Here is a 70559-nt window from a genome sequence, read left to right as displayed (position 1 = left end):
CTTCAACTTCACCTCTTCAACTTCTCTTTGTTAAGCTAGATATTTGGATTTCCTGGAATTTCTCACTATAAGGCAGGTATTCCAATATTTGAATCATTCCCATCACTCTTCTCCAAGTCCTCTCCAATTTGTCACTGTCCTTGAGTTTGAAGACTTTGACCTAACGCAGTGACCGGGAAATAAGTAAATTAATTTACCGGTTAGGGGCCAGGAGAGTACCTTGGTCCCCTTTCTCTATCATCTTTGTCCCAGTTTCTCACCGAGTGTAAATGTGGTGCAACAGAATACAGGAGTCCCACATTCCCTTGGCCCTTCTGAAGGGAGGTGTTCCCTCCAAGTCACTGGCTGGTTGGGAGGTTGCCAGGGGAGATATCTAATGGAGGAATTGTGTTGGTGTCTGACAGGTGGAGAAAGAGGTAAGACGGAGAGAATTGAAGACATCCCCATGGCTGTGAAGGGCACCTCTCCCCCCACAAATATGTTGGATGACTTTACTGCCTCCTATTATGATGACTCTGACTACAATCATGAAGATGCGGACCGGAAGCGAGCGCTCCTTAGTAGCATGCACGTGGTGTCCATGGTGATCTATTCCATTGCCTTCGTGCTGGGAGTGACGGGCAACGGGCTGGTCATCTTCATCACCGGTTTCCGGATGAAGAGGACGGTCAACACCATCTGGTTTCTCAACCTGGCCGTGGCCGACTTCATCTTCACCTTCTTCCTCCCCTTCAGTGTGGCCTACACAGCCCTTGGCTTCCACTGGCCATTTGGAAGGGCATGGTGTAAGATCAACACCACTTTGGCCTTCCTCAATCTCTACGCCAGCGTCTACCTCCTCATGGTCATCAGCATAGACCGATGCATCTCTGTAGTGCGCCCTGTGTGGGCCCAGAACCACCGCACACCCCGCCTGGCTTTCCTGGTAGCCTTGGGTGTGTGGGTCGTGGCCTTGGCCTTGTGTTCTCCAAACCTATACTTCCGCCACACGGCACCCTCCCCAGACAACGAGAACATCACCAACTGCTACAACAATTTCGACACGGCCGGGGAAGGGGCCACCACGGAGCAGAGAAAAAACAGGTTTAACACTAACCACCGGGCCATGACCATCAGCCGCTTTATCTTAGGCTTCGTTATCCCCTTCACCGTCATCGTGTGCTGCTACAGTGCCATCTTGGCCAAGCTAAAGAGGAACCAACTGGCCCGATCTGGAAAGCCCTTCATGGTCATTGCCGCTGTGATCGTGGCTTTCTTCCTCTGCTGGCTCCCCTACCACATCTTCTCCTTCCTGGAGATGAACCGGACACCCAGCCTGGACACCACCCTCATTGTCGGCCTCCCCTTGACCGCCAGCCTGGCCTTCATCAACAGCTGCCTCAACCCCATCCTCTACGTCTTCATGGGTCAGGACTTTAAGGAGAAGGTGCGCCGCTCCCTCTTCTCAGCCTTCGAAAGGGCCTTCAGCGAAGAGGCCGTCAGCACCACTGTGAACACGAAGAGCAAGTCCACAGACATGGACTCCCAGGTCTTCTAGGCACCATGCGTCTGCTGAGAGCTGGGAACCTCATCCGTGTTCGGCCAGAACCTCTCACCCACATCAACAGGGGCAAAATTGACCCAATGAACTCCACCCTTCCATAGACATGATTCCCCGCTCAGCTCTGCTTGTTTTGATATACTCCTGCCAGGGATGGTCTAGGTTCACTTGATCTTGTCTCGCCATGGGAGAAGAGGCTTGAAAGCCTCTTGAGGTTCCTGCTAGCCCTACATTTCTGTGTACAGATGCTTCCGTGTGGATGGATAGAAGCCAATGAAAAACAAAATGCCATCACCTGGTGGTGGGATCCTTCACTGATTTCTCTGTGGTTAAATGCATTCAGCAAGCATAACTTGAGTATCGTTTTATATACCCAAGAGTGATTTGGGGGGCAACCAGCTGGAGAGATCTGGTGTTCGGAGGGACTTTGTTGAAATGACATCTCTTTAAAACAGCTCCATTTGGTCTCTGAGAACAGACACTGAAACCTTGGCTTTTCTCCTTTCCTCCTTAATAGCGTGTCGCTTGGTTTCTTAGTTAACAGAGTTTTATTGAAAGCTGAGGCTGTACAAAATAAAATTCTAATAATTCTCATTATCAGAAGTTATCACTACAGTAAAAGATGACTTGTTTGGAAATAGAGCTCTGAGAGGGGAGTGGGGCACAGTGGGTTAGAGTGGGTGGAGGAGAAGAGGGGAGAGGCTGGGAGCCAGGACTCCTGGGTTCTATCCAAAGCTCTGGGAGGGGAGTGGGGTCAAGGGGTACAGCAGGCCATGGGTGGGGACTTGGAGGCAGGAGTTCTGTGTGTGATTAAGGGGCAGGTTGCTTTTTTGAGGGGGGCAGGCATGGCGTGAGGGATCGCAAACAGCTGGGCATGGGACAGAAGGGACCCAGGGGAGGAAAAACCACCCGAGACACATGATGGTCCAAGGACAGGGCCCTGGGGTTGGTTAGTGTCACCGTCCTGTCTGATGGCACCAAATTTCTGCCACTTAGTGGCCAGATGCCAGGATAGGCCAAACCAGATCCTTCTTTGTCGCCTCTGGACCGCCAGATATATCGAGCCTTTATAATGGTGGGATTTAAAACCTGGGTGGGAGTAGGGATCTGACAAGCCCTAACTCCTGTACAAATAGAGTTAATGCACAAGGGACACCCAGGTCTTACTCACTGGACCCCACTCCCCTCCCGGAGCTGGGGAGAGAACCCAGGTATCCTGGCTCCCAGTGATAGTCAGAAGGGCCAGTCTCTGGCTGCAAGGGAGCACAAGGCCCATCCTCCTTCCGCTCTGGGCTGGACAGACTGACAGACCGCAGAGCAGCCAGACGAACGCCCTGACTCCTTCCCTGTCAATGTTCCCACCTCCCCATGGCAGCTCTCGACTCCCTGCCAGACGCCTGCCCCTCCCTGTGTCAGCCTGGCCCAGACTTGTACAGGGGCCAAGACACAGAACTGCCATCATTGGATCAGCCCTATGGGCCCATCTAGCCTGGTATCCCGCTCCCTCCCTGACTACCTGGATCAGGCCAATAGGTCCATATAACGCTGCACCCCGCCCCCTCCCTTCTGCCCGAGATCAGTGTCATGGGCCCATCTAACCCAGTATCCTGCTCCCTCCCTGACTACCTAGATCAGTCCCATGGGCTCATCAACCTGGTGTCCTGCCCCCTTATTTAATGCTCCTTTGTGCAGCCCTAGAGCTTGATAACCAGATGCCAAAGCCGCAGTGCTGGGCTCCTCAAGGCCTCATAGGTTTCTCAGCACTGGACAGCTCCACCATCTTGGAGCACATGGCACTAAAACTTACAGGAGGAGGAGAGAGACAGAGGGGCTGGTCCAAGTGGGGTGGGAGCAGCAGAGAGGGCTGGTTCTTGCCCCCCAGGAGGATGACGAAGGCCTCCTCTGTGGAGATGAAGGAGGTGAAGATGAAGTCGGCCACGGCCAGGATGAGGTTACAGATGGCGGCCACCAGCTGGCGATGAAGATGACCCGGCCATTGTCTGTTATGCTGAGTAGGAATCCCAGGCTGAAGAAGACAGCAAAGAGAACTCCTGTACATTCACACTGGGTTCCATCCTCTTCTCCATGCTGGTAGGGATTCCCGAAGAAGGGGTGTAAGGTGCTGTTCACATACGGAAAGGTGGATTGGGCCCAGGGGCACTGGAAGGGCATGGTCTCCTCCATCCTACGCCATCCAAACCCACGTCCACTGTCCCCATTACTGCCGGTGGGCCGAGGGAGCAGGGGGTTGACAGAGCTGAGCAGAAAATGGTTTTCTCATGCCACACATTTTTGAAAAATGTTCCTGTCCCAAATTGGAGTCAAACCTTGAAATTCTAATGTTTTCATGAACCAAAAAACCTGGGGGGAAAAAACAATTCGGGAGAATCAGAGATTCCAAGGCCAGAAGGGACCATTGTGATCATCTAGTCCACTGGTCCCCAAACATTTTCCATCGTGCCCCCCCCTTACACCTGGGGGAGGAGCCAACCCAGGCCACACCCCCACAGGCCAAAGTAGGGTGCAGCCTTATGAATGGGGCGATGGGTTGGTTGTGTGGGAAATCTCCCTTCCAGGGCTGGGGCAGCTGGATGTGGGGCAGCGTCTCCACACTGGTAGAGGGTAGTAGTGGGGATAATGGGACACGAGGTTCCCTCTGTAGCTACTCCCCCATAACCCATTGGTCCATTCCAAATCTTCCCTGACTCAGCCCAGGTGCCACCCTGACTGTACCCTCTACAGAGCCACGGACCCGTCAGCCACTGGGGTGATCCACCAGCTCCGTCGAGGGCAGGCTGGGGTATTGGGGAACTCCTCACAAGAGGGACCCTGCCTGGGGAGGGGAGTCGGGAGGCTGGGAAGCTTGGAGGAGTCATGAGAAGAGGAAGGAGGAGATGGGGTTGGGGACTCGGATTTTGAGCAGCCTTGGGACTGTCCTTTTCCCAGGTCATTTTTTACTAACAAAGGAGTCACACAGCTTCTCATCCGGCATCATTCTCAGTTCCTTGTTTACTTTTCATCATGACTCCGCTGCTTTAACCCACTAGACCCCACTGCCCTCCCAGCATTAACAATAGAACCCAGGAGTCCTGGGTCCCAGCCTGCCCCCTGCCATAACCACTAGACCCCACTCTCCTCCCCAAACTGGGAATAGAAAACAGGCATCCTGGGTTCCTGCCTCGCTGCTCTTACCCACTACACTACTATGGAAATCAATTCTGAACTTTCATGTGAAACAAAACTTCTGCTCTATGAACAGCCCTAGCGAAGAGAAAACAGAACCAAAATGTAAAAAACCCCCATCAAATAAACAGGCTGAATATTTTTCTGTACAGTTTCCATCAATTTTTTTTTAAAAACAGTGGGCCATTTTGAATATTCAAAAACCATAAGTCAAGTGGAAAAACATCATGAGGCCAGGTTAAAATTCCTGAGGTTACTTTAAAGTCTATACGTATGGCAGATATTTTTAACTTGCCCTCACATTTCTGAGCATTGAGGGGCATGGTGGGGTCCGGTTTTTGATTCTTTTCTCCATAGCTTGAGTGCTAGAGACTTACTTGTTGTTTTTGCCTAATCGGCAGGTGCTGGGGCTTTAAGGGAAACATTCCAAATTTCGTGACACGATGAAATTGTCAGTGTTGGCCTCACACCACATGGGGCATTTAGAAAAACAGGCTAATTAGTGATCCAAACCATTCCATTTCCGTTAAAAGGCCATTCCCCGATGGAAATCTCATTCGTTCCAAAATGCCGATCAATCACCCAAACCCTCCCTAGTGACTCCTGGATTCTATCCCCAGCTCTGTGGGGGAGTGGGGTCTAGTGGGTTAGAGCAGGAATGGCTGGAAGCCAGGACTCCCGGTGTCTATCCCCAGCTCTGTGAGGGGACGGGGTCTAGTGGGTTAGAGCAGGAATGGCTGGAAGCCAGGACTCCCAGTGTCTATCCCCAGCTCTGGGAGGGGAGTGGGATCTAGTTGGCTTTCTTTGTACCCTTCACTACTTTGTGAAGCTGACCGCCCCCCAGTGGAATAAAAATAAAAATTCTACTTTCCAAACTGCTCTAGGGGAGACAAAGGACCAAAGAGAGACCGAAAAACTAAAGACAAAGATCCCCTGGTAAATCAGATGTTCTGGTTTACAGTTTCCCTCCAAGTATTTGAGAAGGGCAGTACGGCCAACACCAAATGTTCAAAGGCCATGGGACAGACTCCAAAAGGCATGGGATTTGCTTAAATATCTTGCAGTTAAGAAAAATAGTAATACATCTGAACTCTTTTTATGTATCTTCTGGTCCTGCTCCGTTCTGGGTCACATTTTTGATCTTTTCACCAAAAGGACTAGTAATGTCCTTATTTTCTTAATGAAGGCTGCTAAAACTCTCTTATAATATTTCTAGGAGCTGGGGCTTTAAGTCAAATACCATGAGAGTCATGAAAAAATCATGAAAGCTTGCAACACAGCAAGTGGTTAATGTAGGGGGAAAAGGAATTCGTTTTTATTTCTGCAAAAAGGCTGTTTTCCTGCACCAAATCCATTCATACCAAAAGCATCAAGCAACTAAATGAATTCTCTGTTTTCCCCCGGGAATCCATTCACTCCCCTATTGCACTGGTTCCAATTCCAATCTGATGTCCATTTGGTTGGGGGCATCTCCGTTGTGCTCTGAATTCCCAGCCGAAGCAGAGGCAAAACAGTGGAATCCGACTGGTCTTCAAAGAGACCAGGCCATAAGCAAAGACACTGCCACTGGCTAAGGACCCTCGTTTCTCTAGAGGTGATGCTTGAACAAAGAGCTGAAGGAAGTAGAAGACATGGCACAGGGTCCAGCTAAGAAAAAAGTCAAGACCAAGGCAAGGTGATGCTTGGTGGCATAAGCACGCTGGCTTTATCCCCTCAACTTGGCAGCTAGAAAGACATAGCCAGTGATGATGAAAGGTAATGGGACCGGGAACCCAACCAGGAATTGATAAATAACAGCGCTTGACTTCACATTTCCCCCCCACCAAGAGCTGGCTTTCATAATAGAAGTAACTAAATGAACCTGGGTTCACCACATCGGAGTAGTGCATCAGGCCGTGCCAGAGATCTGGGTGTCTCAAGCTGTACCCCAAGGGCAGATGCCCAGAACAGGAAGCCAGGAGGGACATACGGTGATTCCTGGCCCACCTGGGGCAGGCCAGGGAGAGGCAGCGGTTGGTGTTGATGACCATCAGGAGGAAGGTGCTGGAGGACATGTGGAGGGAGGTGACATTGCTGCTCAGCTCACATAGCCACCTGCTGAAGAGGTCATGGGTGCTTGGCCATGCACAGCCCATCCGGAAGGACAGGATGCAGGGGAAGATCACATCGGTCATGGCCAGGTTGAGGAACCAGATGGCGTTGGTGTCTTTTTCATGAGGACGCCGGCACGGAATATGATGTCACCGTTGAACACCAGGCCAAGGAGAATGGGAGGCTGGTGATGAACACAATGGCGATCAGCATCTTGAGGGCAACACCCAATGCTAGGAAGACAGAGGAAGGAACGAATAGAGACCAAAGCACAAAGGGAGAGAGAAACAGATAAAGAGCTTGTAGCAGGGTGGCTACCCTGCTCCTGCCTGAGGGGTTTAAAACAGCCCTGGCAGAGGGCTGGGGCAAAGGGAAAAGCTACTGGGCTGATTGGGGAAGTAGCCACAGCTGGGCCATGCCCCAATCAGGCCCCAGCTGGCCTGTAGAAGAAGGCTGGGAGCCAGGAGCTCAAGAGTCTCTCTCTGAGTGCAGAGAGAGAAGGGCCTGGCTGCAGGGAGCTAGACAGGGTACCTGAGTGGAGCAGGGCTGGGGACAGGCTGAGGAGCTGGGGAGCTCCAACCTGGATAGCCCCAGGCTGCGGCCTGGTAATAGGCCAAGGGGTACTGGGGGTTGCAGAGGGCAGCCCGGGGCTAGGCCAAGGCAGCAGGTCCAGACCCAACCTTGCCAATGATGAGTGGCCTATACTGCAGTCTGCCCCAGAGAGTGGGGGCTAGCTGGTGACTGGCAGTGGCCTTATCCTGAGGTGAGGTGGGGTTAGTGGGTGGGGGTTCCCCTGGGAGGGGAGACCTAGCATGTGTGGGTATTGCCAGGGGGCAGCACCCAGAGCAAGGGGCACCGGGGTCCTGGGAGGGACACGGGGGCCAGTGCAGAGGACAAGGCGGATCACCGGCCTGCAGAGGGCACTCCAGAGGCTGGTGAGCTAATTCCCTGGACGACCAGCAGGAGGCGCCACAGGGGTGAGTCCGGATACTCTTACAGAGCTAAATGGAGCGGGGGAAGGGGCGGAGAGAAATCCTGCAGCAAGTGTGTACTCCTCCGAAGCCATGAAGATGTTGATCCGTTCCACCTACATAGTTCAGACAGGATCCAGTCTTCATGGGTAAACAATGCTACAGTTGATCCAATCCCAGCACCGGGCATTGGGGCCGCAGGTTCGCCAGCTCTTTCCTAGCAAGGTCAGGTACACTGAGTGCAATTGTCTCATGGAGATCTCTGATCGCTTCCTCTACAGCTCGTCCTCCTGCCTTCTCTCCTGTTCCCCAGTCCTCAAAGGGAGTGAACAGCTGGAGCTGGTGAGCCCCTCCAATAAAGATCAACACAATGTTGCAATCATTTTCTTCCCATCAGGGCTTGGTGAAGACATGACCTTCCTTTTTCAAAGGTTTCCCCGTGGGATTTCTGAAGGACGTTTTCCACCCATTCTGAAGTAGCCCATTTGGAAAGCTGAAGGGCTGGGAATCCGGAATCTTTTCATTGTGAAATTTGGGGACTGAGAAACTCCCACTAAGTTAAAATCACCAGTGTGCTCCTCCCCCACTGAAACGCACCCCCCTGCCCTTGTTCCCTAGAAATGGTGAGCAGTCAGGCACAGAAGGAAGGAAGAAAGGGAAGAGAACACAATTACTGGAAGAGAAAGAAGAAGCGGCGCAAAAGGGAGCAACAAACCACAGGGATAACAGAGGCAAGATACAGTGACCATCTGGTCTGTTGACAGGGACGGGGCTCTGGGAGCTGGGAGAGCTGGATTTTAATCACCATTACATCACCAACCCGCTGGGTGACCTTGTGAACAAAACTTTCCTTCCATGTCCCCTTTGACTGTCTTGTCTCTTTAGGCTGACAGCTCCTTGGGGAGGTGACTGTCTCAAATGGTGCACTTCTGCAGCACCCATGACAGTGGGGTATGATCTCGGCTGGGGTCTGTGCAGCACCTGGCACAATGGGGCCCCTGATCTCGGCTGGGGTCTGTGCAGCGCCTGGCACAATGGGGCCCCTGAACTCGGTTGGGGTCTCTGCAGCACTAGCTCAGATCTAGCCCAATTTTCATTAGCTTTCGGTTCATTCTTGACTTGCATCTCTCAGGGTTGTGGTGTCTCAGAGGCAGTCCCTGATGTTGCAGCTACAGCTCATGCAAACTGTGTCTGGGGCTGGGAGGCTGCTCTTCTGTGGGTTTCTCAGTGGGGCTCAGCGGAGGGGAAGGCGCAGAGCGAGCTGGGGCTAATAGCATCTGCAAACCTCAGACGCATCCGGCTATGACTGCTACCTGCCGAATGTCACGTCAGGTTCACCCTGAGACCCCAGCATTTCTCGCTGCATGGAATCAGCCTCATGGTTCTCAGAGACAGATGCTCTCATCTGGGGCAGCCATGAGCCGAGAGTAATTGTGGAGACATAGCCACGTCCCGGCATGGCCCCGGGCCCATTCGCACCAGGAGAAGTGGAGACAGCCGAGGAATTATAGAGGGGTGGCTGAGGGCAGAGAATGAAGTGGAGGCTGGTTCATATCAGACCATCCATCTAAGAAATGACTTGTAAAGCTGGGGATGGAACCCAGAATTCCTGACCTCCAACCCCACCACTCTAATCACTAGGCACCACTCCCCTCCCAGATCTGGAGATGGAACCCAGGAGTCCTGGCTCCCAGCCCCCACTGTGTGACCCCACTCATCCCCATTCCCCTCCCAGAGCCAGGGATAGAACCCAGGAGTTCTGGCTCCCAGTGACAGTCCGTTGGGCCAGTTTCTTTATTCAAGAGAACGCAAGGCCCATCCCCCCCCCTTTTCCTGCTGGCTGCCCAGATGGACAGACCACAGAGCAGCCGGGCCAATGCCCTGACCACTTCCCTGTCAATGTTCTCACCTCCCCGTGGGAGTTGTCACCTTCTTGCCAGCCACCTGCCCCTCCCTGTGTCAGCCTGGTTCAGACACGTCCAGAGGCCTGGGCGCAGATCTACGAGCCCTGGCTCAGAATAGGGTTGCCGGGTGTCCAGTTTTCAATGAGAATAGCCGGTTGAAAAGGGACCCTGGCGACTCTGGTCAGCACCGCTCACTGGGCCGTTAAAAGTCCGGTTGACAGCACAGCAGGGCTAAGGCAGGCTCCCTGCCTGCTGTGGCTCCGTTTGGCTCCCGGAAGCGTCGGCTTGTTCCCCCTCCAGCTCCTATGCGTAGGGACAGCCAGGGGCTCCTCGCGCTGCCCACGCCTCAAGTGCCAGCTCCACAGCTCCCATTGGCTGGGAACCTGGTCAATGGGAGCTGCAGGGGTGGCGCCTGCAGACAGGGCAGCATATGAGCCAGAGCGGGGACATACCGATGCTTCCAGGAGCTGCTTGAGGGAAGTGTGGCCGGGAGCTGGGGATAGAACCCAGGAGTCCTGGCTCCCAGGCCCCACTGTGTGACCCCACTCATCCCCATTCCCCTCCCAGAGCCGGGGATAGAGCCCAAGAGTTCTGGCTCCCAGTCCGACCTGCTCTGAGCCACTGGACCCCCATCAACTCCCAGAGTTGGGGATAGAGCCCAGGGGTTCTGGCTCCCAGTGACCGTCAGCTGGGCCACTTTCTTTATTCAAGAGAATGCAAGGCCCATCCCCCCATTTTCCTGCTGGCTGCCCGGACGGACAGACCACAGAGCAGCCGGGCCAACACCCTGACCACTTCCCTGTCAACATTCTTCCCTCCCCATGGGAGTTGTTGCCTCCTTGCCTGCCTCTCCCTGTGTCAGCCTGGCCTGGACACGTCCAAAGGCCTGGACGCAGTTCTGCCAGGCCTGGCACAGAATTGGACTGCCAGGTGTCCAGTTTTCGACCAGAATAGCCGATTGAAATGGGACCCTGGCGGCTCCAATCAGCACCGCTCACCAGGCCATTAAAACTCCAGTCGGTGATTCAGCAGGGCTAAGGGAGGCCAATGGGATCTACAGGGGTGGTGCCTGCAGACAGAGCAGCACACAGAGCTGCCTGGTCACGCCTCCATGTAGAAGCCAGGTCGGGGACATGCCGCCACTTCTGGTTGCTGCTTGAGGGAAGTGCCACTGGGAGCTTGCACCCCTGACCCCCATCCCACACCCCAAGCCCCTACCCCAACCCTGATCCCCCTCCCCCCTCTAAATCCCTTGGTCCCAGCCCGGTGACCCTCCTGTGCACCAAACCTTTCATCCTCACTCCACCCCAGAGTCTGCACCCCCAGCTGGAGCCCTCACCCCCTGCCCCCCAACCTCCTGCCTCAGCCAGGAGCCCTTTCCTGCATTCTGAACCCCTCATCCCCAGCCCAGAGCCCCCTCCTTCACCCCAAATCTCTCATCCCAGGCCCCACACCAGAGCCCTCACCCCTCCTGCACCCCAACCCTCTGAGCCAGCCCGGTTAAAATGAGTGAGTGAGTGAGGGTAAGGGAGAGTGAATGACAGAGGGAGGGGGGTGGAGTGAGCGGGTGGTGGGGCCTCGGAGAAGGGGTATGGCAGGGGCGGGGCCTCAGAGGAGGGGCGGGGCAAGGGTGTTCGGTTTTGTGCGAATATAAAATTGGCAACCCTAGCTCAGAACCACGGTGAGGATTTGGGGGTTCAGCCAGACCAGCGAGGTGTTACCCAGGGGTTTTCAGAACCCAGAGTAGGGGAAACGTAACTGTTTCTCGCCAGGCGGTATCAGTAATAAATCATTGGGAACACAGCGCTTCCCATCCAATAAATGATTGACACAAGCGTGTTTATTAGCTAGCGCACCCAGACACGATATAGGTTTGGGACATCCCAGATATAGTCACCTACGGGCTGGTTTTGAGTGATCACAAGCCGGGCTTCCAGGGGCCTGTTTCCATCCAGCTGACGGGGAGTTTAGATGTCAGCTCCTTGCCCTAAGAGAAGCTCCCTCGGGCTGCTCCGAGGTATTTACTTTGACCCAATCTTTTATATCTAACTCTAACAAAGCACATACCCTATAGTGACTCCTAGTGGGTCAGTTTAACATCCTCTACCAGGTCACCAGTTCTCCTCATATCAGCAACTACACATCTCAAAACATTTCTAATATTTCCAGACATAACAACAATATATCACGGGCACAGAAAGCCCAGGTCGCTAGCCACTCACTCCCTTCCATCACTTTCTGTCGCATCCTCCCATTCTGATTTGATCTGATGTGATATTTGGTTTTCAGCAGTGGCGGCACATACAAAATGGCTGACTGCCATACTGACAAGTTCTGGGGTACATGCAGGAATGTCAAATTCTGGGGTAACAAGGGGTCCAGTCAATACCTGCCTAGTAATCCGGAGTGGTCTCAAAGCTGCACAACTTTGATACAGAGCTCAAACCTCAACCGCCTGCTTCCCACAACTTGGGTACTCCTAGCAGGCCAACCTTAGTCCCCTTCCAGCCCCGAATTTTCTCCACAAATCCTCCCTCTACTGGGCCCAGTCCCTCTCTCTGGACCTTCTCAGCAAAGGCGTTGGGTTTGCTGCCTCTATGGAGCCAGTGAAACCCTCCAGCTCGTCGGTGGACCAGAGACGCCAACATTCCTGCACTGACCCAGATCTGATGCCCTACAAGTGATTTAACCACCTGGCGTACGTGGTGCAATGGAGAAGGGAGGAGATGACAACAAGGAAATCTCCTCGGAAAAACACAGCTCTGAGAGTCTAGAACCATCTCCAGCATGATCCAGGCTTTCTTCAAGATGGTTTCTCACACCCCCAGTCTCCTCGCTGGTTTTTTTTGCTGGCCAGGACACAGCACAGGGATCTGATCACTTGGTCTCTTTGTGTCCCGAAGGATTAAGATGGAGCCTCCTGCTGCTCATTATATCCCCAAATGGATTCAGCCTAAAAGCCAGGATGGTCTCCCCGGAGTTGAGCCTTCTGGGTCCCTCTGGAGCAATGTTAGTTCTTGATCTCTCCAGTCCAGGAGCGGGGCAGCCCCTGCTGGGTTGTCTTGATGGGGCTGATATGAAAAAACAGGCAAACCCACCTTGCTTTGTAGAGGTCAGGCCGGCTGGTCACCCTCACCTCAGCGAGGCCGCCGCGGCTTCTCCACGGTGGAGCAGAACGGCATTGAGGGACTCCATAATGTCACGTCTCATGCCGACCTGAACGGTGCGTGCAGATAGGCCTGAGACGCCTGCTGCTGGCAGTTTTCAAAGGACAACTCTCAAGGTGTATTTTGAACAAATATTTGTGCCATCATGTGGAGGGGGTAAATGCTGCGGAGTCCAGAGTCACACCAATCCTGGTATCCCCCCCGCCCCGCCAACCCAGACAGGGCAGGAGTTTCCGGAGAAGGGCTCGGTTCTGCCTTCTTTGGAAGTGTCTCAACACTGGAGAGCGCCCAGATTTCCTAGCAAGCGGCTCTGAAGAGGAGCAGAGAGATGGGGGTGGGGTGAGGCTTGTCTGGCTGCGATGGGGGGCTGCAGAGGGGTTTGGTTCTTGCCCCTAGGGCTTTTTAGGGAGAGCAGGGAGGGCAGGACACAGGAAGACCCAGGGGCTCCTGGGGTCTCACCTCAGCTCTAGGAGGGGAGTGCGGTCTAGTTGTTAGAGCAGGGGGGTGGGAGCCAGGACTCCTGGGTTCTATCTGCAGATCTGGGAGGGGAGCAGGGTCTAGTGGTTAGAGCAGCAGGCAGGGCTGAGGGGTCAGACTCCTGGGTTCCATCCCCAGCTTTACAAGTCATTTCTCAGATGGATCATCTGATATGAACCGGCCTCCACTTCATTCTCTGCCCTCAGCCACCCCTCTGTGATTCCTCGGCTCCCTCCACTTGCCCTGGTCCTGGTACAGGCCCGGGGCTGTGCCTTTGTCTCAGCTCCTGCTGTCGGCTCGTGGCCGCCCCGGATGGGAGCATCTGTCTCTGAGAACCGCGAGGCTGATTCTGTGCAGTGAGAGGTGCTGAGGTCCAGGGGTGAGTTGGGGGGGGGGGGCGGTTAACGTGACATTCAGCAGGTAGCAGCCAGAGCTGGATGCCTCTGAGGTTTGCAGTTGCTAGCAGCCCCAGCCCCCCCTGCGCCTTCTCCTCCGCTGAGCCCCACAGAGCCTCCCCCCAGAGAAACCCACAGAAAACCAGCTTCCTGGCCCCAGACACAGTCAACCTATGTGAGCTGCAGCCACCACGTCGGGGATCAATGCTGAGACGCCACAGCCCCAAGACACAGGTGAGGAAGAAACAGAAACTAATCAACGTCTGGGCAAGATCTGAGCTAGAGCTGCACAGGCGAGATCAAGGCCCCAGCATTGTGCTGGAGGATGCACAGACCCCAACCAAGATCAGAGCCCCTCATTGTGCAAGGTGCTGTACAGACCCCCTGCCCAAGAGTGGGGGCCCCATCATGCAGGTGGTGCCCTCTGTCTCATTGGTTCTTCTTTCTCTTCTGATGTTTTACTCATCTTAACTTTCTTGCTTCCTTTTCAGTGTATCTGGTCACTAGTTCGGCGGAGGAGGGGAGCTGGTGGTTGTTAGGGGAGGGCTTCCGGGACAATTTTAATTTAGTGCCTGGCAGGATTTTTCCCCTCAACTGACAGTTTCCAAAGCAGCGAATGCTGGCTTTCCAAATAGAAAAACAGCTTGGTGTCAAAAATCACTTCTTCTGAAAACAGAGGGGTGGCTTCCATAACAGAAAACAGTGGGGAGTTTCCCAGGATGGAATGATGTGTCTTCATCAAAAACAAATGGAAGGAAAACAATTTCTACATATTGATTGATCTTCATTGGGTCCTTTTCGATGAGCTCTAGATGTTGTCGAGTCAGACAGTCATTATCAATGGTTCACAGTTCAGCTGAAGAGCATATCGAGAGGGGTCCTGCAGGGATCTGGCCTGGGTCTGGGTCTGTTCAGTATCTTCATAAATCATTTGGATAATGGTATAGAGAGTACACTCCTAAAGTTTGCCAATGATCCCAAGCTGAGAGAGGTTGCGAGCGCTTTGGAGGATAGGATTATAATTCAAAATGAGCTTGGCAAGATGGAGAAATGGTCTGAAATAAAGAGGGTGCAAATCAGGAAGGACAAATGCAAAGTACTCCACTTAGGAAGGAATAAACCATTGTACAAATACAAAATGGGAAATGACCACCTAGGACGGATTACTGAGGAAAGGGATCTGGGGGCCATAGTGGACCATAAACGAAATATGAGTCACTAAATACGTTACACTGTTTCAAAACAAGCAAACATCCTTCTGGGTTGTATTAGCAGGAGTGTTGTAAGCAAGAAATGAGAAATGATTCTTCTGCTCTACTCCGCACTGATTAGGCCTCAACTGGAGTCTTGTGTCCAGTTCCGGGTGCCACATTTTGTGAAAGATGTGGACAAATTGGAGAAGGTCCAGAGGAGAGCAACAAAAATGATTAAAGGTCTAGAAAACATGACCTATGAGGGAAGATTGAAAGAACTGGGTTTGTTTAGTCTGGAGAAGAGAAGACTGAGAGGGGACATGACAACAGGCTTCAATTAGGTAAAACGTTGTTATAAAGAGGAAGGTGATAAAATGTTCTCCTTCACCACTGAGGCTAGGACAAGAAGCAATGGGCTTAAATTACAGCAAGGGAGATTTAGGTTGGACATTAGGAAAAGCTTTCTAACTGTCTGGGTGGTTAAGCACTGGAATAAATTGCCCAGGGAGGTTGTGGAATCTCCATCACTGGAGATTTTTAAGACCAGGTTAGGCAAACACCTGTCAGGGATGATCTAGATAATACTTAGGCCTGGTCTACACTACGGGGTTAAGTCAACCTAAGTTACACAACTCCAGCTACGTGAATAATGCTATGAGAAACTCTCCCGTTGACTTACCTTACGGTTCTTGTTCCGATGGAGTACCAGAATCAACGGGAGAGCGATCTGCAGTTAATTTTACTAGACCTGCTAAATGGACCCCTGGTGGATTGATCGCTGCAGCATCGATCCCTGGTAAGTGTAGACATACCCTTAGTCCTGTCTCAGTGCAGGGGACTGGACTAGATGACCTAGCAAGGTCCCTTCCAGTCCAACATGTCTATGATTCTAGGATTCGTGTCTCTCTTTGGGTGATGAAGACTCTGAGGAATGGTGCAGGGTCTGGGCCATCGACGAGACAATTTCTCTCATAGTTTATAATGTTTGCTAAGAAGCAGCTGGGAAACCCGCTGACACAGGCATGAGATTGGATCAATCAGTCTCACAGTACTTGTCTGTGAAGATTAGATCTTGTCAAAAATTCCTTGGTGGATGAAATTAATTAACCTCTTCATGGGTTCTGAGGCACTTATGCATAGAACTCACCAGGAACCAGAGTTTTCATTTAATGGGAAATGTCAGGATTTGGGGAAAAAATTGTTCTGAAAAGGAACGAAAACAAAAGTTTTTAAAGTTCTGGAAAATGCAAATTTGGGGAAGGAAAATCTGAATGGGATCTAAGCGCCACCCAGAGCCTGCACCCTGCACCCTGTCTCGTGCCCCAACTCCCTGCCCCAGCCTTGATTCCCCTCCCACTCTCAGAACCCCTTTAGTCCCAGTCCAGAGCACCCTCCTGTACCCCAAACCCCTCATCCCCACCCGCATCCCCAGCTAGAGCCCTCACCCCCTTACATCCCAACCCCACCCCTCTTGCTCCCTGAACCCCTCATTTCTGGCCCCACCCCAGAACCCACACCCCCAGCCCAGAATCCATACCCCCTCCCACACCCCACACCCTTGTCTCAGCCGAGAGCCCCCTCCCATACTCCAAACCCCTTGGCTCCACCCCCCAGACCAGATCCCCCTCTTGCACCCAAACCTCTTGTCCCCTGCCCCACCCCAGAGTCCACACCCCCAGCCAGAGCCCTTACCCCTTCCTGTTTCCCAACCCACTGCCTCAGCCTGGAGCCTTCTTCCACACCCTGAACTCCTCATTTCTGGCCCCACCCCAGAGGCCGCACCCCCAGCCAGAGCCCTCACCCTCTCACCCCCCCCGGCACCCCAACCCTCTGAGCCAACCTGGTGAAAATTAGTGAGTGAGTGAATGAGAGTGGGAGATAGAGAGTGACAGAGGGCAGGGGGATGGAGAGAGTGGGGGGCGGGGCCTCAGAGAAGGGGCGGAGCAAGGAGTGGGGCAAGGGTGTTTGATTTTGTTTGAGTAGAAAGTTGGCAACCCTAGCTCTGGGAGGGGAGTGGGTTGGGGGGGGGGAAATCAGGACTCCTGGGTCCTATTCCAGCTCTGGGAAGGGAGTGGAGTCTAGTAGGTTAGAGTGCAGGGATGGCAGGCATCATTGGAACAGACCCAGGGGCCCAGGTGTCTCCCCTCACCCCGCCACACCAGATCAGACCCATGGGCCTTGTACAAGAGTTTGCTGGGGCTCGACCCTCTCCGGGCGCCGGGGAGCCACACTGACTCACTACACACTGGGGCGGGGCACTCTGTCCAGCAGCTGGGTTTCCCCATCGGTCCTCGTTGTCCTGAGAGACACGATAAGCCCGGGACGATAAGCCCGGACACCAATGTTATGTCAGGGTTCAGACCCTCAGTCAGGGCTGAGCAATGGTATAAAGTATTTAGGCCCAGGCCCTAGGTCAGGGCAGGGCAACAAACGCTGGGGCAGGTGCTCAGGCCCTCAGGCAGGGCTGAGCACAGTATAAAGTAAGCCTCCACAGGCCTGGGAGAAGGGGAGACGGCCACCCACGGGTTGGGTGGCAGGGGGGACGCAGGCCCTCCCACTCCACTGCGTCCCAGCCCGGGGCCCTAGCAGCGGCAGATGGCCCGCTGCTTAGTCAGTGGGGATCCTGGCCGCAACACCCTGACATCGGCTCTGGCAATGTTGCAGCCAGACTGGGGTCGGCTGCCCCCGGGCTACTTCCACACTCCCCCTCTGGGCCTGCCTGGGGGCCGGTGTCGACCTCGGGGGGATCCTGAACCATGGGTTCGTCAGGCCAGGCGTCGTTCGATAAGTCCAGCAACTCCTCCGGGTAGCGGGCACAGGGCAGGCCCGGCGGCTCCTCTGGGTAGCGGGCGCAGGGCAGGCCCGGTGGCTCCCGGCGGCCGCCCCAGGCCGCAGAGGTTTCCCAACCCCGAGCTAGGCTGGAGACGTCTGGTCTCTTCAGCGGCTGGGGCCTGACTGAGTTCTGAGGGCCAGCCTTTATACTTCCGGGTCGCCGCATGACCCCGAGGGGCGGGCTCAGAGCTCCCTGGCTCCGCCCACTGTGGCCTCCGGGTGAGCCCGCCCACTTCCTGGTTCGCCAATACCGACTCACTACAGGCCTATATAAACTGGTATCCTGCTTCTTCATTAAATGCTCCTTTGCGCTGCCCTAGAGCTTGGTATCCCTGCCTCCACCATGAGGCTAAGCTGGAGAATTGAGTTCCTGAAGGATTGGTAGGTAGAAGAAGAGCAGAGAGACAAGGGGGAAGATCCAAGCGGGGTGGGAGAAGCAGAGGGGGTTACTTCTTGCCCCTTGTCACAGACTCACAGGTCGTGCCTCCTCTTGGCCCCGTGCAGTCCATGGGGGGGGACCCCCGTCAGTGCGACAGCCCTTCTCGGGAATCGACTCTCTCTCAGAGGTTAAGCCCCTCCGCCTCCTGGCACCACACTTCTCTGAGCCTTAGCACGCCTGTCTCTCGCCATGGGCCCCCTCAGGGAGTCCACTCGCTCTGGACCCTGGGGCCTCCACTCCCAGAGGGAATAATGCCACCCTGTTCTCTAGACCAGAGCGACTCTCAGCCAGCGTAAAACATGAGGGTTTATTGAGCGTCTGAACACAGCACAGGAAACTCTCAGGGCCTCAGGCCTGGCCTCCCTCAGCACAGCACATCCAAGTCTCCTCTGCATCCAGGTGGGCTCTGTCTGCTCCCCCTCTCCAGCCCAGAGCCCCCCTGCTTCCCAGCTGGGCATCTGATCTCACCGGCCCCAAGCCCCACCTCTGTCCATTGTCTTCTCTCCAGGTAAGCAGGGTTGCCTGGGCCTCCTCTCCTCTCTTCTGTCTTCTGGCCCCTTCTGGCTGTAACTGTCTGGTTAGAATCATAGAATCATAGAATATCAGAGTTGGAAGGGACCTCAAGAGGTCATCTAGTCCAACCCCCTGCTCAAAGCAGGACCAATTCCCAGCTAAATCATCCCAGCCAGGGCTTTGTCAAGCCGGGCCTTAAAAACCTCCAAGGAAGGAGACTCCACCACCTCCCTAGGTAACGCATTCCAGTGTTTCACCACCCTCCTAGTGAAATAGTTTTTCCTGATATCCAACCTGGACCTCCCCTACTGCAACTTGAGACCATTGCTCCTTGTTCTGTCATCTGCCACCACTGAGAACAGCCGAGCTCCATCCTCTTTGGAACCCCCCTTCAGGTAGTTGAAGGCTGCTATCAAATCCCCCCTCATTCTTCTCTTCTGCAGACTAAACAATCCCAGTTCCCTCAGCCTCTCCTCATAAGTCATGTGCTCCAGACCCCTAATCATTTTTGTTGCCCTCCGCTGGACTCTTTCCAATTTTTCCACATCCTTCTTGTAGTGTGGGGACCAAAACTGGACACAGTATTCCAGATGAGGCCTCACCAATGTCGAATAAAGGGGAACGATCACGTTCCTCGATCTGCTGGCAATGCCCCTACTTATACAGCCCAAAATGCCGTTAGCCTTCTTGGCAACAAGAGCACACTGTTGACTCATATCCAGCTTCTCGTCCACTGTGACCCCTAGGTCCTTTTCAGCAGAACTGCTACCTAGCCATTCGGTCCCTAGTCTGTAGCAGTGCATGGGATTCTTCCGTCCTAAGTGCAGGACTCTGCACTTGTCCTTGTTGAACCTCATCAGGTTTTTTTCTGCCCAATCCTCTAATTTGTCTAGGTCCCTCTGTATCCGATCCCTACCCTCTAGTGTATCTACCACGCCTCCTAGTTAGGTCACTGGGGCCCTCTCTTTACAACCCATTGTCCTCCCACTGGCCAGAACTGGCTGTGACTCCTGAGCTGGGCCTCCGGGTCACCAGGTCACCAGTCGCTGGGGTATCCATTCTCCAGGCCATTGGCTGGGGTCCCCAGTTCCATCACAGGTCCTCTGTAACAACAAACTCCCTCTCCCATCACCTCGTTAAACCAGTAACACCCAGGGAAACCGAGTCCCACTCCGTCTGCATGCAAACCATTGGAAAAACAAGGAAAAAACCCAGAAAATCCCCCACTTTGTTACACCACTGAGATTGTGTAAAGGGAGCAGGGATGGAACTTGAAAGAGTCGAGACTCCTGGGGTCTCACCCATGGTGTAGGAGGGGAGTGCTGTCTAGTGAGTTAGAACAGGGGTGAGGGTGGGAGTTGGGACTTCTGGGTTCTCTCCCCCATTCTGGGAGGGGAGTGGGGTCTAAGTGGGATAAGGAGGGGGGGGGGCGTGATAAAAAATAAACAGGGAACTTAGAACAATACCAGAGAGGGGAGCACAGGGCAGTCCTGAGAAGCTGTCTGATCCCTTTGCTAGCAACAAATCACCAGAGGAAATGAAAGTGCTGAGGCTGCTCCAGATGTGTTTCTGCAGCCCCAGACCCAAACCCTTTCTCCTCCTTCCCCTTTCCCATGACCCCTTCAAGTTTCCCAGCCTGGCCAGAGTGCAAGCTGCTGGGGCCACGGTAGGAGACCCGCTCTAGGGATCCACAGAGAGACGTCCCTCTGAGACCTGGGTAAGGAAAGGCTCAGATCCTTCCAACTCAGCCCCGGGTCCCTCACAGCTCCCCTCCCCAGGCATGGTCCCTCTTGGGAGGAGTCCCCCAATACCCCAGCTTGCCCTCGACAGAGCTAGTGGATCCCCCAGGTAGATGGCAGGGCCATGGCTCTGCAGAGGGTGCGGTCGGAGCTGTGCTGAGTCAGGGAAGATTTGGGAATGGACCAGCAGGCCCTGGGGGCTGGCTGTGAATGGAGCCTGCTGGCCCCATATCCCCACCAGTGTGGAGATACCACCCCAACACCCAGCTGCTCCAGCCCTGGATGGGAGATATCTTATTCCCACCCCACACAACTACCCCATCCCTATTCCCACATCGGTACAGCTGCACCCCACTTTGGTCTGTGGGGGTGTGGCCTGGGTTGGCTCCTCTCTCTCCTACCCCCCACTGATTGGTCTAGTCAGAATTGGATTAGACCAACCCCTGCCCCAGAAACTCCCCCCCCCTTTATCTCTCAATATCCTTGTCACGGAGTATGGGGGGACACAAGGCCCTGCACCCCCGGCTTCCTGCGATTCACCATGACTCTCAGCCAGCCAGTAAAGCAGGTTTATTTATATGACAGGAATACAGTCCAAGACAGGTCTTGCAGGCACAGACAACAGGACTCTTTCCCCCCCCCCCAATTAGGTGCATCTTGGGGTCCCAGGGCACCACAGCCCCCTTGGGAGATCAGAGCTCTGTCTGCCTCCCAGCCATTCCACCAGCCAGCTCTGACACTCTCACTCCCCCAGCATCTCCTCCTCCAGCCTTTGTTCAGTTTCCCAGGCAAAGGTGTCACCTGGCCTCTAACCCCTTCCTGGGTTCTCATGTTACATGCTCAGATATCCTCCCTCGGCCAGTCTCCCATCCCCCAATGCAGACCGTCTTAGCTAAACTCCCCTCTCAGCATTCAAAGACCACATTAAGAATAGTCCCAGTTCATCACAATCCTGCAGACAGTTATTGAGTAGCACTGAGATGTGGCCAATTAGCAGAGGGCGTGGGGACATGGTTGCCAATTAGCAGGCGCTGTGGGTGAGGGGAGACGGGGAGGAAGCAGCTCCACCCCTACAGGAGACAAACAGGGATATCCCGCCCCCCAGGAAAGGGAATGCCCCACCCCCTCTGCAAGGGGAAGAAGGGGGAGGGGTTTTCACCCTGTCTCACTCTACTTATCTCCAGAGCTGGTCAGGAAACTTTTGACAAGATGGTTTCATGTCTAAAACAGCTGATTCATTGACATCAATGTTTTTCTGGGAATTTCACCAATTTCCTGACCCAAAAAAGTTTTTTGGGAAAAAAGTTGTAACATTGCAAATGAAAAAATCTGATTATTTCAGAACACCTTTTTTGGGGGGGAACAATTAAGCTAATTATCATTTGTAAAAACAATTAAAAAGAAATAAAAAGCAGGTGGTATTGAAAATGCCACATTTAGAAATGATCAGAACGGAGGGTTTTGATGAGGGTGGATTCTCCACCATGGGCAATTTTGGTAGCAGGGTGGGATTGTTTTGAAGAGATCTGCTCTAGTTCCAACAGGAATTAATTTGAGGACATTCTCTGGCCTGTATTGTAAAGGTCAGACTCGATTATCACAATGGTGCCTCTGGCCTTGGAATCTATGATTGTCCTGAACTGATTTTTGGTTTTTGGTTCATGAAAACGTTGAGATTTCAAGATTTGTCTCCAATTCAGGGTGGGACAATTTTTCAAAAGTTTCAGAAATTTGTGGCATGGGAAAAATGTTTTCTGCCCAGCTCTGCTAACCCTCTGCTCTCGCGCCCCACCGGCACTAACGGTGACAGTGGATCTGGGTTTGGATGTTGTAGGATGGAGGAGACCACAACCTTCCAGCTCCCCTGGGCCCACCCCACCTTTCCATATGTGAACAGCACCTTCAGGAATCCCTACCAGCACGGAGAAGAGAATGGAGCCCAGCGTGGATGGATAGGAGTTCTCTTTGCCATCCTCTTTGGTCTGGGATTCCTACTCGGAGTAACGGGCAATGGCCTGGTTATCTTCATCACCAGCTTCCGGATGACGAAGACGGTGGTCTCTATCTGGTACCTCAACCTGGCCGTGGCCGACTTCATCTTCACCTCCTTCCTCTCCATTGAGGTGGCCTATGCAGCGCTGAACTTCCACTGGCCCTTTGGCCAGACACTGTGTAAGATCCACAGTGCAGTGTCCTTTCTCAACCTTTTCGCCAGCGTCTTCCTCCTCACCATCATCAGCATCGACCGCTGCGTCTCTGTGGCCTGGCCGGTCTGGGCCCACAACCACCGCTCCCCCCGGCTGGCTTTCTGGGTGGCTGTGGCTGTTTGGCTTGCAGCTCTGGCTCTCAGTGCACCATATATAATTTTCCGGGACATTAGGAGCTTCCCGCTTGAAGGGGACAACACCATCTGCTACAACAACTACATCCCAATGGGAAACGTCACTAGCAAGGAGGTGGCCATGTTGTGGAAGCATCGACACCAGGCCATGGTGCTCACCTGCTTTGTTGCTGGGTTCTTGGTGCCGTTGGCCGTCATCCTGACCTGCTACGGAGTCATGGTGGCCAAACTGATGAGGAACCATCTGGTGCACTCTGGCAGGCCCTACAAGATTATGGTGGCCGTGGTGACGGCCTTCTTCCTCTGCTGGTTCCCCTACCACCTCTCTAACCTATTGGCCATGTCAGCAAAAGGGGTGAATCCAGCAATACAGGTGCTCCTTGATGTCGCGCTTCCCTTGGCCTACCTGAACAGCTGCCTCAACCCTGCCCTGTATGCCTTCATGAGCTGGAGCTGCAAGGACACGCTGTGGCGCTCTTTGGTCTTGGCCTTCCAGATGGCCTTCAGTGAGGCTGAGACCCAGGTCAACCTCCCCAGAAAGAGCCAGGACAGCAGTAGATCAGAGGTGGAATTGCCCCCATTATGATCAGTCTACTGACACCTCTCCCTTCCCCAAGCTGAGGATAGAAGCCCAGGAGTCCTGGCTCCCAACCCCCACCTCCCTGCTCCAACCCACTAGACCCCACTCCCCTTCCCTGAGCCGGGGATAGAACCCAGGAGTCCTGGGTCCCATCCCCCACACTCTAACCTACTAGACCCCACTCCCCTGAGCCGGGGATAGAACCCAGGAGTCCTGGGTCCCATCCCCCCCTTCTAACCTAGTAACCCCACTGCCTTCCCCTGAGCAGGGGATAGAATCCAGGAGTCCTGGGTCCCATCCCCCCCCCCCTCTAACCTACTAGCGCCCACTCCCCTTCCCTGAGCTAGGGATAGAACCCAGGAGTCCCTGCTCTATTCACCGGACCCCACTCCCCTCCCAGAGCTATCACCTAGCTTGGATGGAATCCTGTGTGAGGCAAACAATAAAGGCCTCAGTTTTAACGTCGATTCTGGCTCTGTTTTTCCGAAAAGAGGAACCAGCAAGGAAAGAGAACCAGAACCTGCCACTTCCCCCAATTTACATTTGGCCACAGGATTAAGGAGACTCGGCCCTCTGGGGTCAGGAGTTCAGTTCCCAGCCTATAAGCCAGGACTTCAGACCCGGAGTTTCCGATGCTGTAAAAAAATCCTGCATTTGTCTGTTTAGATGATAAAATCTTTGGGACTGATGCCCAGTGCCCCTGCTCTGACCCACTAGCCCCTCTCTTTCCCAGATCTGGGAAAGAACCCCGGAGACCAAGGCTAGAAAGGGTCATTGTGCTCAGACTGCAGTCTGACCTCCTGGATAACACAGGCCATAAAATTTTCTTAAAAATTATGCCTAGTGTTTATCTTTCAGAAAAACATCCAATCTTGATCTAAAATTTGCTAGTGATGGAGAATCCATCGCAATTCTTGGTAAATTGCTCCAGTGGTTAATTATCCTCACCGTTAAGTGTTGCCTGCCACAATCTATCTATTGAGTCCAGAGAAGGAGGAGCAGGGCCAAGTTGAGGAACCAGAAGATGTTGACCATCCTCTCCATGAAGAAGCCAGGGAGGAAGATGATGTAGTCATTCAAAAACATCCCGGCGAGGAAGGTCAGGCCACAGAGCATCAGAAAGATGTACATCATCATGTTACCTATCAGCTCTGTGTTCTTGGGGAACCAGGGTGCAGTGCCCAGCCTGTCTGACTCATGAAAGACCTTCCCCCTGCAGCCTCTGCTTGAATCAAAACCATTCAGAAGAAAGACTTACCAAAAGGAATGAAAAGGTCATGGGAGACACACCTAAACCCCTGGAACAAGGGTGACAGAATTAAGGAAACGCCCCTTACCCCATTTGCATCGAAGATGGGACAAGGAGGTATCTCCATTAGCATACAGCATGGAGGACAGAGATTCCAAGGCAAGAACTGCATGGAACTCTGGGACCAGAAAAGCAGGGAAACACGGCATGATGGGGAATCTCTGCTCCAGATGTTAATGAACCTGCCTGCACACACCCAGCTCAGCAGTTATCAGACCAATTCTAGTAATAAATCCTTTATTGACATCCAAAATAGTGAAGCTCCCTAATTGCATTTTGAGCTCCCTCCAAGGAACACCGCCCAAAACCAGGAAAGATCCGTTCCTATTGTCTAGCCTCAACAAAAAAACTTTGGTATACTCTCTTGAGCCATCAGTTTACCCATAAACAAATCTAGTGTTCTCCCTTGAACCATTGTTCTTTCCCTTCAAAGACGCCTATCCACGCTCAAGTAAGTGTTTTGATGCCTGGATCCAACATCTGCAACAGTTCCACTGGGACTTCATCTTCTCCTGACTGATAGTGCTGGAGGCTCTGCCTGACTCTAGCACTCCAAACCCTCAGCTACCACCACCACCTGGGATCCCTGATTGATTCAAGCTTCACAGAGTGGTGAGAACCCAGCGCGCTCTCTCTCTCTTTATGCATACCCTTCTGACCCTGACTTCTGTGGTCAGTTATGGTTTTCTAATCCTTACTTTTGCAATCAAATTTAAGTTCGATTTAATATTATAACTGTTTTGTTTGTTTGGCTCCCCTGGTTATTACCCAGCAATAGATAACTTTCATGGTTAAGCTGGTTGCTCCTTTCACTCTCTCTCTCTCCCCCACCTCCTGGGTGTTTTTTGGTTTCCTCATTCACTCTGCAGCAACGCTCCTTGTACCTCAGCTCAAAGATCTCTGAAATACCCCCAAATCCTCTGGGGTTTGCTCATCAAGTGGGTTACTACCAGAACAACTATAACATGAAAGTGGGGATAGGGACGTGCAGAACCTGGGACATATGAGGGTGGCAGCTTGAAAGTGCTGCTTGACCCAGCCTGAGTCCAGGGACATCTAAGGGGTCAGCTTGGGGGGGGGGGGGAGGGAGAGAGAGAGAGAGAGTGTGTGTGTGTGTGTGTGTGTGTGTGTGCACGCAACTGATTGGGGGGGAGGGATAGCTCAGTGGTTTGCACATTGGCCTGCTAAACTCAGGGTTGTGAGTTCAATCCTTGAGGGGGCTACTTAGGGATCTGGGGCAAAATCAGTACTTGGTCCTGCTAGTGAAGGCAGGGGGCTGGACTCAATGACCCATCCCTTCCAGTTCTAGGAGATAGGATATCTCCATTAATTTTGGGGGGGGGGGGGGGGCTGGAAGAACCCAGCCTGGGGAACCAAGGTCATGCAGGATAGTTCCACTGAGAGGGAACTTGCAGCAGGGAGAAGTAGAGCTCCGTATGAGAACACAAGTGACACAAGCAGTAGATTGATAGAAGTACAGACCCCCCGCCTCCTCCCCCCAGAAGAGTAAACCTAAGAAATGAGCGTACCCCAAAGTAATGGGCAAATCTGGTAACAAATCGGTGGAGGAACGTGGGCAGCATGTGACCCTAATCATGTGGTACTTGTTGAGTAGTTGCTGCAGAATGGGAAAACTGAGGCACAGATTGTCTCTTCCTTTTTCAGACTAAGCTCCTTTAGCGAGGTCTCCCTCTCACAGAATATTTGGTAACGTCCTGTAACTTTTAAGTTAAGAATCGTTAGAATAACTGTAGGACCATGCAATGAGGAGTTAAAGAGTTGTGCCTTAAAAGTAAAGATTTTGTGAAAGTGAAAGAGCTTTTGGTAGGGATCATTAGTGAGATCAGGGAAGTAGAGATGGCTGGAAACCCCCCCGTGGCTGCTCGCTTGAGACAGGAGAAAACCAACAGGTTAGAGAGATGGGTAACGAAGAAGGGGAAATGCCCCTGGGAAAGCGGATGCTTTAAGGGTGAGAATCCTCTGACTGAAGCGAGCCTGAGCTTTGAACAATATTGCAGAACCTTTAAGCCACGGGGTAGCGCAAAGGATGCGGCCACTGCCTGGGCATTATTTGATGCATGTCCGGACATGGCTGAAATGGTAAAGGGAAGGCAGGAACCGGAGCTGGAGAAAAAGCAGTTACAGCAGCGTTTGAACAAATGTGAGACAGACGGGTGTGAATTGAGAGCAGAAAAGCTTCAGACGGTGACTCTATGTAGAAATACGCAAGAGGAGAGAGACAAGGCCAGCAGGAATGCAGAACAGTATACGAAAGAGTTAACACACAAAACAATGTTGTCAGAAGAAGCGAAAGCAGCAACTCGCTTCCTGGCAGATGAGAATAAGACAGTCAAGGCAGCAGCAGGACATCAGGCATGTGAGTTAGTAAATTGTGTGCCCAACTTAGTGCCCATAAGGGGGTGGTAGCGGCTGTAAGATTGAGAGAGGATTGTGATTTGCAGCCCTCTGGGAAAATAGAGAAGCGTCTGATGCTGACCCCCAAAACCCATTCAACCCTGATTGGCCACACAGGCATAATGTTGCCCCTGTTTCCACAAGGGAGGTTAAACACATAGTTGCAGAAGCCGATCTCCCCACCACAGAGCTGGTCACGGACGTAGTAAGGTGATCTCCTAGTCAAGCCAAGGCTATTGCCGAGAGACTGGGGCCACTGGGCCGTGACACAGCCGTTGCATGGCTGGCCCGTGTTTGGCAAATGCACCCCTCTGCTGACGGCATGGACTTAACCCAACTGGCTCAGTTATGCGCCTCTCCTTGGGACGCGGATGCTCTGGACATCGGCATAGGTTCTTGGGAGCGGACTGCCACTGGGCCCCGGGAATGGATGATAAGTGCTCTCAAAATATTACTGCCTGCATCTTCCCTCAAGAAACTGTATAGAATGGAAGAGCAGACACCAGGAGAGGCCCCCGAAGTTTACCTATTTCAAAAATAGAAGCTGGCAGTTCTCTCTGATTCATTCCCCCAGACAGAAGCGAATGGGATTGTCACTTCCCATTATCAGGGACACGAATCAGTACAGAGCACTTCCGCAGGACTAAATTCTCAGACAAAACTGACCATGGGGGCTGTGGATATAGAACACCTAACCTGGAGTGAACTAGCGGCAAAAATCAAACAGGCAGGGGACTTGCTACAGGAAAATGGCGTCTTAAAAAGACAAATCAGCAAAAAGACTATCTCAGAGCCGGTACAGGCCATTAGATTTGTGAATAATGGTCCTCACCCTTCCAGTCGCCCTCCCAACGATAACCCCACTGCCTCCCACAACCCTGGGCAGCGCCGACCCAAGGAGAGCCTTAGGAACGTGATTTAGATGGAGCTGGTGAATTTAGGAGAGGATATGGGAAAATATGATTGTCAGCCCCTCAGCATCCTGATTAATGCTTTGTCTCAGGTCATGTGAAGAATAGAGTTAATGCAGGGAGCCCCCCGCCGCCCCACTGCCCTGGTATGGAGTGTGTCCCCCACGCCCACTCCCTGTCAAAACCAGACCCCTGCCTCCTCCTCTGAGTGGAGTCTCTCGAGGGAGTCGGCCGAGCAGTAGGGGTGCCCGGGTCACTGCGGGCCTCCCCAGCTGATCGCAAGCCTTCAGTGCAATGTATGGGGGAGACCCACTGTGAGGGCTACAGTGGGGAACCCAGGGATATTTGCCCAATTGCTAGTGGACACCAGAGCATCAGTAAACGTTCTAAGTCCTCGGTGGATCTCCGGGAGGAGACCCACTGATGAACAGGAAAGAACTGACACCTGGGTGACTCACACAAAGGGGCATCAGAAAAATCACTCAGAAGAGGCACATTGGAACAACAGAGCTGATGCCTTAGCCAAAGCTGCTGCTACTAGGAACCACACTAGAGACACAGACCAGGTAGAACAAATAGAGGCAGGAACTACCCGGGGAAAAACTTTAGGCAAAGGAATAGATACCTTGGGCTTAAGTACCCTTCAAGATGGGGATACAGAAATCCAGTCCTTAGCCAGGACAGGGAAAGCTCCCACAGTGGATGCAGGTGTTCAAAGGCACTGAATAGTCCCCAGCCAGGTACAGAGGGACCTGATTCAGTTTGTGCATGAGCAAGGGCATAGAGGAAAAGAGGATACTTTAAATAGGGTTAAAGATACAGGGTGGTGACCAGGCATGAAAGCAGATAGAGATCAATGGTGAGAGAACTGTCTGCAGTGCGCCATGGTTAATACTGATTGCCAGGTTAAAAAAAATGCATTGGGGCACCAAAGAATAGAGGGTGTCTGGTCCCTGATTCAGACAGAGTACATAGGCCCTTTACCCACCATCAGTAGAGGGAATAAATACTGTCTGGTAATAGTAGATCCCTTCTCCAAATGGATGGAAGCCATCCCTACTAAAAGCAACCCTGCCTCGGTCATGGCTAAGCACCTCTTTAACATGGTTTTCTCAAGAATGGGAATTCCCGGAGTCCTTGATTCAGACTTGGGATCCCATTTTGTGGAAGATGTTCTGCAAGAGCTATGTAAGGCTTTCGGCATTAAGCACTGTTTCCACATAGCTGGACACCCTGAATCCTCTGGACAAGTTGAATGAACCAATCGCACACTAAAGGAAGCTTTGAAAAAACAAGTAAAGAGCTCAGAGAGGGATTGGGATGAAAAGTTATGAATCATCTTAATGGCTTTAAGGCGATACATGGGTACACTCCCTTTGAAGTTATGATTGGAAGGCAAATGCGCACGCCTGAAAGATGGTGGTTGGGAGTGGAGCTGTCTAGTACCTGGGAAGGGAAGGTGGGAACAGATGAATGGGTACAAACCTTAGCAGAGACGATAACTGCTTTACACAAGTGAGTGGCAGCACAGCTAGGCATAGTACAGCAAAACATGAACAAAAAACTGGGCTGGGGAAAACCTCCTTAATATGGGTATTAGGCCAACCAGTGATGGACAGAAGGTTTTCAGCAAAGGAGCACTCTGTGACACACACCTGGGATGGCCCCTTCTCTGTTGTGAATCGGGCCAGCCCCACCGTTTGTCAGGTAGAAATCCTGAATGGAAAAAATGGGAAACCCTGGCGGAAATGGTTTCATTCCTCACAGCTCAAAGAGTGGAAGGGTAAACCACCTGACCCTCAAGGAATAGTATAACTGTCTTCTCCACCCTGCCAGCAAGAAGGAACGGCTTGGGGCTATTGGAAAATAGGCATTAGGTGGGCTGGTCAGTGCCTACCCCGATGTTGAGACAGGAAAAGGTGAGAGAAGTCTTCGACGTATTATGGCCACCCTCATGTAGGTCACTGCTTCATGTTTACTCTGCAATATTGGTCCCAGACTCCCCCACTATATACGGGGGGAGTGTGGGAGTTTGTTCTCTCTTCTCTGTTCTCACAGGTCCCGTACACGAGCCATGACATCCCAATGGTGCACCAGTCCCTGCTGTTCATAAGTGTTTGGAGTTTAATGCGGTCCAGGCTCTATGCTGTACCTGTGATCCCTCTGAGCCTCTGAAGGTGCTTGCCAGCTGGAGCCCTGGAAGTAAAATTGCTTTGCCACATGCATGGATTCTATGGGAATGGGAGCAACCCCCGGGCCCTGTAGTGTCGCTACCAGTTGCCCCTGGGAAAGCGTTGCCAATTGCACGCAGAGTGCCACCGGAGAGTCAGTCAAGTTTTGTTACCATCCCAGACTCCATCCCATTCTTCTGGAAGCCGTTGTGGTCTCAAATGGGACGTACACCCTCCAACACACCCAGTGACAGCCTTCTGGGTGGCGGAAGGTGCAGGGTAGCCCTGGTTTCCTCCGCTGTTTGGGGAGCAATCATGCCCCTACGTGTCATCATTGTCGTCGGAACCCAGACACCTCCGTTACTCGGAGTTGAACTGCGGCTGTCTCTGATCACACCAGCAGACAAGAATATCACACGGTTCCTAGTAAATGGGGAACCACTGAACTGGACTTTAGCTGGACATGACCTGATTCAGCAAGGTCCCCCAGACTGGGTAGTTCCATTAAAGGGCACACATTGTGACAAGCTCATGCCAACAATTTGGTTTAAATTCTATGGGCACATTGCCATTTCAGAGGGATTCCATGAGCCCGGATTGTACAGAATGGAACTGGGTCAACAACAAGAAACAGTTTTAAATTTTGACTCTCTGATCACAAACCTTGCTCCCCTCTGACATTTAAGGACCCCAATTTCAGGACCCCATACGTTGAAATTGGATCAACAAGAACATTTGGTTCTTCAACCTCAGACTTCTTGGAAGGAGGTTCAACTCCACTTAGAGGGCATGAATATTCCTCACATTGCACCTATATGTGCCCCCTTGATTGGAACTAGCCTTAAGGGTTGGGATGAATGGGTAAGAATGTGGCAAGGGGCCAGCCATGTAAATAGAGTAAAAAGGGAATTAAGTGATTGGATTTCACCTGTAAAAACAGGAATCTCTTTAGTTGATGCCACAAACATAGAAATTCTGGCTAATAAACTATTATATGCCACTGAAAATATAGGAAAGATGGGAACCCCATTAACAGCATCTTTGAAACAGTTAAGTGCGGAACAACAGTTAATAAGTAAGGTATTTCTGGATGGGAAAGACTCATAAAGAGAGATGAAGAGTTAATGATGTCTGGTGTACAATCTCTCCAGAATAATGTCTCATTGGCTTCGGCGTGTGTACAAGCTCAGGCTCTCACCCAGAACGTAATCATGGGAATGCTTCAGCAAGCCATAGCAGGACCAATTCCCTTGGATGCAATCAACTTGATTCGGCCCCATGTAACGGAGGAAGAATTAGTCCTCTGGCCCTGGTGGAGACTAGTTAATGTTCGTACAATCACCACCAGCAAAGCTTGCAGTTATTCCTGATAACTGTGGCAGGCAAAGAAATTAGAGTAATCCGCCCAGTAGTCTCACAGGGATTACAGATTAATGATAACTCAGCAATGTACCAGAGATCCTAACACTTGGGTCTAGCAGAAAGATAATGTGTGGAACACAGTAAATGTAAAGGGGTGTAGGAGAAAAGAAGGTTTGGGCTCTATCTGTGAAGACCAAGCATTGGAGGAACATGATCAATGCTTCTTCCCACAACCTGGGAATAAGTCTCACTGTTCCTTCGAACAGTTCTTCCACTTTTGTTCTTCCACTCAAAAACCAGTGGGAGAACACTTTAACCTGTCTGGTCATTCAGTGACAGACCTGCGGGTGGCTATATTACAACAGAAAAACTTCAAAAACAGACTCCAAAGAGAGACTGCAGAGCTAGAATTGATATGCAAACTAGACACAATCAACTCCGGTTTGAATAAGGACTGGGAATGGCTGAGCCATTACAAACATTGACTCTATCTCCCCTTGTAAGTACTCTCACACCTATTATCAAACTGTCTGTACTGGCCTAGCTTGATTATCACTTCAAAATTTTTTTTCCCTTAATTAATTGGCCTCTCAGAGTTGGTAAGACAACTCCCACCTGTTTATGCTCTCTGTATGTGTGTATATATATCTCCTCAATATATGTTCCATTCTATATGCATCCGAAGAAGTGGGCTGTAGTCCACGAAAGCTTATGCTCTAATAAATTTGTTAGTCTCTAAGGTGCCACAAGTACTCCTGTTCTTCTTTTTGCGGATACAGACTAACACGGCTGTTACTCTGAAACCTGTTCCTTCGATGTTATCCAGGAAGAGGGGTCTGTTATTGCCTATGTTGGTAAAGCATGTGTGTGCGTGTGTAAGAATGAGATGTTATATTGTATTGATTAATGGACATTGGATTCAACCCATGGAGCCTTACGTTAATCGCTGTTTCTGTAACATAACCACTATTGTTAGTTGTGATAGTAAGTTTACTGTGCCTAGATGGACTGTACAACATTTAAATGCCAATCCTGAGCTTTACAAGGAGGTTTCCTCCATTTCACTGCCATTAAGGGACTATTCCCTCATCCCTCTTTATAAGCTGAGCTGCAGAGGCGCCGAACGTTGGGGGAGAATGGCAAACTCGAGATTCAACACCACAACCAAAAAATCTCTAGGCTAGGAGCTACAGTTAAAAACACAGGCCATCGCTCCTGGTGGGAGACTTTGCTTGGGTGGAGCCCTAGTGCAACAGGTCTTTTGAATATCATGCTTCACCCCAGTGTGGTGATCATCAGTTTCCAAATTATACTAGCAATTGGTCTGGTTCTACTGGTTTGCTGGATCCAGCGACTGATGCGGCAGCTGCAATGGATTCAAGATCAGACCTGGTACCATGGAGTAAGGATGTGATGGGGATACTCGCTCAGCGCAAGCACCCCAGCAACACATGGACTTGTTACCTAGCAGCTCTGTGTTCTTGGGAAACCAGGGCGCAGTACCCAGCCTGTCTGACTCACAAAAGACCCCCCACAGCCTCTGCTTGAACCAAAACTGATCAGAAGAAAGACTTACAAAAAGCAATGAAAAGGCCATGGGAGACACACCTAAACCCCTTTGGAAAAGGGTGACATAATTAAGGAAACTCCCCTAGCCTCATTTGCATTGAAGATGGAACAAGGAGGCATCTCAATTAGCATACAGAATGGAGAACAGAGATTGCAAGGCAAGAACCTCACTGAACTCTGGGACCAGAAAAGCAGGGAAGCAGTGCATGATGGGGGATCTCTGTTCCAGATGTTAATGAACCCACACCTGCACAAACCCTGCTCAGTACTTATCAGACCAATCCTAATAATAAATCCATTATTGATATCCAAAATAGTGAAGTTCCATAATTGCATTGTGAGCTCCCTCCAAGGAACACCGCCCAAAGCCAGGAATGATCAGTTCCTATTGTCTAGCCTCAACAAAACAACTTTGGTATACTCCCTTGAGCCATCAGTTTACCCATAAACAAATCTAGTGTTCTCCCTTGAACCATTGTTCTTTCCCTTCAAAAATGCCTACCCACGCTCAAGTGTTCTGATGTCTGGATCCAACATCTGCAACAGTTCCAATGGGACTTCATCTTCTCCTGACTGATCGTGCTGGAGGCTCTGCCTGACTCCAGCACTCTAGACCCTCAGCTACCACCACCTGGGATCCCTGATTGATTCAAGCTTCACAGAGTGGTGAGAACCCAGCGCTCTTGCGCTCTCTCTCTCTTAGGTATAGCCTTCTGACCCTGACATGTGTGATCAGTTATAGTTTTCTAATCCTTACTTTTGCAATCAAATTTAAGTTAGATTTAATTTTATAACTGTTTTGTTTGTTTGGCTCCCCTATGATTATTACCTGGCAATAAATAACTTTCATGGTTAAGCTGGTTGCTTCTCTCTCTCTCTCTCTGCAAGTTCTGGTGAGGATGAGTCACTAGAAAAAAATGGAGAATTTGACTCGCATGTTAATATATTTTTGTTGAATGTGTTTTCCAAAGGAAATCTGCCTTTTTTGAGAAATTCAGAATTTTGTGAAACAAAATCACTCCCCCTCTTCCAAAATAAGCCTTTTGCAGCATTGGTACCTAGCATGATTTCATCACAATTCACACCATATTTCATATAACCTCCAGTTCCTGGAAACAATCTCAGCTTTCATTGAAAAAAAATTGTTTCTAGCCATTGTAGTTGCAGAGAACAAAGGGGAGTGGGGTCTAATGGGTTTCAGCAGTGTAAAACCTGACCATTTCTGTGTCTATGTTCTCATCTTTTCATTGAGACAGGGCTAGAACCCCAGAGTTCTGACTCCCAGTCTCCCTGCTCTAACCCACTAGACCCCACTCCCCTCCAAGAACCAGGCCTGTACCCCATGAGTCCTGACTGCCAGCCCTGGCTCCTTCACAGTCTGCTCTCGGCAATCCCCAGAAAGCTCGTCATCCTCAGTGGAGTTTTTCCAGGGGCCACGGCATGATACTTAATCAATACAACCTCCATCTCTGCTTCCCTTGGTGAGAAGGGCCGGGGCCATGCCAGGACGTGGCTGTGTCCCAGCAGGGCCCCACAAAATAGCCCCAGATGTCAGCCTTCATCTCTTAGAACCATGATGCTGATTCTGCACAGCAAGAGGCACTGGGGTCCAGGGCTGAGCCAGGTGAGTGGGTGGGTGGGGGGAACCACGTGACCTTCAGATCACAGCAGCAAATGCCCGAAGATTCTGAGGCTTTGCAGAGGCTGTTGGACCCAACCCCCATCTGCACCTTTCCCCCGCCCAGCAAAAACCACATAAGAACAGCTTCCTGCCCCCAGACAGAGACCATCTCTGTGAGCCACGTCGAGCACCCGGGATTGACTCTGTGATGTCGCAGCCACCTGAGGCACAGGTAAGAAAATGATCCTCCTTGCCAGCTCTTTCTCTTCCCCTCCCCATTTTGAAGAAGAATCCCCCCCGCTTCCGTCATCTGGATTAGCCCTCCCCTTGCATCCCTTCCCCTCCTTCAATCCTTGGTTGTCTTTGGGAACCTCTCAGTCTTTGCAAAAGTGGTGATTAATTTCTTCCCTGACACTTCCAGCTCAGTCTCCCTCTGGTTTTCTGTATCCAGGGGGACATTTCCCTCTCTTTCTCACTCCCTGCCTCGGAGACTTGAATTGACGTCTCTTGACCAAACAGATACCAATTTTGATGTATGAGGTTCAGTTAATTTCATCCCAGACTGTGCAGAGTTAGTGATATCCAAAGACCCTTCCTATTCCACTTTCCACTGTCTTGCTGCTGTGGTTATGATCTCTTCCTCTCTCATTCCTTGCTTTGGATGCATTGTCAGTGGCCCTTTGCGAAACAGAAGCCAATTTTGAGTAGAGGCAGTCAGTTCACTTCTTTTCAGGATTGGTGGAGTTTGTTGTCTCTGCAGACACTCCATGTTCCGTTTTCCTCTGTCCATCAGCATGGATTAGCAATCGATGGTGTGGAGTGGTATGGGTGAGGAGGGACAGGTATGTTCAACCTGGCACAGAAGATGTTATCTTGTATCCCTTTGTTAAGCAAAGGCAGATTTGGTGCTGAGCTAGGTTGGTTTCCCAGGAGGATGCAGCACCAGTGATGCAAAATCTAGACCTTTCCTTAGTGCAGTTCGTTGATTTACAGCATGAACATACATGTCCTTAATTCACAAATGCAATTCTTTTCTAGATAGGGATCAGCCAATGTTACCAGTGCCCCATGCCCACGGAGCAGCTCTGTTAGGTCTAGCTCTCTCTCTCTGTTGCTGCTGGAATATAGCTGCTAAAAGACAATGCTCTTTGTTTCCAACTCATCTCATGGACTCTTCATCTGCCCCAAATTCCTCTCATAAAACCTGATGTGGAAAGACAGCTGGATTATTCATTATCAGAGCTTATTGGGAAATGGGGGTTTTCTCCAGGGAAAATTTCAATGAAAGTGTGTGTGTGGGGGGGTTGCTTTCATCAACCTTTTCTGCAGAAAAAAATTGATCTTTGATTGGAAAAACAGAGAGAGAGAGAGAGAGAATCAACTGAAAGCTGAACTGTGTGTGTGTGGAGCGGGTGGAGGGTGGACGGCAAACTGAACATTTCTGGCTAAAATATTTAGGCCAAGAACTACAAAAAACAAACTAAACAAAAAAATTGGCTGAAAACCGCAAAAAGCCCAAACTATTTTTGGATGAAATTTGTTGATTTTCAGTTTCCCCACTAAAAAAAGTCCTTTTTTCACACTTTTTGATACCTCCCATGAAAATTTTCCTTTCCTCGAAACCCAGTTTCCCACTGAAAATATGTTTTGTCCAGCTCTATTACGCCTCCTTTTATGCAACTGATCTGCAACAGGCCAGAGCCTTAGAAAGCTTGTGTGATAAATAAAAGGTGGCGGGGGGCGGGGAGGGGGAGCTCCCTTTGATGGATACCCAGCCAGCCAGTTAGCTGTAAAATCCCTCTTGGTAGCTGTTCTTTACTTGCTTTACCTGTAAAGGGTTAAAAAGTTCCCCAGATAAAGAACAGGAAGTGGGCACCTGACCAAAAGAGCCAATGGGAAGGTAGAACTTTTTAACCCTTTACAGGTAAAGCAAGTAAAGAACAGCCACCAAGGGGGATTTTACAGCTAACTGGCTGGCTGGGTGTCCATCAAAGGGAGCTACACCTCCCTTCATTTATCACAGCTTGCCTGCCCATTGAGACAAAAGAGGCTGCTTCTCTGTTTAAAGCTCTATTACAGAGTCATTGATTCTAAACCCAAAGGGGACCATTGAGATAATCTAATCCAGGGGTTCATGTACCCCTGGGGGTACGCAGAGGTCTTCCAGGGGATACATCTATTTATCTGGAATTTGCTGAGTTTTACAACCGGCTACACAAAAAGCACCAGCGAAGTCAGTACAAACTGAAATTTCATACAGAGGAAATGAGAAAGGCAGCAATTGTTCAAAGCAACAGAGGGTCCTGTGGCACCTTTGAGACTAACAGAAGTACTGGGAGCATAAGCTTTCGTGAGTAAGAACCTCACTTCTTCAGATGCAAGAGCAATTGTTCAGTAGTTGTGTGCTGGGATGCTTTTGTATTTGTATGCCTGATTTTGTAAGCAAGTTGTCTTTAAGTGAGGTGAAACTTGGGGCTATGCAAGACAAACCAGACTCCTGCAAGGGGTGCAGTAATCTGGAAAGATTGCGAACCACTGATCTAGTCTGACCTTCTGTTTAACAGAGGCCAGAGAACTTCCCCCGAATAATTCCTGTTTGAACTACAGCAGATCTTCGAGAAAAATATCCCGCCTTGATTTAAAAATAGCCATTGATGTAGAACCCACCATGAGCCTCGGTACATTGTCCAAATGGTTAATTCTCTTGGCTGTTAAAAAATTGCACCTAGTTTGAATTTCTCTAGCTTTAAACTTCCAGCCATTGGATTCTGTTCTTCTAGGTAGACAGGTACTTACAGACTGGAATTAGCTCACCCCTTAACCATCTCTTTGAAAGTATAACGTTATCTTTTGCCATAACGTGTATTTGCACTCTGGTTCTGTGTTTTATTGTTCAGTCCAGAGCGGCCTTAGAACCAGAACTGATTGACAGTTTTTTGACCACATTTTTTTTCCATTGGAAAATACAATCTCGTCGAACTCAAAGTATTTCACGTTTTTCAAGGATGACATTCGAAGGGAAATGATTTTTTTTCATTTTGTCTCAAATCGCAGTTTTCGTTTCATTGTCGTTTCTTAGAAGTGGAACTAATCTTGCTTTCCAGTTTGGATTTTGGGATTTCATAAAAAAAAAAAGTTCCATTTTAACAGCATTATTTTTTTAACTGAAAATGTTGATTGAAAATTTCTCGCCCCAATGAACCATTTTCTCTTCCTTTCAAACTGCTATTTTCATTTTGTTTCTGTTTTAAAACACCAGATAACTTTGGCTTTCGACTTTCAGCTTCAAGATTTTTCGTGGCCATCGGAAAAGATGAAAAGTAGAAAAGAGATAGTGGAGAAAAAAATCATTTTGGTTTTCCCCCTTTCCCTTCCCCTTCCCCACTTGCTCTTGCTTTTCTACCAGTATCATTTGCTTTCTTTTTCCTTCTGCACTACCAGAGCTGCTGTGCATAGACCGCCTCTGACCTGTGGAACATATATCAGTGCCACAGCTCTGCCAAAGTTTTCATCCATCTTCATGATCCACTTCTGTCTGTCTCTTTCTCCGTTATTAAGACTTCACATTTGTTCCTTCTTTGTTTGTTCTGTTCCAGAACTGCACGGCCTCTGTATATCCCCAGATGATGGCCTATGAAGAAGCTGCCCATCTTCACGTCACAGCTCCTTTGAAGACATTGCACCTAGTTTTCATGGTGCTCTGCACTCTGGCCTTCATCCTCGGTGGGACGGGGAATGGAATAATCATCTTCATCACCAGCTACCGGAAGAAGAAAACAGTCAATGCCATGTGGCACCTGAACATGGCCATTGCTGGATTTATCTTCACCGTCTTCCTGCCTCTCATGGTGGCCCAGGTGGCCCTGGGCTTCCACTGGTATTTGAGAAGCATCCTGTGCAAGATAACCAACATTATCACCTACCTCAGCATGTTCTCTAGCAGCTTCCACCTCACGGCCATCAGCGCCGACCACTGTGTCACCACAATTTGCCCCGTGTGGGCCCAGAACCACCGCACAGTCCATCTGGCCTCCCTGGTCACACTGGGCATCTGGATTCTGGCTGTCGCGGTCAGCTGGCGCTACCATGGCCTCTGCTCTGATCAGAGTCTCTTGTTAAGTGAGAGTGGAGAAGCAGCCAACGTCGCTACCCCGTTCCTGGTTGGGTTTCTGGTCCCACTAGCCTTGATCAGCATCTGCTTGGTCACCCTGGCTGCCAAACTGGGCCAGAAACGGGTGGCTTGGGCCAGGGAGCGCCTCCGGAGCTTCCTCGTCTTGAATGTCATTTTATTCCTCTGCTGGTCTCCGTATCACGTCATTGCCTTCCTGCAGACCTCACCCAAAGCATCATCTCCAGAGACAACGGAGTCCCTGGAGACTGGGACTGTCTTTGCTCATGGCCTGCTCTGTTTCAACAGCTGCTTCTACCCCTTCTTCTACCTCGTCAGGCGACAGCATTTTGTTGGCTGCAGGAGACAGAAGCGGATCTGTCGAACCCCAGTCAATGTGGGATCAGAGCTGGTCGAATTGGAGGCAAATAGATAGGGAGCCACTTTCCTAGAGGAGAATAGTGATTTTGATTCTTTGGGGTCATATCATCGGTTACTTGTGACAATCAATTTTTGTACTGGCCCAATTTTTTTTGTCAGAACGCCCTATTTTCAGAAATTGATTTTCTTTTTTGGGTGAAAATAATTAGGGTTTGTTTCAGCAGCATTTTTTGAAGCTGTTCAAAAGAAATTATTGTTAAAAAATTGCGTCTCTCCGTGTCTGCATTTTTGGTGTTTTTTCTTCCATGGTGGGTCTTCCTCTTCTTTTGGTAGTGTCTTCATTGCCATTTTCAGCCAGCACTCAACTCTCCCTGTCTTCTGTGTTGTACTGAAAACTGTGTCAAACTAACAAGCTGTCACTTTCATTCCTGAGGGGTTTCCTGGTTCAGTGGGCAAGCTCAGTAGGGGAACATGCACAATCAAAGTCAGTCTGCAGAAAGCCAGCTATGGTGAGGTGACTGGTGTCTCTCTGCCTAAGGGAGCAGCCTGTTTTGTCTCTCTGTTATTTGGCGGTCTTGTGTGGGTTCTGGATTATCAGAAATAAAGTCATGTTATATTGCAAATTTCCAGCAGTCGTCTTTGATATTTTTCTCTAACATCTCTTGAATGCAACATTTAGACATCGGTCAAAACCAAAAGATGAAAGCCAGCCCCATTAATGCCAACAGCAAAATACCTATTGACTTTAGTGAGTCAGGATTTCTTCCCAAGATCTTTTTCATTGTTCAGATATTCATAGCTTCTCAGGCCAGAGGGGACCATTGTGATCATGTAGTCTGACCTGTATAGCAAAGGCCAAAGAACGTCTCTGAATTAATTCCTCGTTGAATGACAGCAGATCTTTGAGGAAAAAAATCCCATCCTGATTTTAAAATTGCCAATGATGGACTATCTACCACAACTCTTGAGAAGTTGTTCCAATGATTAATTCCCCTCACTGTTAAAAATTTATGACTTATTCAGAGAAGAGCCATGAGCATGATTAAAGCACAGGAAAATTTGGCTTATAGTGAGACACTCAATCTATTTAGTTTCACAAAGAGAAGTTTAATCACAGTCAACAAGAATCTACACCTGGAACAAATATTCAGCACAGGCTCTTTAATCCAGCAGAGGAAGGTCTGTCATGTCCAATGGCTTAAAGTTGAAGCTAGACAAATTCAGACTGGAAATAAGGTGTCAATTTTTAATGGTGAACATAATTAACCATCAGAACAATTTACCAATGGGTGCGGTGGATTCTCCATCATTGACTATTTTTAAAGCAAGACTGGATGTTTTCCTAAAAGATCTGCTCTAGGAATTAGCTTGGGGAAACTCTATGGACCATACTGAGGAGGAGATCAGATGAGATGATCACTATGACACCTCAGAACCCAAATAGTCACTGCTGTCGTGTAATTAGGATATGTATTGTACAAAGTATGTCTTGTGAGGTATTGTTCTACCTTGATCTTGATCTGCTAGACATTAATATCTTGTTATATTGTATGAGCTATCATTGTACATGAAGTTATGAAGTTTGGCTATGTATGTGTTACTGAAACATGTTGTGAGGTTGAAAACACCCACCAGCAGCCTTTCAGGTACAACAGTAAAAAGGCCAAACAATGTTAATGGCTTACTGAGGAAATGCACACAAGCACAAGGACTACCCCAGGAATTGTGTGCAATAGAAACCTCTCGGTGATAGCACTACACAATGGGAACTGTTTCACCCAGGTCACAGCAAAAGAGCTTTCCAGCAAGTGGGAAGAAAATATAAAAGGGGGACAATGACATCATGATGGTACCTCACTCTTGCTACAACAACACACCTGGAAACACCTGAGGAACAAGGACTGAACTGTGGGAAGTAATGGTCCCAGGCTAGAGGGATTTTTAGCCTGTGTATAAAAAACTGGAAAAACCAAGGCAGCTTGTGCCTTAAGAATTTGCCAGCCTGTTTATCACTCAGTGTGAGAATTGGCTAATTCATATCCTATCTATTTAGTGTGTTAAGATCAGTTTGTGGTTTTTGTTTATTTAGGTAATCTGCTTTGATCTGTTTGCTGTCACTTATAATCACTTTTAATCTATCTTTTGCAGTCAATAAACTCGTTTTGTTTTGTCTAAAAAAAGTGTGTGGAAATTATAAGGTGGGGCAGAAAGCTGTGTATATCTCTCTCCACATTGAGGGAGGGGGCGAATTTCATGAGCTTACTCTATACCCGGGGTTCCCAACGCGGTGCCCGCGGGCGCCATGGCGTCTAAGTGCGCCAGCATACCGGCCGGCGGATGAGCATCTGCTGAAATGCAGCTGAGAAGCAGCGTCATCCAGAGGCATTGCCGCTGAAATGCCGCCGATTTGGATGATGATGCTGATTCTTGGCAGCATTTCAGCGGTGACGCCTATTGACGTTGCTGCTTGTTGGCGGCATTTCGGCAGATGCTCGTCCTCCGTGGCTCGTCGTCTGGCGGGCACCAGACGAAAAAGGTTGGAGACCACTGCCCTATACAGTTCTCTGTGCAACACAAGACGGTACAATTTTGGGTTTACCCTCTAAAGGGAGGTAGGGACTTGCGTACTGGGCAACTCCTTAGCTGAGCCTTCCCATGAATAGCTGATCTCAGCACCTGTGTTTGTAGCTGCAGCTGGCTGTGTCCCTACCTAAGTGCAGTCTGAAGCCTGGGGAAGGATTTGAAAGGCTGCACAGCAGAACGGTGTTAAGGGAACCCAGGCTGGTGGGTCACACGGGCTCCGTGGGACCCCAGTTCCAAGAGGCACCCCAGGGGAACTCATCACAATCACAATGTCACCTTCTGGGCTTGTCATCTGTGAATCTGTGTCTTTGTCTAGCTTCAACTTCCAGCCAGTGGATCGTGTTAGACCTTTGTGTGCTAGATCGAAGAGCCCATTATCAAATTTGCCTTCCCCCTGTAGGTATTTACAGCTGGTAATCAAGTCATCCCGTCAGCTTCCCTTTCGCTTGGTCTACACTAGGCAACTTATAATGGTACAACTATGTTGCTCGGGGATGTGGAAAACCCACCCCCTGGGTGATGCTGTTATACTGACTTAACGCCCAGTGTAGACAACGCTTCTCCCGTCAACACAGCTACCACCTCTCGGGGAGGTGGATTAACTACGCCAATGGGAGAAGTTTTCCCATCCACATAGACAGCTGTATTGATGCAGCCTTCCAGGTGTAGACGTGTCCTGTGATAAACTGAACTGCCTGAGCTCCTGGATTCTCTCTCTGTCAAGCCCTGACCCCAGGCTGTTAATCCTTCTCGTGGATCTTCTCTGAGCCCTCTCCAGCTGCTCAACCTCCTTCTTGAAAGGCGGGCACCAGAAGCGGACACAGGATCCCAGCTGTGGTCACACCAGGGCCAGATCCAGATGGACAATCACCTCCCTGCTCATAATCAAGATTCCCCCAGCATGGCTGCAGCCCTGTTGGCTCTGGGAGCTCACGTTGAGCTGAAAAGTGTCCCTATGCCTGAGAGACGAAGGCAGGTTGGAGGCTGTACTGTGGTTTGTGTGGTCTCTAGCACAGAGCGAGGGTTTCCTTAGCATTCGCTGGCCTGTAACATGGCCAGAGGCCGAGGGGTGAGTTCCTGCAGCAAAGGCAGGGCTGAGAATCTCATGCGTCCGACTCCCAGCAGGGCTCTGTTCGCTTTCCCCAGCCAGGATGGAGTAGAGGGCAGAGTCCCAGCTGGAGTCTCTGCTTCTGGACCTCACCTGGTGGACTCGGCTGGATCTGGCTGTCTCAGCCCCTGGTCTCTGCTGGGGGCCCTGCTCACCTGCCCCCGGATGTCAGCAGCCAAATGCAGACACCTGGCTAGGGCCCAGCGGCAGGGTGTGGGAGAGCATGTGGTTCGTGTGATGTCTACATGTAGCAGTGGGTGCTGAAGACCTTCCAGGCTTTGCAGATGTGATTGGACCCAGCCACGTCCTGTGATCTCCCCACATTGTCCCCCCCAGATATACCCTCACAAGAACGGCTTCCTGCTCTGGGCTGAGCCAGTTGGGGCGAGCTGCAGGCATCGCATCGTGGAGCTGGGACGGGGGTTGACTCTGAGATGCTGCATCCCTGCAAGACACAGGTAAGGAAATGAGCTAAACCTTCCAGCTGCCCCCCTGGATCTCATTCTCACCCCCCATCACTGCCCCCTGGATCTCACCCCTTCCAGCTGCCCCCATCTCCTCCCCTCATCTGCTTTGGATAGAGCCGGCTGAAAATATTTGTGGGTCCTGTTGTCAGAGGTCAGGGGCCCCGTCATGCTGTGTGTTGCAGAGACCCTGACTGAGCTCGGGGGCCCCGTCGTGCCAGACACTGCACAGACTCACAGGGAGAAACAGGGCTGGCCAGAGCGAGCTCACTCTCTAAACAGACAAATGTTTGGAGGGGAAGCTGAGGCATGGGGCCGTGACATGACTTGTCCAAGCTCTCCAAACAGTTCAATGACAGTGTCGGGGATGGAACACAGGAGTCCGGACTCCCTGTCTACCCACTAAAATAGACTCTTGCAATTAAAACAAAAATCTTTTGACTTCTTACTGATCTCCCATTGTGTTTTGCCACCGTACTTTTCTCCTCTTGGGGAGTTGCTCTCCATCACTGGAGGTTTCCATGGGGGTAGGGTTGAGTGGGGATTTTACTAGCACGGCTCCAGTAACTCATGCCCCCCCCCCCCCCAAACGGCCTAAACCACACAAAAACTCCACTTCAAAATGGAGGCGGGGGTGGGGGGAGGAGAATCAATTTCAAAAGTTTCATTATTTAAAAAATAAAGGGAGGGGAAAAGATCATTTTATTTTTTTTTTAACCAAGAGGGGAATAACCAGCTCCTTAGGGAAACTAACAGCAAGAAATCCAACTTTTCAGCAAGAAGCAAAGGGGTGTATTTTTTAAACATTTGGTTTAGTAGAAACCAAACTCTGTCCTTGTCCTCTCCTGGAGCCCGTTTCATTGCTCTTCCTTCCTTTACTCAGTACAACAACTCTGCTGCCTCCGCCAAGCCCTGCAGAGGAGTACGGGATACTGTGACTGCAACTCTTCCATGAATGGAGTTCCCAGTCCTCTTCCTGGTGCTGTGTGTTGTGGCCTTCCTCGCCGGGATGCCATTAAACAACTACGCCCTCTTCATGGCCAGCTGCCGTGTGGAGAGGACAGCCAGCACCGTGTGGTTCTTGAGCCGGGCCGCAGCAGATTTCATCTTCATTATCTTCCTGCCCCTCAGATTCTTCATCCTGGACTTAGACTGGGCCAAGGTGCTGAGCAGCACCGTCACCTCCTTCCATATGTTCTTCAGCGCCTTCCTCCTCACAACCCTCAGTGTCGATCGCTGCATCCTTGTGGCATGCCCTGAGTGGTACGGGAACCACCGCACGCCCCCACTGGCTTTCAGGATGGTTATAGGCATGTGGGCCCTGTCTCTTGGGTTCAGTTTGCGGTACGGTGATCTCTGGGAATCCCTGCTTTCACCAACCAACACCAGCATGTATTTCCAAGTGGATGAAAGGAGGGTGAAGGCCGCTATTGCAATCCAGTTCCTGGTCGGGTTTCTGATCCCATTAGCCTTGATCCTGATCCCAACCGTCTACATCTTTCTAGCTGCCAAGCTGAGAAGGAACAGGATGATCCAGTCCACCAAGTCCCTCAAGATCCTTCTCAGTTTGATCCCGACCTTTTTCCTCTGCTGGCTGCCGTATCACATCATCTTCTTCCTGCAGATCTCAGCTACATACCCTCAGACTCTTCTGAACATAGGAAGCACTTTTGCTTGTGTCCTGACATATTTCAGCAGCTGCCTCAACCCCATCTTCTACCTCACCATGGAGGAAGAGTTTCAAAGGTACCGGCAACAAGCACACAACCCCCAAACCACTGACAATTCAGGGCCAGAGCTGGCTGAATAGGGGAATGGATGGAATTTTCTAGATTTGCATGGAGAAAGAATTCTGTTCGCTGGACCCATAACTTCCTCTTGATCCCCAAATTGTCTTTTTTTAGAAAGTGAATTTTTTTGCCTTAATCAAAGAAGAGCCATGGAAATGATTATGCGATTAGAAAACCTGCCTCAAAGTGAGAGTCACAAGGAACCCCATCTATTTATCTTAACAAAGAGAAGATGAAGGCATGCCTTGATCGATCACAGTCTATAAGTACCTCTGTGGGGAACAAATATTTAATAAATGTCTCTTCACTCTAGCAGAGGAAGATCTAACACAATCCAGTGAACAGAAGCTGAACCTAGACAAATTCAGACTGGAAATGAGGTGTACATTTGTAACGATCAGAGTAACTGACCATTGGAGCAATTGCCCAATGGATCCTCCATCACTGGAATTTTAAATCAAGCTGGGATGTTTTTCTAACAGCTCTGCTCTGGGAATTATTTTGGGGCAGTTCTCTGGTCTGTGTGATCGGGGAGGTCTGAAGAGATGATCACACCAGTCCCTCCCAGCCTCGGAATCTGTGAATCATTTTAATGAAATATGTAGATTTTTGGTTGTGTTCATTTTTAGATCATTTTGGAGCGATTGATTCTTTATGGTCTGTCCTTTTCTTCGTCTTTGTGTCATTATTTTTCTCATCGTGCCATCTTCTTATTATCTATTCCTTTCTTAATAATTCCCGACAGATTGTTAGCTTTTTTGATGGCCGCTGCACATTGAGTGGGTGTTTTCAGAGAACTATCCACAATGACTCCAAGATCTCTTTCTTGAGTGGTAACAGCTAATTTAGAGCACATCCTTTTATATGTTTAGTTGGGATTATGGTTTCCAATGTGTATTATCAACACTGTACTTCATCTGCCATTTTGTTGCCCAGTCACCCAGTTTTGTGAGACATCTTTGTAACTCCTCTCAGCCCTCTTTGGACTTAACTATCTTGAGTAGTTTTGTATCATCTGAAAATTTTGCCATCTTACTGTTTACCCCTTTTTCCAGATCGTTTATGTTGAACAGTACTAGTCCCAATACAGACTCCAGGGAGACACTGCTATTTACCTGTCTCCATTATAAAAACTGACCATTTATTCCTACCCTTTGTTTCCTATCTTTTAACTAGTTACTGATCCATTAGAGGACTTTTCCCCTTATCTGAGGACAGTTTACTTTGCTTAAGAGACTTTGGTGAGGGATCTTGTCAAAGACCTTCTGAAAGTCCAAGTACACTATATCCACTGGATCACCCTTGTCCATCTGCTTATTGATGCCCTCCAAGAATTCTAGTTGATTGGTGAGGCATGATTTCCCACTACAAAAACCATGTTGATTATCCCCAATAAATCATGTCCATCATTATGTCTGACAATTTTCTTCTTTACTGTCATTTCAACCAGTTTGTCCGGTACTGAAGTCAGGGTTACCAGCCTGTTATTGTCAGGGTCATCTCTGGAGCCTCTTTTAAAAGTTGGTGTCACATTAGCTATGCTCCAGTCATCCGGTACAGAAACTGATTTAAGTGATAGGTTACATACCACAGCTAGTAGTTCTGCAATTTCACATTTGAGTTCCTTCAGAACTCTTGGGTGAATCCCATCTGGTCCTGGTGACTTATTACAGTTTAGTTTATCAATTTGTTCCAAAACCTCCTCTAATGACACCTCAATCTGGGACAGTTCCTTGGATTTGTCACCTAAAAAGAATGGCTCAGGATTGGGAATTTCCCTCACATCCTCAGCTGTGAAGACCAAAGCAAAGAATTCATTTTCTTTCTCCCCAATGGCCTTATTGTCCTTGAGTGCTCCTTTAGCCCTACTTGTTGTTTAGCAGCTTCCTGCTTCTGATGTACTTACACATTTTTTTGCTATTACTTTTTGCGTTTTTTGGCTAGCAGTTCTTCAAATACTTTTTTGGCCTTCCTAATTATATTTTTACACTTCATTTGCCAGAGTTTATGCTCATTTCTATTTTCCGCAGTAGGATTTAACTTTTTAAAGGATGCCTTTTTGCCTCTCAAACCTTCTCTACTTAGTTGTTTACCCAGGGTGGCACTTTTTTTGGTTCTCTTACTGTGGTTTTTAATTTGGGGGATACATTTAAGTTGAGCCTCTATTATGGTGTCTTTAAAAAGTTTCCCCACAGCTTGTAGCGATTTCCCTTTTGGCACTGTACCTTTTCATTTCTATTTTACTAACTTCCTCATTTTTGTGTAGTTCTCGTTTCTGAAATTAAATGCTACCGTGGTGGGCTGCTGTCGTGTTTCCCCCACCACAGGGATGTTAAATTTAATTATATTATAGTCACTATTAGCGAGTGGCTCAGTTATATTAACCCTTTGGACGAGATCCTGTGATCTAAATCTAAATCTAAATCAAGAATTGCCTCTCCCCTTGTGGGTTCCAGGACTAGCTGTTCCAAGAAGTAGTAATTTAAGGTGTAAAGAAACTTTATCTCTGCATCGCATCCTGAAGTGACATGTACCAAGTCAATATGGGTACAGTTGAAATCCCCCATTATTACTGAGTTGTTTTTATTTTAATAGCCTCTCTAATCTCCCAGAACATTTCACAATCGCTATCACCGTCCTGCTCAGGTGGTCGGTCATATATCCCTACTGCTATATTCTTACTATATTCAAGCATGGAATTACTATCCATAGAGATACAGTTTGGGTCATTTCAGATTTTTACTTCATTTGACTCTGCGCTTTCTTTCACATAGAGTGCCACTTCCCCAGCAGCACGACCTGTTCTGTCCTTCCAATATATTTTATATCCTGGTATTACAATGTCCCATTGATTATCCTCATTCCACCAAGTTTTTGTGATGCTTGTTGCATCAATATCCTCATTTAATATTTGGCACTCTAGTTCACCCATCTTATTATTTAAACTTCTGGTATTTGTATATAAGAACTTAAATGTCACTTTTTAGCTGTCTGCCATTACATGATGTAATTTAATTGACTTAGGATTCTGCGGCTGAGGTTTTCAAAAGGTGCTTAACTCCTAACTTCAATGGGAATTTGGCACCTAACTCCCTTAGCCATTTTTAAAAATCTAGTCCTGTCTCTTCATTGCCAAATCCTGAGCCTTCAAACCTCATGAGCCACCCCCTAAAACATCATGAGATTGGTTTGAAAAGAAAGACATTTGGATTCTTCTTTTTTGGTTTATGATTTTTTCAGGGGGCCATTTCAAGTTTTTCTCTGCAACAATGAAGACTGGAAACTTAAATAAAAAATAAAAATAAAATAAAAGCGGAAATTCCCACTTAATCATCTGATTCCAGGATCTGTGGCTTGGAGGAAAGGGACAAGCATGGCAAATGCCGCAACCAAATTGTAAGAGTCGGTGACACTACAAAACTCCACCGAAATTTTCAGAAAACCAGAAATATCCAGCTCTGTTTGGAGACCAATGGAGTTCAGGATGTGTTTAAAATATTGGAGAGTCTGTGGCACTCTATACCTCAAAACAGCACCCTGGAACCCCCATATTCACCACTGTCATATCAATATGAACAAAGTCTGCCTTGTGAGGTATCATTAAAAAAGTCTTGATCTGTTGATTATTAATATCCTCTTGAATTGTATGTGCTGTCATTGTATGGGGAGTTGGGAAGTTTTGCTATGTGTGTGTTACTGAAATAAGTTGTGATATTGGAAACACCCACAACCAGCCTTTCAGGTACGACAATGAAGGAGCCAGACAGCATTACTGGCTCATTAGCACCCATCCAAGAATCCACTATCTCAGGAACTGTATAAAATGCAGATTTCTCAGAGAGAGAACGTAGACAATGGAGACTGTTTGTCCCAAGTCATAACAAATATATTCCCAGCAAACTGGAAGAAACTACAAAAGAGGGGAAGAGACATCTCCACTTGGCCTCACTCCCCCCAAAACTCAACACCTGGAAACACGTCTGGAGGACAAAGAATCTGAACTTTGGTATCGGGCTGGAAGTCAACCCCAGCCTGTATATTGAGGAACCGTCACCTGCTTGTACCATCTGCCAGGGTGAGACACGGCTTGATTCAAATTCTGTTTATTTTGTAGAACTCAGATTGCAAATTTCCTTTTATTTCTTGGGTAACCAACTGTGATCTCTATGCTCGCTGCTTATAATCACTTAAAATCAGTCTGTAGTTAATAAACCTGTTTTATATTCTACCTAAAACTGTGTGTTTGGTTGAAGTGCTGGTAAATCTCAGCTCATTTTAAAAAGCTGGTGTTTGTGCTCTCCACATTGGGGAAGGCACCTATTGGGTAATGATCTTACACTGTCCAGGCTTCTGACCAAGGCAGGATGGTTCATTTCTGGGGTGCAAGTCAGGGTAGCCAGGGGAATTGGTTGGAGCCTCCCTATTCTTGGTTTGTGAATGGCTGGGAGAAGCATTCATGTAACTCAGCTGGGTGTGTCCCTGCCAGGGGATGGCTGTATAAGTGCAGGACCTGCCAGAGGTTTGTAGCTTGACACAGCATCACAGTGTGAGAGGGACACCCCAGGTTGGTGGGAGAGAGGGTCACAGGTCCCACAGTCCAGGTTGCATGCCGGGAACCCTGTCACAGTGGCTTTTTAAACCAGTGTCTCAATGAAACCTGATATTCCTGGCCAAAATTCATGCAGGATTCACCTTTCGCTACGTAACTGGCCTTTCTCCAGCATCCAACCAATCCACAAGCCAGTCATGGAGAAGACACAATGTCGTGTGGCTCACAACCATCAAGCGAGAGATTCACCATCCACCTGCCACCTAGCAAAGTCTCTTCAGGATGTTCGAGGAGGACCAGGGGTGAAGGGCGGCAGGGCCCACCCACGGATCCCACCCGATCCAGCAGCATTTCAGGGGCCCAAGCTGGGTCTGGTGTCTCCAGGTGTGAACGGGCTGAATTTTTGCAGTGACGCGGCTGCAGCTCAGCTCCTGCTCTGGGGCTGTGGCTGCCCCGGATGTGGGTGACCGTCTGTGCAGACGGGATCTCAGACCCTTCATCACGAGAGGCCCCGGAGCTGAGCTGAGCTGTTTGAGAGTTGCACGGAGCTGGCCGCTTCGAAGGCTTTTCAGACTCAGCTTTGTGAGCATCTCCCATCCCCACTGAGCTGGCCATTCAGTGCTCCCACCCCCGCAAAGACAGCTACCTGTCCCCAGAGTCTGTGGGGGGAGGAGGGGAGAGCTGCAGGTGGTGTGTGTGTGTTGGGGGAATCAATTCTAAGATGTTGTGTCTGAATCCTCCAGGACATAGGTAAGAAAGTGAGATTGAACCTTCCACCTTCAATGCTAGGGTGAAATCCACAATGCCCTCCCCCCCCCAAATCTGTCTCTAACCCCCACACCCTACCCTGGATCCTCCCTTCCCCCACCACACTGCCTACAGCAGCCCCCCCCAGATCCCTACCTTCCCCCCATAGCAGCCTCCCCATATCCCTCTCTGGTCCCCCACCCCACTCCCCAAAGCAGCCTCCCCAGATCTTTCCCTGACCCCCCGCCCATACGTGCTGGACCCCATGGATTGAAGTCTTTCCCATCGTATGCAGTGGCTCTCAGCACCCCCACTATACAAATTTTTCCAGCAACCCTGACCCAACCCCACTCCCCACAGCAGCTCCTCCCCCATTCCTCCCTTTCACCTGTATGAAGAGCCCCCATGCTCCACCTGAGAGATGTCCACATCTCAGTGGGAAAAGACCCTATAGACCAGTGGCTCTCAACCTTTCCAGACTACTGTACCCCTTTAAGGAGTCTCATTTGTCTTATGTACCCCCAAGTTTCACCTCATTTAAAACCTATTTGATTACAAAATCAGACATAAAAATACAAGCGTCACAGCACTCTAGTAGTGACAAATTGCTGAATATTTAGTTTTACCATATAATTATCAAATAAGCCGATTGGATTATAAATATTGTCCTTACATTTCAGTGGACAGGATATAGAGCAGTATAAACAAGTCATTGTATGAAATTTTAGTTTGTACTGACTTCGGCAGAGTCCCTGCTGGGGTCTCTGATCCTGGGACCTTGCCAGGTGGAGTCGGCTAGATGTGGCTTTCTCAGCCCCTGCTCTCCGATGGGGACCCCGCCTGCCTGCCCCCGGATGTGGACAGCCAAATGCAGACACCCTGCTAGGCCTCCGCTTGGAGGTGGGGAGAGCTTGTGGTTCGTGTCACATCTGCAGGTAGCAGAGGGAGCCGGAGTCCTTCCAGGCTTTGCAGACGTGCTCGGACTCGGCCACATCCTGTGATCTCCCCTCATTGTCCCCCCCTCAGATATACTCCCACATGAACGGATCCCTGCTCCGGGCTGAGCCAGTTTGGTGAGCTGCAGGCATCGCGTTGGGGACCTGGGACGGGGTTTGACTCTGAGATGCTGCATCCCCTGCAGACACGGGTAAGGAAATGAGGTAAACTCTCCAGCTGCCCCACTGGGTCTCATTCTCACCCCCCCACTGCCCCCTAGATCTCCTCCCTTCCTGCTGCCCCCCTCCCCTCATCTGCTCTGGATAGAGCTGGTTGAAATTAGATGTGGGTCCTGTTGTCAGAGGTCGGGGCCCCGTCACACTGGGTGCTGAACAGACCCCGACTGAGCTCAGGGGTCCCATCACACCAGGCAGTGCACAGCTCCACAGGAAGAAACAGGCCTGGCTACAGCGAGCTCACACTCTAAAGTTAAACAGAGAAATGTGTGGAGGGGAAACTGAGTCATGGGGTCATGACGTGACTTGTCCAATCTACCCAAGCAGTTCAGTGGCAGAGTCTGGAATGCAACCCAGGAGTTCTGACTCCATGTCTGTCCACTACAATAGACTCTTGCAATATCCTTCCTTTAAAGAAAAAATCTTTTGACTTGTTATAGGTCCCTTCTTCCTCTTTTTTTTAGTGGGTGGTTTTTTTGTTGTCGTCCTTGTTTCCATAGGTGGGTTCTTTCGGTTGGGATGTTCTCTGCTACACTAACTCATCCCCCCTAAATGGCCTAAACCACACAAAAACTGCACTTCAAAATGATGGGGGCAGGGGGAGAAGAATCACTTTCAAAAATTCCATTATTTGGAAAAAAAAAAAAAAAAGGAAACAAACAGCAAGAAGATTAGTTGGGAATTTTAGTATGGCTTCGGGGGGTGAAGGCGTCTGTCTCTGCATCCAGGAAACACCACACCCCACTGTTCACACCCCTGGCCTAGAAATCTAACTTTTCAGCAAGAAGCAAATGTGGGTTTCTTTAAATATTTGGTTTGGTAAAAAAATGATATTATGTAAAAACAAAAAATGTTCGGGCAGAGAATAGACAGAACAAATCCTGCATATTGGCAGGGGGTTAGATGAGATGACCCTTGCGGTCCCCTTCTAACCCTCTGGCTCTATGCTTCTAAGGTCTTTGAACCATTAGTGCCACGGGCCTACAAGGATTTGATCCTATTTGAGTTCAGCTCAGAATCTGGGGACCTTATAAACTCTGAGGAGATTATAAACTCTGCGGCTGTCTCTCTCTGTCCGTGTCCTCTCCTGGAGCCCTTTTCATTGCTCTTCCTTCCTTTGGTCAGTACAACGTCTGCGCTGCCTCCGCTGAGCCCTGAGGAAAAGAAGGGGATATTGTGACTGCAACTCTTCCGAGAATGGTGTTCCTAATCGTCTCTCTGGTACTTGGTGGCATGGTCTTTCTCGCCGGAGTGTCATTGAACAGCTACATCCTCTTCGTTGCCGGATGCCGTCTGGAAAGGACGGCCAGCGTCCTGTGGTTCCTGAACCAGGCCGTGGCCGATTTCATCTTCATCATCTTCCTGCCCCTCAGATGCATCTCCATCGTCATCCCGGACTTAGAGTGGGACAAGAGAATAAGCAGCGCTGTCTCCTCCCTACACATGTTCTCCAGCGCCTTCTTCCTCACCACCCTCAGTGTCGATCGCTGCATCCTCGTGGCACGCCCTGCATGGGCCCGGAATCACCGCACGCCCCACCTGGCTTTCGGGGTGGTTCTGGGCACATGGGTCCTGTCTCTTGGGTTCAGTTTGCGGTATGGTGATCTCTGGGAATCCCTCCTCTCACCTGCCAGCACCAGCATGAATTTCCATCCAGATGAAGGCAGGGTGAAGGCCGCCATTGCAATCCAGTTCCTGGTCGGGTTTCTGATCCCATTAGCCTTGATCTTGATCCCAACCTTCTACATTGTTCTAGCTGCCAAGCTGAGAAGAAACAGGCTGATCCGGTCCACCAAGCCACTCAAAATCCTTCTTGGCTTGATCCCGACCTTTTTCGTCTGCTGGCTGCCGTATCACGTCTTCTCCTTCCTGCTGATCTCAGCTAAGTACCCTCGGCCTCTTCTGGACATGGGAAGTGCTTATGTTTGGGTCCTGACATATTTCAGCACCTGCCTCAACCCCATCTTCTACCTCACCATGGAGGAAGAGTTTCTGAGGTACCGGCAACGTGCACGCAACCTCCAAACCACCGACAACTCAGGGCCAGAGCCGGCTGAATAGGGGAATGGATGGAATTGTGGATATTTGCATGGAGAAAGACTTCTATTCACTAGACCCGTAACTTCCTCTTGACCCCAAAATTGTCTTTTTCAGAAAGTTAATTTTTTGGCCTTACTCAAAGAAGAGCCACGAGAATGATTACAGGATTAGAAAACCTGCTTTAGAGTGAAAAGAATGAGGAGTACTTGTGGCACCTTAGAGACTAACAAATTTATTTGGGCATAAGCTTTTGTGGGCTAAACCCACTTCATCAGATGCATGCAGTGGAAAATACAGTAGGAAGATATATCTATCTATCTGTATATATATACAGAGAACATGAGACTAATCAATTAAGGTGGGCTATTATCAACAGGAGAAAAAAAAACTTTTGTAGTGATAATCAGGATGGCCCATTTCAAACAGTTGACAAGAAGGTGTGAGTAATAGTAGGGGGGAAAGAGTCTCTAAGGTGCCACAAGTACTTGCTGATAGAATATCAGGGTTAGAAGGGACCACAGGAGGTCATCTAGTCCAACCCCCTGCTCAAAGCAGGACCAATCCCCAACTAAATCCCTAAATGGCCCCCTGAAGGATTGAATTCCCAATCCTGGGTTTAGCAGGCCAATGCTCAAACCACTGAGCTATCCCTTCCCCCCAGACTAACATGGCTACAGACTAACAGACTAACACGGCTGGTACAGACTAACACGGCTACCACTCTGAAATCTGCCTTAGAGCGAGAGTCTCAAGGAGGTCAATCTATTCAACTTAACAAAGAGAAGCTGAAGGGGTGACTTGATCACACTCTGTAAGTACCTACGTGGAGAATACATACTTCATAGTGGGCTCTTCAGTCTAGCAGAGGAAGGTCTAACATGCTCCAGTGAACAGAAGTTGAACCTAGACAAATTCAGACTGGAAAGGAGGTGAAAATTTGTAACGATCAGAGTAACTGACCATTGGAGCAATTTCCCCAGGGTCCTGGTGGATCCTCCATCACTGGCAATTTTAAATCAAGCTGGGATGTTTTTCTAAAAGCTCTTCTCTAGGAATGATTTTGGGGCAGTTCTCTGGCCCGTGTGATCGGGGAGGTCAGACGAGATGATCACAATGGTCCCTTCCAGCCTTGGAATCTGTCATTTTAACAAAATATATTAGAGTCTTGGTTTTGTTCATTTTTAGATCATTTTGGGGCGTTTGGTTTTTTATGGTCTGTCCTTTTCTGCGTCTTTGTGTCATTATTCTTCTCATCATGTCATCTTTGGTCCCAGTGGAGCTTTCCCTCCTGTGTTTCTTGAAGATCAACAGGTCTATGAAACAAATGATAACATTTCCCAAAGTGTCTAAGTCCTATTTAGGCCGGTAGGAATCTCGCAGAGAGTCAATCAGAATATAACATAACATAACATAACATAACCCTGTTATAGTCTTGGCCTTCACAACATCCTTTGGCAAAGAGTTCCACGGGTTGTCTGTGTATTGTGGGAAGAAATTCTTCCTTTTGTTTGTATTAAACCTGCTGACTACTAATTTCATTTGGTGACCCCTGGTTCTTGTGTTATGGGAAGGAGGAAATAACACTTCCTGATTTACTTTCTCCACACCAGTCAGGATTTTATAGAGCTCTATCAAAACCCTCCTTAGTCGTCTCTTTTCCAAGCTGAAAAGTCCCCGTCTCATTAATCTCTCCTCATACGGCAGCTGTCCCATACCCCTCATCATTTTTGCAGCCCTTTTCTGTACCTTTTCCAATTCCAATATATCTTTTTTGAGATGGGGCGACCACATCTGCACGAAGTATTCAAGAGGTGGGCAAACCATGGATTTATATAGAGGCAATACGATATTTTCAGTCTTATTATCCATCCATTTCTCAATGATTTCCAACGTACCATTTATTTTTTCCACTGCCCCTACACATTGAGTGGATGTTTTCAGAGAACTATCCACAATGACTCCAAGCTCTCTTTCTTGAGTGGTAACAGCTAATTTAGACCCCATCGCTTTATATTAATTTATATATATAGTTGAAATTATGGTTTCCAATGTGCATTACTTTGCATTTAATAACACTGAATTTCATTGCCATTTTGTTGCCCAGTCACCCAGTTTTGTGAGACCCTTTTGTAGCTCCTGGCAGTCTGCTTTGGACTTAACTATCTTGAGTAGTTTTGTAACATCTGCAAATTTTGCCACCGTACTCTTAATCCCTTTTTCCAGATCGTTTATGAATATGTTGAACAGTACTGGTCCTAGTACAGACTCCGTTATTTACCTGTCTCCTTTCTGAAAACTGATGATTTATCCTTACTCTTTGTTAGTTAGTAGTTCTGCAATTTCACATTTGAATTCCTTCAGAACACTTGGGTGAATCCCATCTGGTCCCGGTTACTTATTACTGTTTAGTTTATCAATTTGTTCCAAAACCTCCTCTAATGACACCTCAATCTGGGACAGTTCCTCAGACTTTTCACCTAAAAAGAATGGCTCACATTTTGGAATCTCCCTCACATGCTCAGCCATGAAGACCAATGGAAAGAATTCATTTTTTCCCTCCTCAAACCTTATCATCCTTCAGTGGTCCTTTAACATCTCATCATGCAGTCGTCGCTCTGGTTGTTTAGCAGGTTTCCTGCTTCTGATGTACCTCAAAATATTTTTGCTATTACTTTTTGAGTCTTTGGCCTTCCTAATTACATTTTTACACTTTATTTGCCGTAGTTTATGCTGCTTTCTATTTTCTTCAATAGGATTTAACTTCCACTTTTTGAAGGATGATGTTTTGCCTCTCAAAGCTTCTTTACTTAGCTGTTTACCCAGGGTGGCTTTTTTTTGTTTCTCTATGTTTTTTAATTTGGGGGATACATTTAAATTGAGCCTCTATTATGGTGTCTTTAAAAAGTTTCCATGCAGCTTGCAGGGATTTCACTTTTTGCCACTGTACCTTTTCATTTCTGTTTTACTAACTTCCTCATTTTTGTGTAGTTCGCTTTTCTGAAATTAAATGCTACAGTGTTGGGCTGCTGTGTTGTTTCCCTCTCCACACGGATGTTAAATTTAATTATATTATGATCACTATTACCAAGCGGTTCCGTTATATTCACTCTTCGGACCAGATCATGTTCTGTACTTAGGACTAAATCAAGAATTGCCTCTCCTCTTGTGGGTTCCAGGGCTAACTGCTCCAAGAAGCTGTTAGAATATAGATATTCAGGCCTGCCTGTAAAGGCCTATACTTTAAGAACTTAGGTATATTTTTATCACTTAGCTAGTTACAGGGGTATAAAACAAAGAATCAAAATTACAGTCAGTCTGTGTATGGGCCTTCTCTCACTAGGATAGTCTGAGGCCTTGTTCTTATGCTAAGCAGCAGGGGTAGCCATAAGAGGGAAGTGAACGGTCACATCCTCACATCCCAAACCAGTCACGTTGAAATAAGGGGGTATTGCGCTGTTACAAAGGCAATCCTGTCCTGATAGTGCCCATCACCATCAGATAAAAATGGTGAAAGAAAACTTAGTTTGATTGCATCCTATCTGGCAAGAAATCACGTATCAATGATTGTGGTTGTGAAACCCTCATTTCTGTGTGTTTTATCTTAATGGCCCCCACTTTTCTATAGTTAATCTGTCTGGTTCTGTAATTGTTTCTGTCCTGCTGTATAATTAAGTTTGCTAGCTGTAAATTAATTAGGTTAGTGGGATATAATTGGTTAGAGAATTATGTTACAATATGTTAGGATTGGTTAGTAAAATTTCAGTAAAATGTTTGGTTAAGGTATAGCTGAGAATATTACTATATAAACTGGAGTCAAACAGGAAGTGGGGGGAAGGGAAATTGGAATCATATTTGCTAAGGGGGGAAAATGGGAATAGGGAACGGGGAACAGGGACACAGGCAAGGCTCTGCGGCTTCAGAGCTGGGAATCGAACATTGGGGAACAGACTCTATCGTTGTATAGAGATAAGTCCGACTGGTATTAAGGGCTTTGGAATATGCTTGCTTGGAAATTACCCCCAATAAACATCACATTGTCTGCACTTCGGACTTCTGGTCTTTTGCTGCTTGCTGTCTGCATGTCAAGAACCAGGGGAGAGGGTGGAGGGAAAGCCCTCTAACAGAAGCAGTCATTTAAATGTTTCAAGGAACTTTATCTTACCCAGGTAATATGTACCCAGTCAATATGGGGACCATTGAAATCCCCCCTTATTATTGAGTTTTTTATTTTAATAGCCTTTCTAATCTCCCTGAGCATTTCACAGTCGCTATCACCATGCTGGTCAGGTGGTTGGTAATATGGTCCTACCACTATATTCTTATTATTCAGGTATGGAATTACTATCCATTGAGATTCTATGGTACAGTTTGGTTCATTTAAGATTTTTGACTCTACACTTTCTTTCATATATAGTGCCACTCCCCAACCAGCACGACCTGCTCTGTGATATATTTTGTAACCTTGTATTACTGTCTCCCACTGATTATCCTCATTCCACCAAGACTCTGTGATGCCTGTTGTATCGATATCCTCATTTAATATGTGGCACTCAAGTTCACCCATTTTTATATTTAGACTTCTAGCATTTGTATATGTAACCCTTCTGCCCATCTAAGTTGGCAGCAACAAGGGCCGGGTTCTGTATCTAGGGGTTCCGTTTCAATAACGCAATGCAAAATCGGCTTGAACTCCCACCCAGTGACCTGGGACAATTACATACTACTCCCCGAGGCACCTCTAAGAGGCAATACTTCTCCTCTCGCAAGCACGGAGTATGAGTGTAGCAGAAAATGTTTAATAACATGAGGTAAACGACCTCAGCATTAAATTGGAAAAACACCACAAACAGGATTCATAACACAAACCATGAGCAAAAAAAAACCCACTCCAGCAAATTGGGCTGTGTCCTTTCCCTTTGGTTCTTGAATCCAGCAACCCAAAAATCACCCAGAGTCCCCAAAGTCCAACACCCCCAAAGTCTCTTGGATCCAGCAACCACCCAAAGTCCCAAAAGTCCAACAACCCCCAAAGTCTCTGTCCCTGGTCAGTGCAGCCCCAGAGTAAAAGGGGGGCACACAGGGCTTTAAGGGGCAGCTTACATGATCTGAGGCCAGCCAGCCATCTCTCCGTGGGGTTCCGCCGCAGTTTTCACCACAAGCCAGTCCACTTCCTGCCGTCCCACGAACTGCTCTGCTCTACGAGCTGCTCCACTCCGCTCACCGACCTGTGAGCCGCTCCAGCCGTCTCTGCAAATGGCTCCGCTCACCGACCTGTGAGCTGCTCCAGCCGTCCCTGCAAATGGTTCCGCTCACTGTTCCTTGGGCCGCTCCAACCATCCCCACAAGGCTCCATGCCACTCGCTGCTCCTCCAGCCATCCCTGCAAACTGCTCCGCCAGCCATTTAGCAATATAGCTTCAGGCTCCCCCACTAGTTAACACAGCACTCAATGATCTCAGCTCTTAATAACTTTAGCTCTTTTGTGATTTCAGCTCTTAGCAATTTCAGCTCATAGTAGGGGATCCCCAAGGCTAGTGCACCATTGGCCCAAAGTGAATTCAGCTCAGCAGCCTATAACTAGACTCCTAATAAAATCAAAGTTAGCTCTGACACGCAACACTGGAGAGAGGAGGTGGTACAATTGGTGTTTCAAGCCCTCAAAGAGAGGGGGAGGGAGAGGGCATGCCATCAGGTACAAATACCTGTCCCCATCCTCTCTCAATTCACTGGGTTTTGTAACCCATGCTCCTTGTCAAGCAAGTGCTACTTAGGTAGTGGTGAAGGACTCACTCAGTCCTTCTGTCATACAACAGTTCCACTGGCTTTGATTCACAGAATCAGGGTAACAAAACTTTATTCCTCCTGCCCCAATAACAGAGAAACTGGGGATCCCACACCAGCCAAAGTAACCACTTTGAGTTACTGTTGTTTCATGCCAGGCGGGTGGGTGTGCCTATGCAAACAAGATCAGCCCCTGGAGTTCTTTTCCACACTCGCCATAATTCACCACCAGATGTCAGGGTAGAGCTCATCCGGACTCTGCTTACATCTATAAGAACTTAAATGTCACTTTTTAGCTGTCTGCCATTACGTGATGTAATTGAATTGACTTAGGCTTCTACGGGTGAGATTTTCAAAAGCCTCTATATGAGTTAGGTGCTTAACTCATAACATCAATGGGAATTTGTTATCTAACTCCCTTAGTCAGTTTTAAAAATCTTGTCCTGTCTCTTCATTGCCAAGCCCAAGCCTTCAAACCTCATGAGCCATTCCTTAAAACATCATGAGATTGGTTTGAAAAGAAAGACATTTGGGTTCTTCTTTTTTGCCTCCTGATTTTTTTCCTTTGGGGACCATTACAAGGTTTTCTCTGCAACAATGAAGGCTTGAAACTTACCTAAAAAAGAAAAGAAAAGCTGAAATTCCCACCTAAATATCTGATTCCAGGATCTGGGGCATGGAGGAAAAGGACAAGAATGGTGAATGCCACAACCAAATTGTAAGATTCGGTGACGCTAGAAAAGTCCACCAAAAATTTCAGAAAACCAGAAATATCCAGCTCTGTTATGGCCGCCAATGAAGTGAGGAGGTGTTTAAAATATTGGAGACTTTAAATAAAATGTGTGGCTGTGGCACTCTGTACCTCAAAACAGCACCCTGGAACCCCCATATTCACCACTGTCATATATATGTGAACAAAGTCTGCCTTGTGAGGTATCATTAAAAGAGTCTTGATCTGTTGATTATTAATATCCTCTTGAATTGTATATGCTGTCGTTGTATGGGGAGTTAGGAAGTTTTGCTAGGTGTGTGTTACTGAAATAAGTTGTGATGTTGTGAACACCCACAACCAGCCTTTCAGGTATGACAATGGGGGAGCCAGACAGCGTTACTGTCTCATCAGAACCAGGGCCGGCTCCAGGGTTTTGGCCGCCCCAAGCAGCCAAAACAAAACAAAAAAAGCCGCGATCGTGATCTGCGGCGGCAATTCGGCGGGAGGTCCTTCGCTCCCAGACGGAGTGAGGGACCGTCCGCCGAATTGCCGCCGAATACCTGGACCTGCCGCCCGTCTCCGGAGCGGCCGCTCCAAGCACCTGCTTGACAAGCTGGTGCCTGGAGCTGGCCCTGATCAGCACCCATCCCAAGAATCCACTATCTCAGGAACTGTATAAAATGGAGATTTCTCAGAGAGAGAACGTAGACAATGGAGACTGTTTGACCCACATCATAGCAAAATATATTTCCATCAAGCTGGAAGAAACTACAAAAGAGGGGAAGTGACATCACCACTTGGCCTCACACCCCCCACAACTCAAGACACGGAAAAACGTCTGGAGGACAAAGACACCGAACTGCGGAAGTTCAGTATCGGGCTGAAAGAAAAGCCCAGCCTGTGTATTGAAAAACTGTCACCTGCTTGTACCATCTGCCAGGTTGAGACTATTCTATTTTATTGAACTCGGATTGGGCATTTACTTTTATTTCTTTTGTAACCAACTCTGATCTCTACGCTCGCTGCTTTTAATCACTTAAAATCCATCTGTCTGCAGTTAATAAACCTGTTTTATATTCTACCTAAAACTGTTCTTTTTTTTTATTGAAGTGCTTGGGAAATCTCAGCTCAGTTTACAAAGGCTGGTGTTCGTGCTCTCCCCATCGGGGGAGGCACAGACTGGGCAATGAACTTACACTTGCCAGGCTTCTGACCAAGGCAGGACGGTACATTTCTGGGCTGCAAGGTCAGTGACCCAGGGGGAATTGACTGGATCCTCCTTAGGGCTGGTCTACACTGGGGGGGGGATCAATCCAAGATACGCAACTTCAGCTACGTGAATAGCGTAGCTGAAGTTGAAGTATCTTGGATCGAATTACCTGGGGTCCAGATGGTGTGGGATCGATGGAGCGGCTCCCCTGTCGACTGTGCTACCGCCGCTTGCTCTGGTGGAGTTCCGGAGTCGACGGTGATCGCGTTCGGGGATCGATATATCGCGTCTTAACGAGACGTGATATATCGATCCCGGATAAATCGATTGCTGCCCACCGATACGGCGCGTAGTGAAGACGTACCCTTATTGATGGTTTATGAGTGGCTGGGAGGTCATTCATGGAACTCAGCTGGGTGTGTCCCTGCCTGGGGATGGTTGTGTAAGTGCAGGGCCTGCCAGAGGTTTGCAGCTTGACACAATATCACAGTGTGAGAGGGACACCCCAGGTTGGTGGAACAGAGGGCTCAGCTGCCCCACAGTCCAGGTTGCATGTGGTTTTTTAAATGAATCTCTCAATAAATCCTGATATTCCCGGCCAAAATTCATGAAGCTTTCGCCCTTTGCACCTCACTTAAATCTTACTTGTTTACAAAATCAGACATAAAAATACAACTGTCACAGCACACTAGTACTGACAGATGGATTACTTTCTCTTTTTACCATATAATTATACAATAAATCAATGGGAATATAAATATCCTACTTACATTTCAGTGGACAGTATGTAGAGCAGTATAAAGAAGTCATTGTATGAAATTGTCATTTGTACTGACTATGCTAGTGCTTTTTATGTACCTTTGTACAACTAGACAAATATCTAGAGGAGTTGATGTACCCCTTGGAAGATCTCTGCGTATCCCCAGTGGTACACGTACCCCTGGTTGAGAACCACTGCTATAAACCCTTATCCAAAGGCTCAGGGCTGACAATGTCATTAAAACCAACTGGCCAGTAGATGGCAGCACATGTGAAATTCAGTTGCTTGTCAGAAATTGAAATCAAGTCACCCCGTCACCTTCCCTTTCGCTTTGTCTACACTAGCCACTGATGTTGGAGTAAGTCCGTCGCTCGGGGGTGTGGAAAACCCACCGCCCTGGGTGACGCTGTTATACCGACCTAACGCCCAGTGTAAACAACCCTTCTTCTGTCAACTCAGCTACCATCTCCTGGGTGGGGGGAGGAGATTAACTACACCGATGGAAGAAGCTCTCGTGTCAGCATAGACAGCATCTTCACTGAGCCGCTACAGCGGTGCAGCTGCATCGGTGCAGCCTTCCCGGTGTAGACGTGTCCTTTGATAAACTGAACTGACTGAGCTCCTGGAGTCTCTCTCTGCCAAGCCTGGGTCCAGTCCGTTAATCCTTCTTTTGGCTCGACTCTGACCCCTCTCCAGTTGCTCAACATCCTTCTTGAAGGGTGGGCGCCAGAACCAGACACAGGATCCCAGTTGTGTTCACACCAGAGCCGGATCCAGAGGGAAAATCAGCTCCCTGCTCCTAATTGAGACTCCCCTGTTGATGCATCCCAGCACAGCCGGTGCCCTGTTGGCCCTGGGAGCTCATGTTGAGTTGAAAAATGCCCCCACTCCTGAGGCCTCCAGGCAAATGATATGAGATGAAGGCAGGTTGCAGGCTGGGCTGTGGTTTGTGTGGTCTCCAGCACACAGCGAGGGTTTCCTTAGCCTTGGCTGGTCTGTAACATGGCCCGGGTGGAGGGGTGGGTTCCCTGCATGAAAGGCAGGGACGAGACTCTCACGCATCCCCCTCCCAGTGGGGATCTGTTCGCTTTCCCCAGCCAGGAGCGGTTCGAGTGCAGAGTCCCAGCTGGTGTCTCTGCTCCTGGGACCTCACCCACTGGAGTCACTGGACATGGCTGTCTCAGCTCCTGCTCTCTGCTGCACTCACCTGCCCCAGAATGCGGGCAGCCAATGCAGACACCTTGCTAGGCCCCAGCACAGGGGAGAGCTTGTGGTTTGTTTGACATCTGCATGTAGCTGTGGGTGATGAAAACCTTCCAGGCTTTGCAGACATGATCGGACCCAGTCACGTCCTGTGATCTCTCCCCATTGTCCCCTCCCTGCCAGATATACCCCCACACGAACAGCTCCCTGCTCTGAGATGAGCCAGTCTGGGCGAGCTGCAGGCATCGCGTTGGGGACCTGGGACAGGGGTCGACTCTGAGACGCTGAGTCCCCCAAGACACGGGTAAGGAAATGAGGTAAACCCTCCAGCTGCCCCCACTGGATCTCATTCTCACCCCCCCACACCACTGCCCCCTGGATCTCCCCTTCCTGCTATCCCCATCCCTTCCCCTCGATGCTCTGGATAGAGCCGGTTGAAATTATTTGTGGGTCTTCTTGTCAAAGGTCAGGGTCCCCTGTCACACTGGACAGACCCACAGGGAGAAACAGGCCTGGCCGCAGCGAGCTCACACTCTAAACAGACAAATATTTGGAGGCACAGAGCCATGCTGTGACTTGTCCAGGCTCCTCAATCAGTTCAGTGACAGAGTCTGGGATGGAACCCAGGAGTCCGGACTCTCTGTCTATCCACTAAAATAGACTCTTGCAATTAAAAAAAAAAGCTTTTGACTTCTTACTGGTCTTTTCTTCCTCTGGTGTTTTGCCGGGTGGCTTTTCTGTCAGTGTTGTCTTTTCAATCTTATTTTCTCCTCTTGGGGAGTTGCTCTCCATCACTGGAAGTTTCTATGGGTGGGTTCTTTTGGTGGGATTTTGGCCACCAGGCTCCACTATCTCACACTCCTCCCTCCCCCAAAATGGCCCAAACCAAACAAAAACTCCACTTCAAAGCGAAGGGGGTGGAGAAGAATCACTTTCCAAAAATTCATTTTTTTTTAAAAGGGGAGGGAAACAATTATTCCTTTTTTTTTTAACCAAGATGGGAAAACCAGCTTCTTTGGGAAACTAACAGCAAGAAGATTATTTGGGAATTGTAGTGAGTCTTCAGGGGTGGTCGCTTATATCTCTGTCTCTGTATCTTGGACACCCCCATTGGCCACCTCCCCTTGCCTAGAAATAAAACTTTTCAGCAAGAAGCAAAGGGGTGTGTTTTTTAAACATTTGATTTAGTAGAAACCAAACTCTGTCCATGTCCCCTCCTGGTGCCTGTTTCATCGCTCTTCTATCCTTTGCTCAGTACAACGTCTGCGCTGACCCCGCTGAGCCCTGACGTGAAGGAGGCGATATTGTGACTGCAACTCTTCCAAGCATGGAGTTCCTCCGAATTCTCTTCCTGGTGCTGAGTGGCATGGCCTTCCTTGCCGGGGTGCCACTGAACGGCTACATCCTCTTTTTAGCTGGCTGCCATGTGGAGAAGACGGCCAGTGCCTTGTGGTTCTGGAGCCGGGCTGTGGCCGATTTCATCTTCATCATCTTCCTGCCCCTCAGATTCACCTCCATCTTCATCCTGGACTTAAGCTGGGCAAAGACGCTGAGCAGCGCCGTCACCTCCTTCCACATGTTCTCCAGCGCCTTCTTCCTCACCACCCTCAGTGTCGATCGCTGCATCCTTGTGGCATGCCCTGAGTGGACCTGGAACCATCGCATGCCCCTGCTGGCTTTCGGGATGTTTCTGGGCATGTGGGCCCTGTCTGCTGGTTTCAGCTCACGGTACGGTGATCTCTGGGAATACCTCCTCTCACCTGCCAGCACCAGCATGAATTTTCATCCAGATGAAGGCAGGGTGAAGGCCGCCATTATGATCCAGTTCCTGGTTGGGTTTCTGATCCCACTAGCCTTGATATTAATCCCAACCTGCTACATCGTTCTAGCTGCCAAGCTGAGAAGGAACAGGCTGATCCAGTCCACCAAGCCACTCAAGATCCTTCTTGGTTTGATCCCGACCTTTTTCCTCTGCTGGCTGCCATATCACGTCTTGTTCTTCCTGCAGATCTCAGCTACGTACCCTCGGCCTCTTCTGAACATAGGAAGCACTTTTGCTTGTGTCCTGACATATTTCAGCAGCTGTCTCAACCCCATATTCTACATCACCATGGAGGAAGAATTTCTGAGGTACTGGGAATTTGCATGTAACCCCCAAACCATGGACAACTCAGGGTCAGAGCTGGCTGAATAGGGGAATGGGTGGAATTGTCAAGATTTGCATGGAGAAAGAATTCCATTAGCTGGGACATGTAACTTCATCTTGATGCCCAAATTGTGATTTTTTTGTCCTTATTCAGGAAAGAGCCACGAGAATGATTACAGGGTTCAAAAACCTGCCTTAGAGTGAGAGACACCAGGAGCGCAGTGTATTTAGCTTAACAAAGAGATGGTGAAGGGGTGACCTGATCATAGTCTGTAAGTACCTACGTTGGGAACAAATATTTAATAATGGGCTCTTCAATCTAGGAGAGGAAGGTCTGACAAAGTTCCTCCTCTGCCTTGGTGGGTCCTGCGCTTTTTGGTGGATTTGCTCCTCAGAGGTTCACGGCAGCCCTCAGTTTGGCCACTTCTGCTAGAGGCTCAAACCTGCCGTTCACTCAGCTAACCTCATCACTGTCCAGCCTGGGGGAAATGGAGAACAATCTCTGCAGTCTCTGTGTCCCACCTAGTGGGTCAGGGACAGGCCAGATCCCTTTCCTAGACCTTCCCTTCTGGTATTGCTCACAGAGTAGGTCAACGTCTGCTGTGTCTGACCAGAAGTTGGGGCGATGGGGGGAACCCGGGCCCACTCTCTACACCAGGTTGCAGCCCAGGGCCCTGTGGATAGCAGCTGTCTACAATGTTCCCTGTATCAGCTGCGTGACAGCTACAACTCCCTGGGCTACTTCCCCATGGCCCCTTCCCAGCACCGTCTTTATCCTCACTGCAGGATCTTCTGCCTGAAGCCTGATCACGTTTGTACTTCAGCAGCTTCTCACTCTCTGCTCCTTGCGCACCCTCCACTAAGTGATGGGAGGTCCTTTTTAAACCAGGTGTCCTGATTAGCATGCCTGCCATAATTGATTCTAGTATGTTCTTAATTGGCTCCAGGTGTCTTAATTAGCCTGCCTGTCTTAATTGGTTCTAGCAGGTTCCTGACTGCTCTAGTGCAGCCCCTGCTCTGGTCACTCAGGGAACAGAAAACTGTTCATCCAGTGACCAGTATATTTGCCCTCTACCAGACTCCTGTACCCCACTGGTCTGGGTCTGTCACAAAGGTGTCTAACATGATCCAGTGAACAGAAGTTGAACTTAGACAAATTCAGACTGACCATTGGAGCAATTTCCCCAGGGTTGTGGTGGACCCTCCATCACTGGCAATTTTAAATCAAGCTGGGAAGATTTTCTAAAAGCTCTGCTCTAGGAATTATTTGGGGGCAGTTCTCTAGCCCGTGTGACCTGGGAGGTCTGACAAGATGATCACACTGGTCCCTTCCAGCTTTGGAATCTATCATTTTAATTCAATATATTAGTCTTGGTTTTGTTCATTTTTAGATTATATTGACGCATTTGTTTCTTTATGGTCTGTCCTTTTCTCCATGTCATTATTCTTCTCATCATAGAATATCAGGGTTGGAAGGGACTCAGGAGGTATCTAGTCCAACCCCCTGCTCAGAACAGGACCAATCCCCAGACAAATTTTCAACCCAGAATCCTAAATGGCCCCTTCAAAGATTGAACTCACAATCCTGGGTTTAGCAGACCAATGCTCAAACCACTGAGCAATCCCTCCCCCCAAAAAGACATGACCATGTCATGTTTGCTCTCAGTGCGTCTTCAGCTCTTCTTCTTTCCTGTGTTTGTTGAAGATCAAGGGGTCTCTTAAACAAAAGGGTCTAAGTTATATTTTTAAAAATGTTTAGGCCCGTAGGAACCTAGCTGAGAGTCAATGAGACATAACGTAAGCTCATAAGAATGGCCATATTGAGTCAGACCAAAGTTCCATCTAGCCCAGTATCCTGTCTTCCGACAGTGGCCTTTGCCAGGTGCCCCAGAGGGAATGAACAGAGCAGGGAATCATCAAGTGATCCATCCCCTGTTGCCCATTCCCAGCTTCTGTCAAACAGAGGCTAGGGACACCATTCCTGCCCATCTTGGCTAATAGCCATTGATGGACCTATCCTCCATGAATTTATCCAGTTCCTTTTTGAACCCTGTTAAAGTCTTGGCCTTCACAACATCCTCTGGCAAGGAGTTCCACAGGCTGACTGTACGTTGCATGAAGAAATACTTCCATTTGTTTCTTTTACACCAGCTGCCTATTAATTTCATTGGGTGACCCTTCTAGTGTTATGAGAAGCATAAATAACACTTCCCTATTTACTTTCTCCACACCAGTCAGGATTTTATAGACCTCAATCACATTCACCCTTAGTCGTCTCTTTTCCAAGCTTAGAAGTCCCAGTCTTATTAATCTCTCCTCATATGGAAGCTGTTCCATCCGCCTAATCATTTTTGTAGCCCTTTTCTGTACCTTTTCCAATTCCAATATATCTTTTTTGAGATGGGGCGACCACATCTGCACGCACTGTTCAAGATGTGGGTGTACCATGGATTTATATAGAGTCAATATGATATTTTCAGTCTTATTATCTATCCCTTTCTTAATGATTCCCAACATTCTGTTTGCTTTTTTACTGGCCGCTGCACATTGAGTGGATGTTTTCAAAGAACTATCAATAGTGACTCCAAGATCACTTTCTTGAGTGATCTTTTATAGAGAAAATTCCACCAATTTTCTGTGATGCTTATTATGTCAATCTTCTTATTTAATATGAGGCCCTCTAGTTCACCCATCTTATTATTTCGACTTCTAGAATAAGTATATAAGCACTTTAAAAATTGTCACTTTTTAGCTGTCTGCCATTACATGATGTAATTGAATTCATTTAGGCTTCTATGGGTGAGATTTTCAAAAGTACCTAAGTGAGTTAGGTGCTTAACACCTATTCACTCTCAATGGGAAGTTGGCACCCTTAGCCAACTTTAAAAATCTAGTCCTGTATCTTCATTGCCAAGTCCATGCCTTAAAACCTCATGAGACGCCTCGAAAAACAAAATGAGATTAGTTTGAAAAGAAAGACATTTGGGTTCTTCTTTTTTACATCCTGATTTTTTTGGGCCATTTCAACCTTTTATCTGTATCAACAAAGGCCAGAAATTTGTTAAAAAAACAAACAAATGGAAAAGAAAGCTGAATTTCCCACCTAATCATATGATTCCAGGATCTGGGGGCTTGGAGGAAAATGAGAAGCATGACGACTGCCACAACCAAATTGTAAGAGTCGGAGATGATACAAAACTCTTCCAAAAGTTTCAGAAAACCTAAAATATCCAGCTCTGTTTTAGAAGCCAATGGAGTGAGGTGATATTTCAAATATTGGGGACTTTAAATAAAATGTGTGGCTGTGCCTTGTGAGGTAGCATTAAAAATTCTTGATCTGTTGATAATTAATAACCTGTTGAACTGTATGCGCTGTCATTGTATGGGGAGTTATGAAGTTTTGCTAGGTGTGTGTTACTGAAATAAGTTGTGATGTTGGGAACACCCACAACCAGCCTTTCAGGTACGACAGTGGGGGAGCCGGACAGCGTTAATCAGTGTTAATCAGCCACCACATTAGAATCCAATCTCTCAGGAACTGTATAAAATGGAGATTTCTCAGTGAAAACACATAGACAATGGCGACTGTTTGACCCAAGTCATAGCAAAATATATTTCCAGCAAACTGGAAGAAACTACAAAAGAGTGGAAGTGACATCACCGCTTGCCCTCACTCCCCCCACAACTCAACGCCTGGAAACACAACTGGAAGACAAAGACTTTTCCTTGAAAAGTTTGGTATCAGGCTGAAGACAAGCCCAGCTTGTATATTGAGGATCTGTCACCTGCTTGTACCATCTGCCAGGGTGAATCATGGCTTGATTCAAATCCTGTCTAGTTTATAGAACTCAGACTGTGAATTTACTTTTATTTCTTAGGTAACCAACTTTGATCTCTAAGCTCACTGCTTATAATCACTTAATATCCATCTGTCTGTAGTTAATAAACCTGATTTATATTCTATCTAAAACTGTGTTTGGTTGAAGTACTTGGGAAATCTCAGCTCAGTTTACAAATGCTGGTGTTTGTGCTCTCCACATCGGAGGAGGTGACAACTGGGTAATAAACTTATGCTGGTCAGGCTTCTGACCAGTGCAGAATGGTACATTTCTGGGCTGCAAGGCCAGCAAGCCGGGGGGAATTGACTGGAGCCTCCCTATTGATGATTCATGAGTGGCTGGGACACCATTCGTGGATCTCAGCTTGGTGTGTCCCTGCCTGGGATGGCTGTGTAAGTGCAGGGCCTGCCAGACCTTTGTAGCCTGACACAATATCACAGTGTGAGAGGAACATCCCAGGTTGGTGGGACAGGAGGGCTCCGCAGTCCCACAGCCCAGCTTGCACTCTGGGAACCTGGTCACATTTGCTTTTAAAACCAATGTCTCAATGAATCCTGACATTCCTGACCAAAATTAATGCAGCTATCGCCATTTGCTACGTCACTGGCTGTTCTCTAGAGTCCAACCAATCCACCAGCCAATCGTGGAGAAGACACAATGTCGTGTGGCTCACAGCCAGTTAAGCAAAGAGTCACAATCCACCTGCCACCTGGCAATGTCTCTCCAGGACGTTCGAGGGGTGACCGGGGGTGAAGGGCGGCAGGGTTCACCCACAAATCACTCCTGACCCAGCGACACTTCAGGGGCCCAAGCTGGGTCTGGTGCGTTTCCAGGTGTGAACAGGCTGAATTTTTGCAATGACGCGGCCGCAGCTCAGCTCCTGCTCTCGGGCTGTGGCTGCTGCGGATGTGGGCGACCGTCTCTGCAGATGGGATCTCAGACCCTTCATCACGAGAGGCCTGAGTGCTGAGCCGAGCTGTTTGAGGCTTGCACGGAGCTGGCCGCCTCGGAGGCTTTGCAGACCCGGCTTTGTGAGCATCTCCCACCTCTGCTGAGCCACCCCCCGTGTTCACCCCCGAGAGGACAGCTTCCTGCCCCCAGACACATCCGTGGGGCGGGGGGGGGGGAGCTGCACTTGGTGTATGTGTGTTGGGGGAATCAATTCTGAGATGCCGTGTCTGATTCCCCCAGGACATAGGTAAGAAAGTTAGATTAAACCTTCCACCTTCCATGCTAGGGTGAAA

At 49.0% G+C, this 70559-nt stretch overlaps 5 protein-coding genes across 9 annotated transcripts in view; all 5 read left to right on the top strand.

Moving 5' to 3' along the window:
* The window catches only part of LOC128827127 (chemerin-like receptor 1), a 14294-nt gene extending 12402 nt beyond the window's left edge, over positions 1–1892 (top strand). For all 3 annotated transcript variants that reach the window (XM_054010872.1, XM_054010873.1, XM_054010871.1), the window contains one exon: positions 405–1892. In XM_054010872.1, the coding sequence (XP_053866847.1) occupies positions 446–1537 (1092 nt within the window). In that variant the 5' untranslated portion in view covers positions 405–445 and the 3' untranslated portion in view covers positions 1538–1892. The remainder of the gene's footprint in view (positions 1–404) is intronic.
* Positions 1893–20359: 18467 nt separating this feature from the next.
* LOC128827196 (chemerin-like receptor 1) lies at positions 20360–39773 on the top strand. Of its 3 annotated transcripts, none has more exons than XM_054011003.1 (2): positions 20360–20422; positions 38320–39773. In XM_054011003.1, exon 2 carries the CDS (start codon positions 38347–38349, stop codon positions 39265–39267), a length of 921 nt encoding a protein of 306 aa, XP_053866978.1. In that variant the 5' UTR covers positions 20360–20422; positions 38320–38346; the 3' UTR covers positions 39268–39773. The 3 variants fall into 3 exon arrangements, with proteins under 3 accessions (XP_053866978.1, XP_053866977.1, XP_053866979.1); XM_054011002.1 differs by lacking the exon at positions 38320–39773 and adding an exon at positions 22279–24376 and having other exon boundaries at positions 20377–20422; XM_054011004.1 differs by lacking the exon at positions 20360–20422 and adding an exon at positions 24780–25286.
* A 4549-nt stretch (positions 39774–44322) lies between these two features.
* LOC128826890 (chemerin-like receptor 1) lies at positions 44323–45177 on the top strand. The gene has a single exon (XM_054010416.1). It carries the CDS (start codon positions 44323–44325, stop codon positions 45175–45177), a length of 855 nt encoding a protein of 284 aa, XP_053866391.1.
* Positions 45178–52822: 7645 nt separating this feature from the next.
* LOC128826899 (chemerin-like receptor 1) lies at positions 52823–53686 on the top strand. The gene has a single exon (XM_054010426.1). It carries the CDS (start codon positions 52823–52825, stop codon positions 53684–53686), a length of 864 nt encoding a protein of 287 aa, XP_053866401.1.
* Positions 53687–64657: 10971 nt separating this feature from the next.
* LOC128826892 (chemerin-like receptor 1) lies at positions 64658–65524 on the top strand. The gene has a single exon (XM_054010417.1). It carries the CDS (start codon positions 64658–64660, stop codon positions 65522–65524), a length of 867 nt encoding a protein of 288 aa, XP_053866392.1.
* The last annotated feature ends 5035 nt before the right edge of the window (positions 65525–70559 follow it).

Source organism: Malaclemys terrapin, chromosome 21, assembly GCF_027887155.1.
Source record: "Malaclemys terrapin pileata isolate rMalTer1 chromosome 21, rMalTer1.hap1, whole genome shotgun sequence".
Classification (NCBI taxonomy): Eukaryota; Metazoa; Chordata; order Testudines; family Emydidae; genus Malaclemys; species Malaclemys terrapin.
This window is presented reverse-complemented; position numbering and strand designations above follow the sequence as displayed.

What these genes read in the sequence shown, in the direction of transcription:
- LOC128827196 (XM_054011002.1), top strand. Translation starts at nt 22,280, where the DNA reads ATGGAGGAGACCACAACCTTCCAGCTCCCCTGGGCCCACCCCACCTTT.
- LOC128826890 (XM_054010416.1), top strand. Translation starts at nt 44,323, where the DNA reads ATGGAGTTCCCAGTCCTCTTCCTGGTGCTGTGTGTTGTGGCCTTCCTC.
- LOC128826899 (XM_054010426.1), top strand. Translation starts at nt 52,823, where the DNA reads ATGGTGTTCCTAATCGTCTCTCTGGTACTTGGTGGCATGGTCTTTCTC.
- LOC128826892 (XM_054010417.1), top strand. Translation starts at nt 64,658, where the DNA reads ATGGAGTTCCTCCGAATTCTCTTCCTGGTGCTGAGTGGCATGGCCTTC.